Source organism: Ptychodera flava, chromosome 1 (genome assembly GCF_041260155.1).
Source record: "Ptychodera flava strain L36383 chromosome 1, AS_Pfla_20210202, whole genome shotgun sequence".
Classification (NCBI taxonomy): Eukaryota; Metazoa; Hemichordata; class Enteropneusta; family Ptychoderidae; genus Ptychodera; species Ptychodera flava.
In genome coordinates, this window is record NC_091928.1 from 52256699 (window position 1) to 52328787 (window position 72089).

At 36.7% G+C, this 72089-nt stretch overlaps 4 protein-coding genes and 1 long non-coding RNA gene across 6 annotated transcripts; all 5 read left to right on the plus strand.

Annotated features, from left to right (window-relative positions):
- The first annotated feature begins 1382 nt into the window (after positions 1-1382).
- On the plus strand, positions 1383-11913 carry LOC139140712 (putative methyltransferase DDB_G0268948). The gene is made up of 8 exons (XM_070710102.1): positions 1383-1424; positions 1640-1811; positions 4525-4732; positions 5761-5921; positions 6261-6480; positions 7394-7494; positions 8977-9105; positions 11633-11913. Exons 3-8 carry the CDS (start codon positions 4607-4609, stop codon positions 11730-11732), a joined length of 837 nt encoding a protein of 278 aa, XP_070566203.1. The 5' UTR covers positions 1383-1424; positions 1640-1811; positions 4525-4606; the 3' UTR covers positions 11733-11913.
- Positions 11914-12534: 621 nt separating this feature from the next.
- On the plus strand, positions 12535-21589 carry LOC139140699 (putative methyltransferase DDB_G0268948). Of its 2 annotated transcripts, XM_070710085.1 has the most exons (7): positions 12535-12638; positions 15100-15336; positions 16297-16457; positions 17257-17476; positions 18261-18361; positions 18772-18900; positions 20548-21589. In XM_070710085.1, the coding sequence occupies exons 2-7, from the start codon at positions 15205-15207 to the stop codon at positions 20645-20647; spliced, it is 843 nt and encodes a 280-aa protein (XP_070566186.1). In that variant the 5' UTR covers positions 12535-12638; positions 15100-15204; the 3' UTR covers positions 20648-21589. The 2 variants fall into 2 exon arrangements, with proteins under 2 accessions (XP_070566186.1, XP_070566194.1); XM_070710093.1 differs by lacking the exon at positions 12535-12638 and having other exon boundaries at positions 15093-15336; positions 20548-20665.
- Positions 21590-26414: 4825 nt separating this feature from the next.
- On the plus strand, positions 26415-41601 carry LOC139140689 (uncharacterized). The gene is made up of 9 exons (XM_070710073.1): positions 26415-28294; positions 30123-30581; positions 30716-30789; positions 31214-31286; positions 33341-33484; positions 33736-34035; positions 37930-38004; positions 38835-38909; positions 39257-41601. The coding sequence occupies exons 1-9, from the start codon at positions 26599-26601 to the stop codon at positions 40042-40044; spliced, it is 3684 nt and encodes a 1227-aa protein (XP_070566174.1). The 5' UTR covers positions 26415-26598; the 3' UTR covers positions 40045-41601.
- Positions 41602-47309: 5708 nt separating this feature from the next.
- LOC139140723 (uncharacterized) lies at positions 47310-49927 on the plus strand. Its single transcript, XR_011554055.1, has 4 exons — positions 47310-47470; positions 48286-48505; positions 49278-49378; positions 49798-49927. It is a non-coding gene; the product is annotated as an uncharacterized lncRNA (long non-coding RNA).
- Positions 49928-63210: 13283 nt separating this feature from the next.
- Positions 63211-69327, plus strand: LOC139145662 (tripartite motif-containing protein 2-like). Its single transcript, XM_070716950.1, has 5 exons — positions 63211-63229; positions 64004-64159; positions 64678-64974; positions 66598-66672; positions 67209-69327. Exons 1-5 carry the CDS (start codon positions 63211-63213, stop codon positions 67994-67996), a joined length of 1335 nt encoding a protein of 444 aa, XP_070573051.1. The 3' UTR covers positions 67997-69327.
- The last annotated feature ends 2762 nt before the right edge of the window (positions 69328-72089 follow it).

The following is a 72089-nucleotide window of genomic DNA, read 5'->3' on the forward strand; positions in this document are numbered from 1 at the left end:
GCTGTGGTGGATACAAATATTTCATTACAATTGTGATTCTTAATTATCGTCTTCATGTAGTTTTTCTGATATAAACATCACGTCTGAAGTTACTCGTCCAATGAAAAAGATGCCACCTTATTTAATGTAATTAAAAATTGTGAAAAAATGCCGAGTCAGCACTTTTGCATCGATGATTTGTCATAGAAAAACATAATTATGATTTTTTTTAGAAATCAAGCGCAATAACATGGTATTTGTTTTATATTTTTTTCAATAAAGCAGCTTTCAGTGGATCATTTGTAAAATTTCTATGAAATCGACAATATTCCTAGTATGTTTTCTGGCATGCAATCCTATGCAATGACTAATTTTGCATAGCCCCTGGGTAGTCTTTAATGCCAAGAAAAATCGCTATGTGCCTTAAACTTAGAATTATTTATCTCATTGCAAGGCAAAATCATTCATTTTATACCTTCATTCTAGGGTACCATGCAAACCCTCTCCGTGCTTTTAACAGTGCACTTTGTGTAAATAAACATGACTACAAACAATGTAAGTTTTCTCACTGATACACATGATACACACAAAGACAAGCACGTAATTCTGTAAACAAATTGTCGGAGCACATAATTGGTAAAGTCATAATTGGTAAGTGATATCTATATCTGAAGTTAAATGGTACACAATTTGCAGGTCTCCTGATATTTATGGAAAGTGAGATGTTGCATACACAAGTCCAGCATACATTTTCATCTGATGATGCTGAATAACTTGCAGATTCATAACGAAAATTGGGGAAACCCATTTAGTGTTTTCTTTTCTTTTTTTTTCAATTTGGTTGCCATAAAACAAAGTGATTGCCACTGAAAGCAACAAACCCGAGGAATATTTCAGAACGTTTGTTGAACAGAACACCTTATCCATAACATGAATTCACAAAATATATATATTCTTTCCGATTATGTTTAATATTTAAAACAAAGAGGTAGGAGCAGCAATATCGGCTGAGCGAAGCATATGCAAATCATTGGCAAATCATGTACCAATCATGTACAAATCAATGGCAGACCTAATAATTACTGTGAACTGAATGACATTGAAGGGTAACATGTGTATAACCGACGGATTTTTTACTAACAAGTAAGATCTTCCAAACGTTTCGCCATTACAGCAACAAATGAATAGCCACATGGTCAATTTCGTTGAATCTGAAATTGAGTCGAACTCTATAATTTGTTTCGTGAAGAGACGTGGTGCAAGGTGTCTGCAGCCGGCTAGCACGGCTACCTCTCTTGTACTGAGTAATTGTATTGTGGAAAGGCCTGGGTGATCTTCCACACCGTGTACACGTATTTGTATTGAGGATAGGCCTGGGTCATCTTATTTGCATAGGTCGTATCATTTGCTTGAAGATCTTCCGGTTGCTGCTGCTGTTTGCACGGGTAAGTTACATTTTGACCCACGAAGGTTACTAAGGAAAAGCTTCCAAGTCGCTCGACTTTTTAACATAGGAGCTCGATCCTCAATTTAGTGCTATGGCAACACGACATTAACAAAGGATCTTCCAGACATAAACCTTTATTGTACTTTGTGATCAAGATCCCGATTGGGATACGATTTCAATAAAGGCTTACTTTCATTTACTTTACTTTTGCAGTTATGGCCCTGGACCGACACAAAAACATGTTTAAGTTTTGATCGGACTTTTCTGCTCCGAAGGTCGTGTGATTCACTTGGCCACAACCATAGCCCTTGAAGCTTGCAGTGCAGGTCTCTACGTATAGTAGATAGAATCTCCTACCATGCCGTTCTGAACTCAAAGGATATAGGTAATCTAATGGGCAATAGTGCATGTTTTGATGTCTTTTCCTCCATTTTCCTTGCCTATCACCTTGCCCTCGTTTTTTTCATACAGTTCAACGCGTTTCCAGGCGGTATAACCGATACCTAGCGGACGTGCCCTGATCATAAAACTGCGAGAATACTCCCGGCATATGTTTTTGTAGCTCTGTCCATTTCAGTAAGGTCAAGGTCATGTCATGCCGGTCACAATACTTGTTCATAGCCATAGGCGGCATACATTGTGTCTAGACTTTTCTGAACAGAGCGACTTGTCTGACTAAAAACTTTATTCCGCTGTCACCACTAGTAGTAGGCATTTCGTACCGAATGCATAAACCTGCCAGGGGTTCTAGAGTATAGAAATATCATAGTTTACGCGCAAAGAAAAGTGACCAGCGGTTGCCTGCAATGAGGTCATTTTATCGCTCAATCTACCGCAAACCAAAGCAAGGTCATGACATCGATAGTTATATTCAGTACAGTTGTCTACTATGGCGTAAAATGCCTGCAAATACTGAGGTTCGCCTATGCAATACTGTAGTGCCGGCATGATATGATTCAATCATAAAATGAAATACTCTTTTCTTTGATGAGATAATTCAACTGTGTAATGCAATGATCCAGTTATAACATGCAGCATACCGATGATTAGATTATTACACACACTGACTATATGAAAACTAACACGAGCATGACATGTACGCCACCATGCGAGAATTTCGTAATGACGAATTCAGGCTCTTGTATTATTAAATGACGACATGATACATTAAGGTGATGAGGTGACAACATATCGTTATCAATATATTCCCACGGTCATATTGCAAGTAGTCGTGTAGTCACACTTGATGGACTTATGTTAGTAGGCAAGGCGGGATGGCTTTACGTAAAATTGAAGATTTTATAAAGGCATGAAATGCCTGATATAAAATCAGAATTATATGAAGAAGGACGGAGTGAGATATAACAGGTGTCTGGCCATTCTTCCCTAAATTACCAACTTTCAAAGATAGCCATGATTGAGATCGGCAGGTGGTCATTGATTGTGATGTGCACTTTGACCGCTGAGGATGTCAAAAACATGGCTTAATATACATAGCTGTTATATCTCACGAAGTCCTTCTGAAATATAATGCAACATATACAATCACTATATGAGGTATCTTTAACTATCACTGATGACATGAAGTGGAATATGATATTCACAGTAGTAAAAGAAAACACTGTGATAGCGATATGCAAAAAATAAATATTGTTCTTACTGTTAACGGACATATGTTAAAGGACGGGGGGGGGGGGCTTTGTCTATAATGTACAATATATAAGCACCACCACGATACTGAAGACAACGCTTATAACTTTAAATTATGTCACGAAGGGGGATATGATATTCTAAATGTCGTCAGTAGAGAATATATTGATGCAATAATTGTACTCACGCTTAAGGGACTTATGTAATAGGACGAAGGGGGAGGGCTATGTGTATAATGTATCTTGTCATACACCTGTGTCTGTAACCTATGGAGTTGCGTCATACTGTAAGTTTCGGTATCAGAATACGCGTAGTCCAATAACTTTGACACGGAGTGCAACAACTTTAGGTGTTATTGGACGCTATTTGACCTTTGACCTCAAAACACCTTCACGTCAACACTGGGAAAAAGAAGAGAAAATTTTACATTTTTCACAAAAAACATACTTCTTAGCATTCAGTACTTCACAAATTAAATCATGATCAGTCCTAAACCTGTGATTTCAAGTAAAATTATGCTGCTGACGTACAATTTCTACCTTGTGTATTGCGCAGCATGGGTTGAAATTTCGTTCTGTGCGCTTAGCGGACGCGCTCAATGCGTTCCCAGTCTGCTCGTTATTGCTCAGTACAGTGCGCGATGGGCATCCAAAAGACTCTTTTTCTTGTAAAGTTTGACTAAAAAGGTGTACAATAATGTTATTCCCAAAATACCGGGATTTATGTCTTTGTACATCCCACGCTTCATTATTGTCCTCGACTCTACGCATCTTTGACAATACCTCCGCTGTGAATATTATGTAACCTTCATGGCATCAGGGACTGTAACGGGTCCTCGATCAGTAAGATGCTAGTGCTTGTGTATATTGCACTGTACACAAAGCCCTCCCCTTTCGTCAAATAAGACAAGTACCTTAAACGTAAGGACAACTTTTCATTTTTGCGTATTGTAATTAAAGTGTTCTCTACTAATACAGTGAATATCATATTCCCTTTATGGTAACAGTGATAGTTATAGGTTGGTGCTAGTGCTTGTACATATGTATATATTGCATTGTGCATAAAGCTCCCCCATTCTTCTTCTACTAACGAGGTGGTTTTGGTGCGAAACGGACGAAGTTGTGTGGGGTGTGCGCAGTGTCTGGACCCCACCATGGAGGCCCATGCCACGGCTTTAGCTGCTATATATCGATACAGTGCATGAGTATGTTATGACATACCCGCGTTAGCTCATTAGGACAAAATCGGCCTCGCTTACAACTTAAGTGCCAAAGCAATCGTTTAGGGGCATTCAGTGATTTTCTCGAATTACAGCTTTGCGAAAAAGGAGCTAAACCTTATGAATGACGATATACAATTGTCTCTGATGTTCGTTTTTGCATAATAATCTAACACGCACGTCACCAATTTCTTTCTATATGAGTTACCGAGACAATAAATACTTGCAGCTCTTCCAGACAACACGGGGCATTTTTGTGGAATTCATCGCTGGTGAGGTGGATCAAATATATAATAAATGAAAGGGAAAAGATGGCGTCTCATGTGGAGAAGGAAGATGCTTTTAACAAAGCCTGTATATCAAAATATTATTCACAATATCGACCACAATATCCAAGTGTGCTCTATGAAAATATAATGTCTTTCCTTGGAGAGAAGGTAAGTTAGCATTCATCAGGTAAGCCAAAGATTTTGTGTGTCATCAACGTCCTGTTGAAATATACCTTGAAATAAATAAATATAAACAATTTTATATAGAAAATTGCATTCAATTATAAGTCCCCAAGTCCGTTACACAAGACTCGAATGCTTTTTGAATAAGATGAACACGATGTATTTTATAAAATGATGCAATGAGCCCCAATATAGAGAATTAACCAAGTTAATCTTGTATGCAGTTATCACCATACTTATGACACTTATCTCCATCTCCAGTCTGTTTGAGGGCGTAAGATAATGTAAACAAGCGTGTTACTTAATAACTTTATGTGTTTGAGAGACGTAAATTTTATGAGAGTTCAAAAGCGTCGAAATTCGTTTAAGAAAGTAATAAAAAGAGTTAGATGCTATAAGATATTAAATATTTTTCACATGATTATATTGAGATTTGAGAAAAAATGTACCTGAACTGTGTTTGGCATTGAATAGTATAATATAAATGTATTATTTGTAAATTTAGATGCGTATATGATTTCCCGTTTCTAGACTGCCTTGTTTAAATGTAAGGTGTTAAGGTTTTGTTTATAGCACAGTTACACTGGCATATTAAAAACACGTCTCTATCGAAAACAGTATTACTTCATTGTACTTCACTTCTCTGAAAAGCATGTCTTCTTATTACTACAAATGTTTACAACTCTCTCTTCAAATACTTTTTTGACCTCTAAGTGAATTCCGAAGACCTAGATACTTTATTCCTTGATGTTTCAATACCTAGTGTCACAAAAAACTATATGCATACTGTGTCTATGTCACTGTAGAACGGCCATTTATTTTTAAATCAACATATACAGCATAACACATCGTGGCACGATTTCTGTCAAACTTTTCCAAGCCTGACCAACTAAATCAGAAACATAACATGTCAATCATGTTGGTGGTACGATGTCGGCACCTTTGAGAGTTTATTTTCAAGGAAAATGAATGCTATCATAACTGATATAATAATTGAAATGTCCATTTATTAGCTCGCACCGCCATACACACTAGCCGTGGATGTAGGCTGTGGTACAGGACAGGGAACACGTCTCCTGGCTGATCACTTTCCTGAAGTCATTGGTACAGACATCAGCCCTACACAAATTGCAGAAGCAAAAGCTATAGAAAAGTTTCCGAATGTGACCTTTGAGTAAGTCTCTGTCAGGACTTTGTCTGCATTCAAGTTAACGATAAATATACCTGTCTATATTTCATATAAGATTGTTGAAAAGTAATCATATTTGTTATGTATTCAGTCGTCGAGGTATTTAAAAAACTACCAGTACAATATTTTTTTCCAAATTAATTTCTAAGAGATTTCACGACTTGCAGCACAGATCACCCCGATTTTATAAGAAGTAATGACTTTGCATTCAATTTAATGCGGTAAACATCGTAGCATACATGTCTTTCCTTTAAGTTGAAGACTAAATGGATTAAAGTTTCGTGTGGATTAATTTGCATTCCTGTATATCGTGCGCTCTCTCAGGGTCGCTGCTGCAGAATCACTACCTTTCAAGCCAAATAGTGTGGATCTTGTAACAGTCGCCTCTGCTATACATTGGTTTGCTGATTTAGAGAAATTTTACGATGAAGTTGAGCGTGTACTGAGACCTGGAGGGTGTTTGGCAGTTTACACCTACAATGTAAACGATATGCGGTTGTGTTTTGGAGACAGGACCGAAAGACTTTCACAGATTTATCAGGAAGTAAGTAGCATAATGTAGAGTATCATAAAAAACTTACTTTAGTAATGAAGCAATGAAACAAAATGCACCTTTCCGTGGTATTTTTCTACTTTTATCAGAGTATTAATACCCACAAGCAGAATGCAATATATAACAGAACAATTTACAGTCGGGCAGATAAAGTATCTTTTTCATTCGAATGAGAAACAAACGAAGGGTTTCCATTTTTAGCTCATGTTCACACAAGTGAGCTAATGTCGTAGTGGTGTCTGTCTGTCTGTCTGTCTGTGTGTGTGTCTGTCTGTCTGTCTGTCTGTCTGTCTGTCTGTCTTTTTACACGATAACTCAAAAACGCCTGAACGGATTCAAGTCAGTTTGGTAGACAGGTAACATATGCTAATAATAATTTATTGGCGTCTCACAAACGTTCTGAGGTAAATAGCTCCTAGCAAAAAGGAAAGCTTTAACTTTAAGAATGTGGATTTGCCCGAGCGGTTTTGACTGTTGCGTCTTCACTAGGTGACTGGGTGCTGTACGTTGTGAGTTCGATTCCGATCGCAAAGCTACTGTATTTAGAATTTTGCATCTGAATGTTTTAAAATAAACATTCTAATATTCTGTTAAATGGAATAAAAATGAGAAGTCGCCTGAATGCTTTACTTTACAAATAAATTACTGTATTTTATCTACGCTGGTAAAATTTAAGTTTTGATTTTAAAAATATTTCACAGTGATAACTTTGTTTACTCCACATATTAGTCCACACAAGCAAAGAACCAGCAAAGTTTGGAGAAAATAAAGGATTTAAATATCAGTAGCAAATCAATGTTCAAGTTGCAGCTCATAAGCCAATTAGCGTTCAAGCTTAAGCTTGTAGGCCAATCGGCGTTCAAGCTTCAGCTGATAAGTTTAAGTGTCGATTGTTTTTTTTCAGGTCGTCGTTGAAAGACACAAATCTTACTGGGACATGGATCATTTTCGATTTACAACCACTCGTTTTCGAGATCTGCCCCTACCATATGGAGACAATAAAAGGTAAGAAGTCATTGAATTTGTACTGCCATGGTTGAGAGACGACTGACATTGCCTCTTCATGGTATTGTATCAATGTTTTGATCAAAATGCATCGCAATATAAATAAGATTCTGAACAAGGTTTCACGATCAGTTTGTCAATGTCTCATATAGAAAATATACGTGCATAACTTATTCACATATAACCATTTGAGTGCTGTAGATTTTTCCCACAAAAATTTTAGTGCAACATTTTACCAACTTTTATGAAATTTTCCGAAATGATTTGAGACAAATGTAAAAGTAAAATATTTCATTGGCTTCAGTTTTTTATCAACATTTTGGCGAAAAATTGAATACCATATATTTCAACAAGGGGAGAAAATGACTTTGGCGCTAAAAGTGCTATATTGCGCCCAAATTACTAAACACGATTTGAACTAATTTGGGATAATTGAAAAGCAGATGAGGTAACACTTGTTGATTAAATCGACATTACTTTACCATCCGATTATCCCATATTAGTTCCAATGGTGTTTATACTTTGCATGATGCCGTTGAAGGTACCTGAATAGTATACTATATTTATTGTAACTTTATTGCTGACTCAGTTTTGCGTTTTTGAAACAACGTTGAATGAATATTTTCAGCTGTAGTTTGAAAACAGATACTGTAGAGAACAAAGTACACATGACAAAACTGAAATCAACGTTCATATCTTGTTTGGTGTCAACACTGCGCTGACACAGTAAGTCTCGGATTAGTAAATTTCAATATCATTGATAAAACATTTGCATAATAATCATTATTTGACAAAGAGATAACACAATAATAATTAATAACAAATGTTGGAATAAAATAGGGCGAGGATACCCAACCTTTTTTGCATCGTCGTTCAGCAAATCATAAAGGAGGAATGAAAGAAACATTTCTAATATTTCTGACGTAAAGACAGGATAACTCTGGTATTCGGCTGTATAGGATGATAACACGATTGGAACTAATTTGGGATAATTGGATACTTCATATTTTTCAAATTTCTCAAAAGTGTTAGGTGCTATATAGCTGAATGTTGCAATATCGCAAATTACTCATATAAATAATTGTGTAATTGGAAAAGAAAAGCAGATGAGATAACATTTGTAGATTAAATCGACATTAATTCATCCCAAATTATCCCAAATTAGTTCCGACCGTGTTTGGTGTACTTTTTGAACCCTGATGCAGTTTTTACCTATGACGTCAGAGGGAAATATACACATCGTCATCAGCAGGTCACTTCAAATGTTTTAGTATTGGGACAAATAGATAATAGGGGGACACATGAGATGCTGAAGTCAAGAGACTTATAAGTGGCGACAGTTTAATTTTGGAACTTGAATGACATATAGCTAAAGATGTGATTATATGCTCTTATGATTATTTGATTCTTAAAAACAAAAGAAATGCCTGGATGTGATTTCCAATTCTTATTAAGAATTTCAACTGTCTGTTTCGACTGCAGGTTCGACCACGTGAAATATTCTGATGACATCACAGTTGCTGGTCTGATGGGATACGTAAGAAGCTTGTCATTATTTAGGAAATACAATGACGATTACAGAGAATCTCTGATACAGGAATTCCAAGAAAGGTATAATGACATTAAATCCCCATGATTATATATCATCTTTACTTGAAGAAAGTTGTACCTTCTTAATGTTTTGAATTTACAACAATTACTAAGAAAGATGGATATCAAACAAGAACGGTTGTGTTAGCCTATGGACAAGAAAAAGTAAATGATATTATTCTATGATTCCCTGTTATCATAGATTCTGTCCTCTATCGTAGGCTAACGACTTACAATATCATAGAATCAAAGGAGGTGTTGTCAGTCAGAAGCCATGAATACATAACCATACATTTTCAAATCGAGGGTAAGCGAATTGCTCCAAAAGCCTTACAGCTTGCTTTGAAGTTTGATCAACCCTCTAATTAATAGTAACTGAGACTTTAAATTATACTGGTGGAATTTCATCACCTAGTGCGCAAAATGGAAAGAGCTTTAGCGGAAAAAAGCTGTTTTCCTAGATATACCTTGCGTAAATCTCAGCTGCTAACTTCAAAATTATCCTTCCTGGTTGGTACGGTATCAATCGCGAAGAGTCAAATTTGCACCAAAATAAATTGCATACCAAAACTGTTAAGGCCAAATACAATCTTTCCCCATTCACATTTTCAAAATGTATTTTATAATTTGCATTCATCATTACCGACTTAGATAATTTACAACCAATTCTCCTGATATATATATATATATATATATATATATATATATATATAATATATATATATATATATATATATATATATATATATATATATCTGACATGGGCAATTATCGACCCATTGCGTTGTCGTCTGTATTTTCTAAGATTTTTGAAAATGTCTTGTTAACTTATATCGAGTCATATTTATATACATCAGATAACCAGTTCGGTTTTAAGGCTAATATTCTACAGATCAATGTATTTATCTCTTAAAGGAAGTTATTCAGTTTTATAAGACACATAAAACTCCCATGTTTTTATGTTTTATGGATGCCTCTAAGGCGTTCGACCGTGTCAATCATTGGACACTTTTTCAGAAGCTTTTATCGAGAGGAGTTCCTGAAATATTCGTACGACTGATTGTTTTTTGGTATAGATCTCAGCAAGTGTGCGTTAGGTGGGGATCTACAATATCTTCTGCATTTAATGTTTTAAACGGTGTTCGTCAAGGGGGCATTCTTTCGCCACTTTTCTGTTTACATTGATGAACTTAGCTCTAGTTTATCCAGTTGTAATGTTGGCTGTCTTTTTGGTGGTAGAAGACTTAATCATATTTGTTACGCTGATGATTTAGTTATCTTTTGCCCGACAAGCAAGGGCCTGCAAAACTTATTCTTATTTGTGAGGTTTACGGTGCTGAACATGATATCATTTATAATCAAAAGAAAACTGTATGTATGATTGTAATGCCCAATAGTTTTAAACTTATCAATATGCCTGAAATCTGTCTTAGTGGTATGAAGCTTTCTTTTGTCCACTCGTACAAGTATTTGGGTGTTTTTATAATTAGCTCTTTCAACGATGATGATGACATTAAAAGACAAATACGGCTATTGTATATTTGAGGTAACTTTCTTTTCAGAAGTTTGCTTACTGTTCTATACAGGTGAAAACCAGATTATTTAATCATTTTGCTCAAATTTATACTGCTGCCAGCCTTGGTCCACCTTTACAAAGCGCTCTCTAACGAAAATTCGAGTGGCGTATAATAATTGTTTCAGACGACTTTTTAATCTGTCAAGACGTTGTAGTATTAGTACCATGTTTGTTGTCTATGATGTTTTGTCTTTTGGCGAGTTACTGCGTAAAAACACTTTTAACTTTATGAACAGAATTAAGAGATCTCAGAATTCTTATATTAAGACTATTTATGCTTGTACATATATTGACTCACTCCAGTGCAGGCACTGGAGAACTATTTTATACTGAAGTTTTTTTCTGTATAGTTGATTTTTGTGTGTATCTGTTATTTTTTCTTTATTTTATGGTATTTTTATATGGGCCTAGAGCCTGATTCAAATAAATATATAAATATATATATATATATATATATATATATATATATATATATATATATATATATATTTAACCCTGTGCACAGGGTTAAAGTAATTTGAGTCCAGTTACTTTCGCTGCTCCAGCACAAAACTCCATTACGTCGAGCGACATTTATGTTTTTCATTTCCCGTCATTCTTTCCATGAAAGCATTTTACATAGATTCTTTATATTGTATCTCTTCTATCAATGAAAATAGGTCACTTATTGTGTAGATCGTTTTCCTTCTGAGTACGGTAGTTTAAATTGAAATATAGAGAGTTACTAGTTAAAAATAAAGCGATCTTGTTTGCCGAGTTACAGGGTTGTTTAAGAAAAACAATATTGACTTCGAAAAACAATATTGACTTAAACTGATTTCTGAACTCTCATACCTTCTGTGTTTTTCTGTCAGGAAGCAACGTATTGTCTTAAGAACTGGTTACGTGTCTGTGCCCTGAAAACCTTCAACTGTATCTGTTCGTACAACTTGACTCATTATAATGTAAGAATACTCCATCCTTTATTTTCAGGATCATGGCTACTTTAGACGTTAATAGCACACCTGAAGACACAGTTCTTCAGAGGGAGTTCCTCTTCGCACTCTGTACGTCACGCAAGCCAGACGTTTAAACCGCAATTGCCATGAAGTCGGGAATTTAAGCAGATGTGGATCGCGACGAGTTCAGAGCGAAAATGAGTCAATATAGTTCGGTTTTTATCAATGTCGATATCGTTTAAAATTCTTTGTCAGGATTCGTTTATTAGCAATTGAAATTACCAACTCTTCCGTGCATAAATATGTACTTTGAATCATGTTGTCTTGCGTGTGATTGTTGTTGATGAATTATTGACGTCCACTTCAAGCATTAAGCAGTCTCTAGTTCCAGGCTAAAGCGATTTCTAAACTGTTTAAAAGTTAGTCTCTTGATTGTAGTTTGTTGCATCCTCCACTTTCTTTCTGCACGTCTCGAAGTCTGCAGACAGACTGTGCAAAAACTGAAGTAATTTCGATTGATCTCCATTTACTGTGCGACTCACTGATTGTTACGTATTATATTTTTAATTCAACGAGACCATGTCAGATTTTCCTGGTGTTTACACAAAGCAGGGGAAGTAGATTTATCAAGTGGGTGAATTTCTTCGAGTGAAATTGAATGTAGGATCAAAGTCACTTCCTGGCCTTTTCAATTTATTTCTATAAAAACGTGATATCCAATGACAGATCCCTTTTCTTGTTGATATACAGTAGTAATATACGCTAGCACCGTAACACTCTCACTTCGGACAGTAGCGCGGTGGCGCGCCCCTAGCTTACCCTAAAATGTGGTGCGACCCCCATGTGGGACCGTGGCGTGGTAGCGAATGTGGCACGCACCGGACGCCCTGGCAGTGAGACCGCCGACCTGATTAAATATTCATGTAAACTGCTGACCCCTTCTCGGAGAGTTCGAGTAAATTACTGGAACCTGCCATCGTTTCGCTGGATGATGATGTCATTAGTTTAGTCCTTATGTGGTACTGAACTGCAGTCAAAGGGTAAGGAAAAGCTTCATGTCTTGCTGAGTTCAACAATGTGCAGCTAAGTTGGGCAAAACGCAGCGCACACGCATAGATCGCAACCACTATCGGGTTTTACAATCACGTATACCGACGCCACTGAGAGCGAGATTATATATAGTATTACATGTATATTATATGTAGTAGTCAGATGGGTTTCGGCACCTGAAAGTTCACTGTGATTTGAGAGGGCTCTATGACTTTGAGGCCAGTTCGCCATATTCATTCGCATGGCGAACCGAGTAGACATTTTAGGGAGTCGTCATTATTTAGCGCAGGGGGCAGGGGTCGAAAGAATTTCATCGGACACTCCTAAAGTTCGAGTAACCCCCTTGCTAACATTGGAAGAGTTAAATACCAATACATTATTTGTAAAATTTACAAAAAACACAGCCGCTAGTGAAGACCTTTCAAATCCTGATTTACCTTGCCAGATTATCATCTGTTATCTCAATGAGGTTGTTAAAAAGGGTGAAATCAACAAAATGAAATTAAAAATGACAAGAAAATACAGATATAAAAGTTCACGCTTTAACCAGTATCTAACCATATTATATTGTTTAATTTGGTTGGGTATTATGACAGGGTTTTCACTAGGATATCTGATGGGCAGATTTTGAAAGAACATGGGGAGAACAAGCGAGAGGCCTAGGAAAATGTGTCATAGGGGCGTCTTCTATCTTTTGTGGAAAATTTTGAGAAATTGATATGTGCAGTCTGGTACAATCTGGGAGGTGTTTACCATTTGTATTTTACTAGTAGAAGTGTCAGAACACTCCGAGAGGGGAGAACATGTCACCCTTCTCGCATCGAAAATTTTGAGAAATTGATGTGTGCAACGGTGCTATTTGAGAGGGGTTTCAATATATTTTGCACCAAAAATTGAGTAACCCCTCTTCCTCCTCTCCACATTTTTAGCATCCTTTTGAAGTTTTCAATTTTTTTGAATGACCCCAGGCCATAAATAATGACGACTCACTTATCATTTTGCTAATATGTGCCGAGCGCTAGTGATAGCCCTGCATAGTATGGCGTAGGACCGATACATAAAGGTGTTAAAGTTTTGATCGGACTGTACCGCTTCGAAGCACGTTTGTTACAGTCATTTCTCGGAGACAGCCATAGCCCTGCGTACAATGCTACATGTTCCCGGCGTTATACGGCCTCCTACCACATGGGAGACCGTATCGGGACCTCACAGCATAGTACGCAGGGCTACCACAACCATATAGCCCTTGCATGCAGTGCAGGTCTCCACATATACTTTACAGAATCTCCCATCATGCCGTTCTGAACTCAAAGGACAAAGGTAATCTAATTGGCAATATTGCATGTTTTGACGACTGTTTCCCCATTTTTATAGCCTAACACTGTGCCAACGTGTGTCATATAGGTATCCATATAGCTTTCACAATAACAGTTACCCGGCGGTCGTGCCATGATCTTAAAAATGTGAGAAACTATCAGCATATGTTTCGGTAGCGCTGTCCATTTCAGTGAGGTCATGTTATGCCGGTCACACTAAGTATTCATACTCATAGCCAAAGTCAGCATACCCTATGTGTTTAGAATCTTCTGAACTAATGGTTTTGTTGTAACAAGAATAACAGAGATTCTTGGGTAATTCATCGTGATTCCTTTTCGTGACAGAAAAAAAAATTAAAACGGAGATATAAAGCACTACATTTGTCACGAATATGCAAATATATTTGTTTGTCTTCTTGGTCAAATGTTATTCACAAAGGGGTGATACGAATAGCCTGCAATGCCCTGCTGGGGAGGGGAGGGGTTATAACCACGGTCTACCGAAAAAGACGGCCAGGAAACTGGCTAAATTCTTCTGCAGAATGCTGGTACTTTTCTGGCTAAAAATTTATTCCGCTTTAGTCACTACCAGTAGTAGACATTTCGTATCGTATGCATAACACTGCCAGCGGTTCACGAGTAGAAATACCATACTGTAACGCGCTAAGAAGGTAGTCAGAGGTTGCCTGACACGAGACCATGTTATCGCTCAATCTACCGCAACCAAACCAAAGGTCATGGCATTGATAGTTATCTAGTACAGCTGTCAAATGTGCAGCTTTTCTTTGTTTTCTTATAGCGTATTTGCAGTCGCTTCGCTGTGCGCCTACGCGCCCGAAAACGCGTGCATATGCACGGTACAGGCATTTACGCGGGTCTAGGGGCGCGAAGGCGCAGAGCAGAATAGGAGAAAAGTAGCGACTGTGGTGTAGTCGACTATATCCGTGCACACTTGACATCAAAAGCCACAACATAGATTCCCAGACATTTCGCACCGAACTATTTCGCATGCATCCCATCTAACACCATTCCGCACCAAAGCAACTTCGTGCCATCCAAAAATCTTTTCGCCCCAGGAGTCATATCGCCGTTATCTCACACGCACATCACCAATTTCTTTTTATTTTTATATTAGTCAACGAGTCAAAAAAATACTTGCAGCTCTTCAGGAAAACGCTTGCGATTTTGTGGAATTCATCGCTTGTGAGGTGGATCAACTAAGTTAGATGAAAAGGAAAAGATGGCCTCTTGTGCGGAGAAGCTTAAGGCAGATGCATTTAACAAAGCTAGTATATCCAAATTTTATTCACAATATAGACCAAAATATTCAAATGAGCTCTATGAAAATATAATGTCTTTCCTTGGAGAGAAGGTAAGTTAGCATTCATCAGGTAAGCCAAAGATTTCGTGTGTCATCAACGTCCTGTTGAAATATACCTTGAAATAAATAAAATAAACAAATTTACGCGGATTTGCATTCAATTATAAGTCCCCGAGTCTGTTATACACTACTCCAATGCTTTGTAAACAAGACGAACAATTTTGTATCTGCAATGAGCCCCAATATAAAGAGTTAACCAACTCTAAATCTCGCATACAGTTATAATCATTCTTATGACACTTATCTCCAGTCTGTTTGAGGGCGTAAGATAATGTCATCACTAAGCGTGTTAGTTAATAATTGTATGTGTTTAAAGGAAGGTAAATTTTATCCGATTTCGAAAAGTGTGGAATTTAGTTTAATAAACTAATTAAAATAGAGGCTGTAAGATATGAAATATTTATCATATGATAATATCGACGTTTGAGAAAAAATGTATCTGAACCATGTTTGGCATAGATCGGTATATTGCCGATTTCTAGGCTGCTTTTTTAATGCAAGACGTTTCGGTTTTTTGATCGCTCTGTTACACTGTAATATAAAAGCACATTTGAAAGAAAGTTTATGGAGCAGCCCAGAATCAACTATAAAAGAACATGTGCATAGTACTTTAGCAGAAAGACAAAAGCCACAAATTTAAACTAAAATTTGCACCTATCTGCATACCAAAGGGCGTAGATTTGACCGTTTCTATTACTGCCGTTCGATTTGTCTCTATTTATCTGTCGAAAAATAGTATTGCTTCATAATATTTCACTTCCCTTCAAGTATTATTTTTTACCTCTAGCCTAGGTGAGTTCCAAAGACTTCTGGTTAACACTTCCAAGCCTTTAAGCTACAACATACATACAACCTATCAATCAAATTGGTGGTAAGATATTGCCACCTTAATTCAAGGAAAGGCCATGTTATCATAACTGATATAATTTTCAAAATGTCCACAATAATTAGCTCGCACCGCCATACACACTAGCCGTGGATGTAGCCTGTGGTACAGGACAGGGAACACGTCCCCTTGCTGATCACTTTCCTGAAGTCATTGGTACAGACATCAGCCCTACACAAATTGCAGAAGCAAAAGTGACAGAAAAGTTTCCGAATGTGACCTATCAGTAAGTCTCTGTTAACGTCATATGTTGGGACTTTGTTTGCATTTTTGAGAATTACTTGTCTTTATTACATGCCTCGTATATCGAACTTCGCGTGCTCCAATGGTAACTTGTCGATGACGTAGCGGGTCGCATCATCATTTGCCTGAAAGTGAAACGGACGTATTTTCTTTTTGACGACTTCAAAATTTAAAAATGAAATAGTTTTTACATAATTATGCATAAAAAATCTGTAAACCGGATAACAGTGATTTAAATATATCAATGCGCCGTTCAATAATATCGTTCTCTTTTGTCAACAAATTTTCTTCTAACATGGAAAATAAACATATAATTGTCATGTGCATGTAAACTCAAGATTTCAGAGAGACATGTAATATAAACATTATCGCCCAACTATTAGACTATGTACCTACGAGGCAGGGACCATTTGCCCTCCTTACGTCGGCCAAACGGTCACCTGCCTCTTGGGCACAGTCCCATGTTTGGGCTATATATAACATTTTATAAGCTTACATGGCTGTAGCAAGGTGACCAAAAGTAACGATCGTTAAGCCTTTAAAAACCATATTTGATATAGATTCGTCGACGTATTTCAGACGTATACCAGTGCAATATTGTTCAACATGAATTACAAAGACTTGCAGAAGGAGCACCCCAATTTTATAAGAATTAATAATTTGCATTTTAATTCAATGCGGTTAAAATTGAAGCACATGTCATTCCTTTAGCTTGAAGACTAAATGGATTGAAGTTTCGAGTGGATTAATTTTCGGGCATTTCTAATGATCCACTCTTTCAGGGTCGCTGCTGCAGAATCACTACCTTTCAAGCCAAATAGTGTGGATCTTGTAACAGTCGCCTCTGCTATACATTGGTTTGCTGATTTAGAGAAATTTTACGATGAAGTTGATCGTGTACTGAGACCTGGAGGGTGTTTAGCTGTTTATACCTACAATCACGAAGATATGCAGTTGTGTTTTGAAGGCAAGACGGAAAGACTTTCACAGATTTTTCAAGAAGTAGGTAGCACAACTTGAAGCATCAAGAAAAACTACTACCTATTTGCAGCTTTCGCATTAAGACCATTAAAGTTTTTAAGGAAATAAGTCTGCAGCCGGCAATCGTTTAGGTGATCAATAGAAAAATGCACACTGTTGTGTATATTAACGAAACTATAGTAAATTTTCAACTGTCACTGGACTTTTAATACCCTCGAGGTAAATACAATATGTTACAGAACAATTTACAGGCAAGCAGATAAAACATCTTTCCCATTTAAATGGACAAAAACCCTGTGTTGTTTCGTACTTAAGACAATCATGAAAAGCAGCCCAATAATATGAAAAATTCTTTGTTATATTTAGACCATTCCGAATTAAACTCTCTGATAAGCAGATGAATCTCGTGTCGAAAGTATTTGCAAACGTGAAAGTGGAAATTTAATGGCGCCTTATAAACGTTCCAAGGAAAATTTCACCTACCAAAAAGAAAAGTTTTAACTTTTAAAATTTTGCATCTCAAATTTTGTCACATAACAAAACACTATTCTCTTTTCTTGAATATAAATAAGGAGTGATTGCCGAATATTTGTACTTGATAATCAAATAACTGTATTTTGGGGAAATTAAAGTTTTGAATTTTAAAAAATACTTTAAAGCAATAACTTCGTTTGCTCTATATACGAGTTCACATAAGAAGATAATCGGCAAAGTATCAAAAGTCGAGGATTCGAATATCAGTAGCCAATCAACGTTAAAGCTTTAGCTAATCAACTCTGAATATCGATTTTTTTTAATTTTTAAGTTTATAGCTGAAAGATATAAATCTTTCTGGGATATGGACTCTTTTCAACTTATCAGGAATCGTTTTCGTGATCTGCGTCTACCATATGGAGACAATAAAAGGTAAGCAATCATTGAGTTTGTACTGCCGTGGGTGAGAGACGATTGACATCCCCTCTTCATAGCATTGTATTAATGATTTGATCAAAATGCATAACAAAATTACGGATTCTGAACAAGGTTTTGTGATCAGTTTGTCAATGTCTCAGACGGAAGATACTCTTGCCATACTTATGTACTTTTAGTATTGCACGTCACACAAATTACCCATTGTATGATGCCGTTTCGAGTACCTGCACAGTTTACCATAGTTACTGTAACTATGGTAAACTGTGACAGTACAATTTCTTGAGCTTGACGTATGGCTGAGAAACATACAATATCATATGATCCTCTGATTATATGATTTTTAAAACAAAAACAATGCCAGCATAGGTATAATTAGAGTTTTAAACTGTCTGTTTGAACTGTAGATCCAACTCCCTGAAATATTCTGATGACATAACAGTTGCTGGTATGATGGGATATGTAAGAAGCATGGCATTACTTAAAAGATACAATGACGATTACAGAGAATCTCTGATACAGGAATTCCAAGAAAGGTACAATGATATTAAATTCCTATGACTTTAATTGAAGCACGTCGTATCGTCTTAATGTTTTAGATTTCCAACGATTGCTATTAAAGATGGATATCAAACTGAATAGAATGGTTGTGTTACCTTATGGACAAGAAAAGTAAACGAAATGTTATTATATGATTCCCTGTAACCACAGGCTCTTTCCTCGTTTGTATAAGGCTGGAGACTTACATTGTCATAGAATGAAAGGAATGAATTGTCAGTCAGAAGCCATGCATATACAACAATAGATGCACAATGCGAGAATTGTAAAGCTGCCTTATTGTGTGCTTGGGAGATCGATCGACAGTCTAATTGTTGATAATGAATGGTAACTATGACTTTGGCAGAATTCCTTCACTCAGTCTGCAAAATTGAAAGATCTTTAGCGAGATTTAAAGGAAAAAGCTATTTTCCCGAACTTCCAAATCATATTTCCTGATCCGTATCGTTTCAATCGCTTCGAGTCATAATTTTTGCCTAATGAATTGGAAACCAAAACTTTTGTGGCCAACCAGAGTTTTTCCCTCGATGTTGCTAGCGCCATTAGTAAACAAAGAGGTCTTTTCAAATGCGGTTGACAATTTGCATTCATCTCGAGCCCAATTATTTATACAACCAATCCTCCTAGTACATCAAGCACAAGGTTAATGTTAGTTTTACTCATGTTACTTTCACTGGTTCAAGACAAAACTCGGTCACGTCGACATTTCTTCGAGAAACCGTACTTTTATTTCTCGCCATGGTTTCAATGAAAGGACTTTGCGCAGATACCTTATACTTTATCTTTTTCTGTCAGTGTAAAGTAGGTCACTTTATGTATAGATCGTTTCCAATCTGACAACTGCAAAATTAAGTTACAATATTTGTGCCTTTGTTGTGAGTGGTGGTTATAAAGTATAATGACCTTGGTTTGTCAAGCTACGGGGCCAAGCTAGTTTACAAGAATGTTCGGTCTCGTAGAAGATCTGTATTTGCCCTCAATGATTTATGAACTTTCATGTCTTCCATTAGACTTGGATCAAGTCTGTGATTTGTCAACATGTGAGTGGGATGAATGCGATGATTTGTGTTTCTTTTCATATGAAACACGTAAATAGAGTGAATATGATGAGTGGGGTGGACGTGATACAGGGGAGTTTCACCCGGAATCGCATCCGGCAGAAACCAACTCGCTACTGCACAGACTCAAAGGTAACACGTTCGATTGCCAGGAGAACCAAATTTTGGCTGCCAACACTCAGCTAGGTTTATATGAAGTAGAAGAGACATAAGAGAAAGTGTGTGAATGGTTATAATATTTTTTCAATTCACTGACTAGAACCAATTGTATTCTTCCATGTTTTTCTGTCGCAAAACGACGTACCGTCATAATATAGTATGTGCCTGTGCCCTCAAAACCTTCACAATTTGTCTCTTCTGACTATTGTAATGTAAGAATATCAATGTTTACTTCTGTAATAAGTGTGAAGATACCGATAAGCGCTTAAACGCGTCTATAATCGACATACTGAATTTTGTAATAAAAAAGACTAAATTCTGGATAAATTGATATTTAATGACCTGTGCGCTAATAAAATATCTTAAACATTTAATTAAACTATCAATAATCGATCCTTTATCTTTCAGGATCATGGCTGCTTTAGACGTTAAGAGCACACCTGAAGACACCGTTCTGAAAAGGGAGTTCCTCACCTTTCTCTGTATGGCACGCAAACCAGAAGTTTAAACCGCAGTCGCCATGAAGTCTAGACATTTGGATCATGACATTTCTCTTAACTCCCGTTCAAATCTGTTTACGAGTTCAGAACAGAAATACGACAATATAGTTTGATATCATTCCTAGCTGTCGATATCTTTTTAATTTCTTTGTTACGATTCATTGATTAGAAAATTGAAATTACCTTCTCTTTAGTACAGAAATATAATACTTTCAACTGTATTGTATAGCGTGTGAATGTAGTTGACGCATTAATGACGTCTATTTCAAGTATAAGCGAACTCCAGATCCCTGCTAAAACGATTTCTAAACTGTTTAAAAGTTAGTCTACTGATTGCTGTTTGATGTAGCCTCCACTTTCTTTCTTCACGTACAGTCTGCTGACAGAATGTAAAATGAAGTGATATAGATTGATCTCTATTTACTGCTCTGACTCACTGATCGTGACGTGTGTACTTTTTAATTCAACGAGATAACCGCATCAGATTTTCCTGGTGTTTACACAACATGGCTATAAAAGCTAGGGACGTGGACTACAAAGTCAAATATCAAAGCTTTGAACATAGTCGCCGTTAATCAAGTCGTAAACAATAACAAGGGAGTATACAGATGTGAAGGCTGAGTTGACAAATTGAATACTGTGTATCTGTTCTTGTTTAGGACCTGAACAATAAATAAACTGCAGCTCACATTAAAAACAATATTTGTAAAAAAATTGTAACAAAAATGAAACAAATTATACAGCTACTGACAATTTAATAAATGAATCTTACAAATACTGTAATGTAGTTGAACTAGTTGTAAGCTGATATTGTTTCCATGAAATATTGTCTACATTTCTTCAGTAATTCACTTGTGATGTTATAATCGATAATGATTCATCAATGAAAGTGAAAAGAACATGTTGGCAATGTGTAATACCAGCTTTATTTTTAGTATAATACAAAGAAACCCATAAAGTAAACAAACGTTATGTGAGGCGTTGTAAAAATGTATATTGTTGACCCTTACGTTCGTACAAATATTGGTCATTTAATCACAGATAAAGCGTCCCATTTTTTCGAAATTACCAAGCCTTTCGGGAAGTATAACTCAAGCTGCTTCTTCCATCATGATGTAGACATTGGCTGCTATGCCTTTTCTGCTATTTTCTGAGTGTTGACCCGTTAGACTCCTTATGTTCACACGTACACATACAACTTCGTCCCATTAGCTTAGTGTGCTATCAGCTTTCTATAACACGTATCGATAGTGTATGTGTCTAAAAATGGTGAAATCGGTCGATTCAAAACAGGCGCGATAGGGTTCTAACGCATTTGTTGTAATCTGCAACGAACTTGGGATATTTCCACTTAAAGAATACATTCGAATACGTTCAAAAGTGTTTATCGACGTTAAATCCAACATGCCTAAATACAACTGCTATCAGCTTAACGTCAATGCATGCACGCTATTGAAATGAACGGCATCAAGGTAACAATGATTCTTTAAGGAAGAGTGCAACTCGGGGACAGATATTCAGACTCTCAAAGTTTTTACAGGTCTTTTCGTATCCAATTTAACACTTGTGTGGACTTATTTTAAGCTCTTGGAATAAGAACAAATATCACCGTCATAGATGTTTCGAAAATCGAACACTTTAGTTTGTTTCTTTAAACTTGACATGGGGAATGCGGTCATTTTTAATTTCAAATATCGGGAAATGTTAATTTGTTTCTCTAGTACTAAAATTTGAACGGTGACACCTTTTCATTCTTGAGTCGGTAAGGGAATGGTTGAAAGTTTCATTGAGGAAATTTCAGCAAAATTTGAGTCTTTCATTTGGGCACATTCTACCCTAAAGAGGCAAATGAATGGTACCTTGTAGAAGATGCGTATGTTTTGTTAAAAAACGGACGCATCTTGTCAGGAATTGGCTCCCTTTACTTCGTCATCGAAAAGACTAGACCAATGGCATTCAGTGGACACACTGGATACGTTGGTACAAGAACGGTCGTGCCATGGTGGGAACACATATTGGGCCTTCCAAACTGTGAATTCTATTCAACAAGCTGAGCTCTAACCACATTACATTATACTATTGACAACTTTTGTGATAATGTATTTTATGATCATTGTTTACATAAGATCACGAGACAGTCAATTTGAAAAACTGCTTTTTACACACCCCCCTGTACAAACACTTTTGTGTCTCCGGTCGAAGTTCACACTGGCCATTGACAGCAAGGTGAACCTATAAGTTGTGTCCCGGATTTCTTTAAGGTGTCCTAAGTTTTCGCTACGGCTTGTTAAAAGCTTTGAAAACGAGCAGAAACCAGGAAGTAACGTCGTGACCCAAACCTCCTGGTGTCATTGAATTAAACGACACTGAGATAAACAGAATTTTAAAACTGAATGGAATAAAAATGGAACAAAAACAAGTGGAAGGAGAACGTAGATTGCAAATGTTTTTGTTTTGTTTATAGGTTTTCATGTCAGTGTGAGTGACCCTGTGATATTTCCTTCGTAAGAAATGAAGTCGGTGACTTGCCACAAATGAACTTTGATCCTTGACCTTGTCATATCAAATCTGATTCCAAGCCTGCAATTTGTACGTGTCCTACGGTCGCCATTGTAAGGAAGTAGCCCCACCAAATTAGCGGCGTTCTCAAATTTTGTCTCGATTGCTAGTATTTAAATACATGCCATTGATCTATAGTGTATCTGAACACCTTCGGTAAGTTTAAATTGCAGTACCCTCGTTTTCATCATCACCTGTTACAGTCCCAGGTAAGTTGTTTTCCTCAATTTGTACGTGTGGATATTGAATTTCTTATTCTAACTATAGCGGCATCGTGTCCCAACCATTGAGCAGCCAACAACACATTTTGGAAATGCAAGTTACAACAGTTTCCTGACGTGTACAAGATATATTTTCTAATAACAATGCTAGATTCACGCAAATGTTTGTGAGACTTAAAACTTTTTGTGTTTGTTTTGTACTATTAAAACTAGACAAACGTATTAACCATGTAAAATAGCAATGCCTATTGGGGCTCCAAAAGGTTCGAGCTCTACACAACAAGACGTCATTATACGTGAATAAAGTATGAGCTTAAACCTAGGTGAATGTGCTTAGGCACGTTTGGTGATGTTGGTAAAACACAAGCAATATGATGTTGAAGAGAACAACACATTTCAAAGTTCAAAGACATTGAACTGTGGCGAATTTCTTGTGTCGGAGATTGTTTACAATAAAAAGTTAAACCCCATGAAACTACCGCAAAACTGACGCAGGCGACGTTTCAAGACGTCTTGTAGCTGTCTGTGAAAACAGATTTTATTCATTTCATGATTTCAAACACATACAATTACTTTTAGAGATGTCTAAATATAGCGGTGCCTTATATTTGTATGGTCTACTTGAAATTGTATTTTGTCTTCAGACGACAGATTATTTGATTGTTTATTCCATTATTCTACCTAGTTACATGCGTTTTCCACGAACAAAATATCGCACCAATCGATGGAAACACATCCTTCATTAACTTGGTTACCTGATAGCCTATTGATCACAATTTACCACAGCCTGTAGCTGCAATAATTGTAGCCCGCGGGCCTTTGTTTGCCGTGTTGGTTATAGCCAACTCGGCAAAAAAGCCCTTTGGCTACAATTATTGCAGCTATCAGAGCCAATTAATATGCAGATGACCTGAATGAGCTGTACTCATCATGCAGTAAACTAAATCGCGCATAAATAATACTTTTCTTTTTGGGAAAAGGTTAACCTGAAACTGACACTTATTTAATGTGTGTGACGACAATATCTTGTTTACGCCTCCTCTAGTCTAATGCATATGAGAAAATAAGCAGAAGTGTGAGATGTGTATATTACAAAATCTACTTCTCTTCAAAAGCACAAGTGTGCAGTCAAGTGTATGTAATCACTTTACGTGCAGATGAATTCATTTGTTTTAATTTGATGAACAGTACAATCCTAAGATAGAAGATCACTGAAAATAATGTAGATTAAAATTGTTATTATACTAATGTATCTTGTTTGCAAAACTAAAATGTTGCATCCCCAGAACACAAATGATTGTAGAAACTTCAAGTTGAAATATATTTGAAGAAATATTTTAGCCTTATCAAAATACCATTTACTTAGACAAGGGGAAAAGAATTGACCTGAGGATGAGTAAAGTGCACTTTTTTCATAATATACATTCGGAATTTTATTCTCTTCGCTAAACACAATTTGAACAAATTGAAATCTGTGAAATGCAAGTATGTTATCTTTACTGACATTGCACCTTTCAATGCCATCATAATTTTGCTGCCGTTTTGTCACGAAGGTGATTGCAGTGATTCCTATTTTGTCTTCATCTTCTCAAACAATCATCACCTGTGCATTGGACAAGCAACATTGACCTGGAGCCTCACAGAGTGAACGGTAAGTAATGTGTGATTGTGTAATTGCTAAGACTACAGTTGTTACTGGCGCTAAAATGTCACGCTTTTCACAGTAGAAACTAAAATTGCGATTGATTGCTCGATTGCTTAGTTTGATCGTCTTGTTAAGCAGAATGACACGTCAAGATTTCTGGCTAATCCTCAGTGATACATACAACTCATACAACAATCATAAAGAATCGGTCACGTCATATACATTGAGATTGTCAAACTCATATTGTTGTGAAATATGGCATTTTAAAAGGCTCATTACTACATGCCATGCAAAAGACAGTGTGCTACGGACCAAAGTCGTCAGTACATACAATTTTACTATTGGTCCCTTAAACAACCTCGCACAGCAGCAAGTTATATTTACATATGGTTAATAAATAATGAAAAAAATGTTTACCTTAAATAACCTCGTGACCTGACCTGTATCAATCATTTGGGACATTTGTCTATATACCAGACTGAATGAAATCATGGCAGCTTTTTATACACAATTGCTATAGGTTACCAAAAACAACGAATAATGTCCAAGTGCAGATAAAAAGCAATAAGTGTTTCCTGCGTCAATGTATATTGAAATCAATGTATTTTGAAAATGAATTGGAAATGTAGCTACAATAAGTGTAGTAACTTTGTTAAGTTTGTCTTCCCGGACAAGTTGCCGTCTCAGAACAAACGTACTTTAGATATAGGTGATGACATGTACAATTTCTAATTTAGCATTATTAAAATACCATTACCTTTAATATATTAGAACAAAATAGACTTACTGTCCAAAATTATATAATCCCTAACGCTCAAAATTTACTGTTCTCATTTTGACTACTACACCTAAGTCACAAGCAATTGAAACAATGTTGAAAATCTGTGACATATCAATCTATTCTGGCCGGAGTATTTTGTTCATGATAAACATGACATGATTAACAAAAACACAATTTGGTCTTTGTGAAAATTTGGGTACATTGCTTAATCAGCGACATGCATGTACGTTCACCATGACGTTTTATAGCCATACTTATTACATCTCATATACACAAAAAATCTATAAAAATTCTTTGCAACTTGTTATTTGTCTCGTTATTTCGGTAAGCCCTTCCCCGGTTTTGATGACTGTCAGCAAAAGCTGCATTTTTATAGCTGGTGCATTTTAGCCCAGGGTTAAACCTTTCATTGTTTACCTTAGAAACATAACCCCATAGTGACAAGCACGAGCTGAATGCATGGATTGAAGTGGTACACTTTGATGAAAGCTGGATTTATAGTTTTTTCCTGTATACTCAGCATTTCTTTGTGAGTAAAGGAATATTGGTGTTACTTTGATCCCAGCTGAAAATCCTGAATGGTCAAATACATCCGATGATAACCCCTGGAGTGCATTCTACCCACCACTGCAGAATCTACAAAATGCAGAACACATAGTTGGATATTTCTCTAAGACACAAACCTTCGCAATTCACGAAGATCTGTTCTCTCAAGTCCAGTTTCATCTACTGCCAATTCCTGGTCAACCTGTCATGGCATTAGTAATACTTAAAACCTGGGAGGTAGAAGAGGAAAGCTCTACAGCTAAGCCAACTAGTTCAATCATCCGTGACTTCCGTGAAAGGGATCTAGATGGCGATCAGGACACTGAAATCCACTGCGCCATTCTTGATGTTAAAGTAACCGAAGAACAGAAAAGAGATGCCGAAAACGTTGGCGTAAAATTAATCCCAGTTACAATGGAAAAAATGTTGAATCCGAATGCAGATCTACCAGGAGAGAACTGCTTTTTATTCCATGAGCATTATTATCCACAACTTAAGCATTTGCAGGATTTGCAACACGTAGCTGGCTATCTCTTCAATGGAAAGAACACTGCTGCTGCAATTCATGAAAGTTTCTTCCCGGAAGCAAAACTCCACCAACTGGACATTCCTGAAGCACAACCAGGAGCACTATTTGTGAATGATGACTGGGATGAAAATGATTGTGGCTTGACAGGCTTCCACAGGACACTCGTCCAAGATTTCTGTGCAAGAAAGGCCAAAGATGGAAAGGCTGTTAAAGCCTATTCCACTGTACTTGATGTTAAAATTAGTAAAGAGAAGAAGATCGATGCCAAGAACTGTGGCGTTACCCTGATACCAGCTGTAAGGAAGGAAGGAACTGAACCTGAGGAAGATCAACCAGAGTTGAAGTGGTTACTAAATCATGAAATATATTTTCCTGACCTTAAGAAACTGAAGAACATCAAGCATGTCATTGGATATGCTCCAAAGACTGCAAGGGCCGCTGCTGACATTCTGGAACAGCTATTCAAAGATGCAGACTTGGTTATGATCAACCATGCTTATAACGATCACAACTGCCTATGGGATGTAAACCGTGAAAGACTTGATGAAAAGATGCTCAAGATGGCAAGTAAAGCTGACATTATATTTTCAATTGGTCCTAAGATGCATGAATACTTCAGAAACCAATATCGTGCAAACGTAGACGAAAGGGAACTAGCCAAGATCCCGCATGCCCAGCTCTTTCCAAAACCTAGGAGCAGCTTCTTCCTGAAGGACCCGTATCCACCTCTTGAAACAAATACCCGCCGTATACTGACCTATGGACAGCTAAATACACACAAATCACTGAAACCATGTGAGGAACTGGCAAGTTCAATCAGCAATGTCATCGGCAAAATTGAGGTTTCTAATGTAAATGCCCTTGATTGGCAAATATTAGGAGTTCCAGCAAAAGGGAATCATATCAAAATCATAAGGAGTATTGAGAATAAATTAAAAAGCAAAAACATGAAACCACAATTCTCCTCACATTACTCAGCAAAGACCTTACTAACACGCCTACATCAGTCTGACCTCTGTCTGCCTGCATCCTGTTTTACGGACTATGGCTTCTGTGGCATGGAAGCAATGGCAACTGCAAAACCAACCTTTGCGTTTGAGAATACAGATCTCGGACAGTTGATGAAAAAGCACATCCCAATGGAAGCTGACAAATGTGTAGTGAGAAATGACACTGAACTCTCCGACAAAATAATAAATGCTGTAGATGATATGAATCTTGCTTTTGGAAAAGCAAAGATTGTCAAGAAAGCCCTGATTGAGTGTATCGTCCACGACAAGAGTTACTCTAGATTCGCTGGTTTGTTGACACCAAAGAAGAAAACAACAGGTCAAATCAGTGAGCCACGAAATATGAACACAAGAAACAGTGAAGGTAAGGATGACTTGAATTGTGAAAGTGTGACAAACAGTTTTGCGTGACTGCACTGTTTATCCTAGTGTGTAATCTATAGCGTTACAGAGATTACCTGATTTACAAATTTTCATGATTGCAATCTGTGGTCTATAGTCTTTAAAACACTACATGCACTTAACATTTTACGCAAGGAAAAATCCAATATTGTATCAGCAATGACAATAAAAACAGTATGATTGGGCTTGGATATACCTTCTCCAGCATTAATACCTTGATATTGGCCATTTTATTTCTTATGTAAATAAAAAAATAACTAGATATCCTACACATTGGTATGTTTTGATATTTTGGCAATCACCGGTGTTACAGATACAGCACTTAGCTCCAACTATCGGGGACCATAATGCATAACGCAAATATAGTGTTATTCTTGAATACATGCTATAATTATTGAAGTTGTCACATATTAATTTTGTCACATTACGTTTGCATACGTATCGCTTATAATGTGCAGAAACCCATTGCACTGGACAAGTTCATCGACGTTAATCCTGTTACTGTAACAACTGTTTACGTTTCAAATACTGCAGAGAGCACAGTTGCTGGTGGTTCGAAACGCCATCCCCACTTTTTTCTATTCATTAGACAAATGGAGAATTCAGAAACGCTTTACTCAATACACGCACGTGTTCGGACACGAATTTACCACAATTCATTCAATAAACCAGCATTGATTGCTTTCAATACACCTCTGAATTCATACCTGTTGCCCTCTTTGCGTCAAAGCGATCGTTTTGCATTTTTCGGTGTCATTTCTGACGGGATCCATGTTTTCTACATGAAATCTCGACTTTTTGCAACTTTAACGGGTGTAGCGGTGCTAGCGCTGTGATACCCTAATGTTCAATGTTTCAAACGATCACGGATTTGGAGTAGATAGCCGATCACGGCGCCGCTACTTTCAAAGCAACCGCTGACCACCCTCTGCTGTTGTAACAATGTCGCGAATTCATGACAAAAGCGCTGGTCCCGTACAAAATCACACCCCAAAATGCTCAGAAGATCGTTTCTGACGAAAAGGTTATAGCACGTATGAATTAGAAAATGTAGTGGAAGCAATCGAATGTTGGTTTAGTGTATAAATTGTGACTTTTTTGTGAGAGAAATCCTTCTTCAAACTCGGCAATATGCGCATAGCGGTCATTCCATTTCGAACGTCCTACTTTTCTAATGCACACCACACAGCGGCCGTGGTATATTAATTTACAAGTGACTGTGTTCGAAAGTGTGGATACAAGTTCAAATTTCACACTTTTTACCACGTGAAAGATTATCACTCTTCTTTCATTTCTTTATATAACCCCTTGCTATATCAGATTTGTCATATGCAAAAGGAAAAGTTAAACATATATTAATAACATCAATAAAGACTTGAAGGCATGAAAAGGAAGACAAATATTCAATTAATGCTACTTTCCTTTCTTGCCCTTACAATGACAATATCGCTCTTGTTTTACCTTGTTGTGATATCTTGAAAACATTGAATACTTGCATTACTTGTAATACTTGTGCGAAGTTGACCAGTTTTTCAGCGTGTTTCAAGAAGTTAAATGACACAAGCAACTTTCACATAAAACAAATTAATGGGAAAAGCTCAAGAGCTACTTCGTCCCTTTAAATCTGACCAAGCTCTGTTCATAGATATTGGCAAGAAGTATAACTTGCATTTTCTAAATAGTGTTTTCTCAAACCTTTCCAAACACTAGCATATTGTAAAATAGTATATATTTTGGCAAACTAAGGGTCATGTCTTTATAAAACTTGTTGTAACTTCCATCCTTTGCAGATTGTCAGTCTGATACAATAATATCGATCCATGTTAAGCTCGATGAAGATGTGTATCGTCAGTATCTACAGCAAAATGCTGATAGTACAAGTCATCAAAGAAGGGACACTGTGTTGAAAAGCTGCGAAAAGTGTATGAAGAAGAGAGCAGCTGATGTAATAGACAGTGATACAGATGCGGAAAAGGTCAGGAAAACCTGTATCGATGAATTCGGTGAAGGTGTGGAAACAACTGGCATGATAGTAGATTCCCTGAAAGTTTGCGTAGACATTCCACGACTTGCAAATCTGTACAGACTGGAGGGAAGTTGCCAATCTGAAAGTCTGAGTGATGCATTGGAACCAATCCTAATAACAGATGAAATGAGAGAGGAGGCTGCCACTGTTGGAATACCTCTAAAGTTGAAAGCCACTTATGACCAATCTAAGTTTGATAAACTTGAACTGTACTTCCTCAACAGTAAGTCTACTAAACAATGAATGTTGTGTTTCTTGTACCGTATCACTGACTTCAGGACACGTTGCTCCACTGCTTCTGATAACATCGTTATTGGATTTCAAAGTGACTAAACCAGCGACGTTTACCTTTCACAGGAGATGGTGGTGGAATTCAACCAATGGATGTGCAGGATGGGGACATAGAAGAAGCTAGTGCCACTGAATTACAGGTAAAATTTGTGATAACATTACACAAATTGTAAATAGTTGCAGGCTATATTTCTTGTGACACAGCAAAGGATGAAGTCGCGCATTATTCAACCTATGGTTTGTAGCTCCTTTACCTGGTAGGATATTTTCACTTCTAAAATGAATTTACTAAGCAATGTAAGTTTCACATGTTTCATATCTTTCAAAGGAGAATCAATTCGCTGTGAAAGTTAATCTTTCAGGTTGAAAATAAGTAGCGAGTCACCGAGCAGCTAGTAGAGGTCTGCATGCACAATTCCAAAGCTACCGATGTGTGACTTAGATTTCACGCGGAAAACAAGTTTTGTACAAAAAATGAAAACAATGACATTAAATATCTCACGTGTGCATGTCATCTTATTAAAACAGTTTTCAGTTTTGCATGCATGTGATCTTCATTTTCAGAATGAAGAGATAGACGATGATACACAAAGAACAGTACAAGACGAGACAAATGACAGGACTGACATAGCATCGGGTAAGCGGCTTTTTTTTAGTTTGGTAATAGTTATCCTTATGCCAGCGTTAGTTTGACCCGTACACTTAATGTTTACAACTATTGTCTTACGAATTCTGACTTACTGTCATTGGATTATGGATTGGTATGATTGCGATTATTTTACTTAATAAGAGTTTCTTGGCAACAAATGCAAACATGTTAAAAATAACCAGACTGTATGACTCCCGAAATATTTGATGACAATATAATGTCTGTATATGTAATTCAGAGTGAGAGCAAGACAGTATTTGTACCAGAGTTGCTAGTGATTTGATACATGACGAAACCCCAATAAGCATGAGGGCCTCAGCCGTGTAAGCGACTGTGATTCATAATAATAGTCGTGAGGTAAAACAGCAAATACTATATATTATTGCCCGAATACATGGGTTTATGTGCCCGAGAGCAGGTGACAATTTGCCCGACGCCAGGAGGGCAAGTTGTCTCCTGCTGCGAGGGCACATAAACCCATGTATTCAGGCAATAATATTTTTATTACATTCCTCTTCACAGTTACATGCAGGGCATTTTCAAACAATTTTAGCATTATCAAACATTATCAAACAGATGTTAACGAAAGTAAAAATAGGAGAGCGCGCATGGATATTTTATATCTAGCGTTGGGCGTCTACTTTGACGTCGAGAACGTCGAAAGGCTTCATTGGACCGGGTAACCATGGAAACCTGTCAGTAAATTGTTTAGTGGCCCGCTAACATCCCTGAGGTTGCTATTTAAATCAATGCACTGATTTGCCCTGACATCGAGGCATTTAATATATGAATTATATCATAGAGCATATTGATTGCGCATATATACAGAAATCTGATTGGTCGAGACGCGAAAATAACCGTGATATATGGCGATATACCATGGCTGGCATACGCGCGAGCTCTCAGCTTTAGCAAAAATCCGTTTTGAAGTTCCATGCCAGAATTGCAATGTACTGTTATGATATAATAGCGATAAATCACACCCAGCGACGGTATACCACTCGATTTTGACCGGTTCACTTAATATCGCTCGTGCATATATGTCGTGAACTGGTCAAAATCTCGTAGTATACCATCGCTCGGTGTGCTTTATTGCTTAAATATTGACTGAATACATTGGTTTGTGTGCTCGAGAGAAGGTGACACTTTGCCTGACGCCAGGAGGGCGAATTGTCTCCTGCTGCGAGAGCACATAAATCCATGTATTTAGGCAATAATATTTTTATTACATGCCTCATCACAGTTTACGCTACATGACATTTAATTTTATGCAGGGCATTCTCAAACAAGTTTACCTTATCGACCAGCATCAAAGAAATTTAAATAAGAGTCAAAATAGCAGTGCGCGCATGTTACATCTAGCGTTATGCGTCTACTGTGGTGTCGAAAACGTCGCAGAACTTCACCGGCCCGGTAACTATGAAAACCGGTCCATACATCTTTCACAGAGCCCGCTAACTCCCCAGAGTTTCTTATTCAAATCAATGCACTGATTTGCAATAACATCGAGGCATGTGATAATATAGAATAGTGACTTCAGTAACCCAGACTGCTTCAAGTCGTCGGTGGCTTAGGCAGCAAAGTCGAGTTACCGAAGCTCAAAACGCATTGCCGACAATACTGTTATCGCAGCAGTAAAGTCTTAAATCTGAACGCAAAAAAAGAAGAAATGCAGTCGGAAATTTAGTAAAACTTTCAAGAAAACATCGAAATGCTACTTAGAATAACTCAAATTCTCAACGATGCAACATGCGCCTGCGCAAGTGTTTCTTGCGAACTAACCACCAATTGTACAGTTTTAAACTTCCGAGATATAGTCACCATAGTTGTGTTGTGCTATCAATGTTTAAACTTATGACTTCCTAATATGCAACTGTTAAAGAATTTTTCAGAGTGTTGACAATATTATAATCGTACACATTGTAGTAACTAATACACAGGTGATTATTACGATGCTAAGTGTTTGCACATGGATCACTTATGTCTCTCTTTAACTGTTGTGGGACTTCTATATATCATTGACCTTTATTTTTTCCTTTCAGTGGGCGGGAATGATGATACTGAATCATGGTCATCTGAAAAGAAAAACCTTGTAAACGTAATATCCAGGCTAAAAGCAAAGGGGGAAATACTGGAGAATGAATTAAAGGGCGCAAAGCTGGGAAACATTGTCCTACAGAAGCAGTGTGAGGAACTTAGACAATCTATGAAGGATAAATATGAGAAAGGTGAAAGCGTATGTAAATACCAAAACCTGTAATCCATATGTAAAGCATGGGGAGGTATTTCGGCTCAGCCTGTGTGTCTGTCTGGGTACGTACGCGCGCGCACAAACACATAGACACACCACACGCACATACACACACACACACACACACGTACAGACTGCAAACGCATATAGCAAACGGTATTAAGTGTAATCTTCCTTACCAATTAGGTAAACCAAAAACGATGAAGCAGGAAGACGAAATTAAGGCAACAATGTCAACTCAGCACTCGGATCTAATGAAAGAAAGAGAACATGGTACAGAGATGGCCGGACCGAGTCAATCTTGGCGGCGGGAAGAGCAACAACAACAGAGCTCTCTGTCAGCGGTAATTGAATCAATGCTACTTGAAGCGGAAAGAATGGAGGGACCTTCTCATACAGATATCAAACGTAAACTACCAAGTCGAGTGAAGAAAGGAGGGGCAGATCAATCAAAACGACCAAAAATGTCAAAAGAAAGAAAAACTGGTAAGAGTATGCTTTCTAAGTGTGTTTTCCAGAGGTTTCTTTTTTTATAAATAGAGCACCAAACAAACTCAGCAACTTTTCTATTCGATACTTACTTAGGCCGCGTTCAAAAAATTTGTAAGGGGGAGGGGGGGGAGGAATTCAGGGGGGATTCGAAAATCTTAGGAGTAGTCGAGGGGGACTTGAAAGTTTTGCTCTGCCTATGGGGGACCCGAAATATTTGATTCCCAACATTTTGATGTCGTCCAGTGGTTCTAATGTTAGTAATAATTAAACAAAATCTAGTACCATTTTGTCACATTTTATGTCTTTAATCTCGAAAAAGTCTAAAAAATATATGAATGCCATTAATTTTCGTAAAACAAGTTGGCCTTGTAATGGGGCAGGAGCTGCAACTGTTGATAATTTCTCAACATTTCTATGCAATGTATCAAACACAGTTTCTTGGTGTCTCTCTACAGCATGATGAAAACCACAATATTCAGTTTGTCAACAAAGCCCGTTTGTCAAAATATTAGTGAAAATTGAATGATACAAATGCACGGCACATGTAGGCTGTGTTGGCAAGCTGAATATTGGACAGCTCAACATGCTGTAGGGAGTAGAACGAGAGCGCAATTGTATAAACTGAACAAAAATAATTTTCAAAATAGAAAGTTAATGCAACTACTGCCCTGCTACTACATACTGGCAGTGACAGTGATACATGTAGCTCTGACTCTGATGTAGTTTAAGAAGAGTTTCGGTCATAGGACACTCAATTGACAGTGAAACATACATCTACTTGTACAAAAGATCCAGCCAGACAGCAACACATAGAAGACTAGGGGACTTACAGTTACCATGGATTTTTGAACTCTGGCATATGCGAACAATAAAATATTAGAGAAAAAAGATAGCGTCACCATATACTTGATCTTCTACAAATGTACGATGAAAAGTCAGTTCTTCTAAAATCACTTAAAATCAATATATAAAATCATTTATTTCAAGTTCATGCAGTGAGTGAAATTTTTACATCTCATTGTACAATAACACAAAAGTAAACCTTTGAACAGTAAAGACTCCCATTTAAATGGAAAATGTGTGACTAAATGGAATCATGTATTTTTTATCAATTTTGCCATTATTACACCCAAAATGTCTGAGATTAACACATTAATTTCATGGAATATTTTAACCATCCAGTATTTTGTTACTTTTGTAAAACATTTACATGTGGCATCTAAGTTGTATGTCTTGTACTTTTGAAAAGAAAATTTGGTAGGTCACTGTGCTCATGTTTTCACAATTTGGTTAAATGTGGCTAGCAATACACAATCTTCATACTCTCTCATGATTGTCATTTTGTGTCCTTTTCAGCTGGTGCCATTGACCTGGCCAGAGTTGGATAAACTCAAGTCCAAAAGTCCACTGATGCATTTAAAAATGAATCAAATTAAAAACTTGCCCCAGCTATAATATTGGCTCTACAACCTGCTCATAAGAGGTAGTGTTGAACATCTTCGTGCAGAACGACACATTACACGCATGTTTACTTTTACTCTGCATGCGGCTATATGGTAATTTGAGGGGACTTGAAAATTTTTGAGAGTATTGAGGGGCACTTGAAAATTTTTGAGGGTATTTAGGGGGGATCTGAAAAAAAAGATTTCAATCGTGATTCCTCAAGGTCCCCCTAACCATTTTTGAACGCGGCCTAGTACAACCTACAGTTACTGTACCCAGCTACTGGGCAGATAAGTCAGAGATTAAAGTCACTCGGCAAAGTACAAATCACAAAATAGATAGGAGATAATATATGATATAGCTGTCAAAATATTAGTTGCATATAAAGAGAAGTTGAGCTCATTAAATTGTGAAACGTTCTGACCAAATACAATTAATCAACTTTCGTTCATCTTGCTGATCTTACAACGTACAATTTTAAGAACATACACAGATTATATGACTTTACGGTTTAACTGCTGTCACTAGAATACTGGCATTAATCATTTAAGTCAAAGAAGTGATCTTGGCTACTGTCTTTACAACAAATCAAACCAAACGCTAACGAAATTGTCGCAGTGCAGGTTTCTATAGATGCTGCCCGTCTGTTCTCTGCTGACGTACATTTTCATTCGACATATTTAATTGTTTTGTGTAGCATGTATTGTCACATGTAAAAGCCAAGTTGGTCATCTCGTTGCGTGATTTGTACTCTGGTCATTTACGAAATGACAGCCTGCCTCTCTGTCATGGATTTTTCTCGCTTTGGAATGTTTTACGTCGATCTAGCATCTGCTCATTAAATTACATTGCTTATAAACAAACAACACGACAATCCGAATTTCTCAAATGATCGAATTAAAGTCTTGCGAGAAAATGTCTTTAAAGAGGTGATAATAGATGCTACTAACCCATGGTCAGGTCTCCCATGGTAAGAATTAACGTATCGGCTGATCGTGCTTATGTTCGTGCAGTTACGCGAAACAGCGTTTCCGTCCACTGGTTAGCAAATATCACAGAAGTCAAAGCCATCCGATTGAAACAGCCAGATTAGAGGCGCCCGAAACTTTCCTTTGCAGTTTGTGTATGCAATGGTCACTTATGACACTGAGTAGTTTGAAATAATTCTTTGTAGTATGCTCAGGCTCAGAAAATTTAAGCCCTTTTTCCTTTGTGAATTACATGTCATCGGCGGTATGCGTGAAAATGGAGGTCTTCAATTCATCAAGGTATTAAATCAGTGTCAAGTGGAAAATATTTACGATATATTTATGCTTTTATGAAACACCATAATTTGCGCAAACTGAAATAAAGTGAGGGTTTACAACTCGAAAACAGGAATATTTTGTGAGCAAGGCATTGAATAGACGGAATGTAACAAAGCGAAAACGTTTTGAAAGATCAATCCATACTTGACTTCAGCAGCCTTCGGTATTAAATATACATACCAAAATGCAGACAAAACGAACAAGACAACTACAAATTTACCTATAAAAACGCATAAGCTTAAAATGTCTTTTATAAATAATAGTTTTCACATTCAATTTAAAGACTGCCCATGTGAGAAAAGAGGCAAATGCTAAGAGGAAGAATATTCTGGGTAATTGGAACTGCAGTACTAAACATTCAGTCTCTAAATTTATTCGTGTGAGAACCCTATATTTGCAGTATCATCTGATCAGACTTGGGTGTTAGAACTGTCAAATGACAGATATCCTAAGGCGAGTTCGGCGGTAATGGAAACCCCGCGTGGTACAATTCGCTACACTATATATAGAAAAAACCAATTGTGTGTCTCTATTGGGCTATCTAGTCACTTTAAGCCCCAAATGCAGAGTACATGCGTATGAGAGATCGTTGAATACTGACTGACAGTTAGACAATTGATGAACGTTATGTTAATGACAGGGGAGATTGTTGAATTTTCATAATGAAATCGTGTTCAAAGAAAAGATACGCCAAATACCTGTCAATCATAAGATAACTAATGGTACCGAGGACTATATACATTATTTCGCGTTTAATATGCCCACAGTCATGTTCAAAAGAGGAAGTTTATTGTTGTATGAATCTATAAACTGTCAACCTACTTTGCATGGTAATAGTGATAGACCAATGATTATTATGTACGTCATCAATAATATGAATACAACTCTGAGATTTAAGCAGATTACTCAAAAGGATTAATAGGGACATTGACAAGATGGTGCTAATACTGTTGTTTTCTCTTGTGTTCAAACAGCCCTAATGTACCTCATAATTTAGGCTGAAGTTTACATTCATGTTATCTTGTTTACCACTGCAAACTTTATTGAGACCAAATTCACTTGAAAGAGATGTATTTCAGTTTGCCATTCAAAATTTAATGTTGATATGATGTTACGCACATATCTTATTATTTTAAAGCCATACCTGAATTGAAATGGATGACAGAACGTAGACGTTGGACAATGGGTCCACCAGGACCTTTTTCAATTGAAGGTAAGACGAAACTTTTCTTCTTACGTCATTGCTGTAATATGGTATAAACGTCCATAATTTTGAATCCGTAACATTTATATTTTCGTGTTCATTAAATTATACAACATATTCGACAGATAATTTCATTGCTACTGATCCTTCCTAGGACAAACACAGCCAGTAATCAATAGACAATAAACACAGCAGAATGGAGTTTATTCTTCAACGTGTATGTACATGTTTGTTTTTGGATGTAAAATAATGTCTCTTGTAATTCTTTCCTTGAACTTCAGTGCTATTTTTGCAACATATAACGTAATATCTCAAGTTAATAATCTACTTATATTCAAGGAATAAAATTAAGGAATAACCAGAGATTGTTTTATTTTCATCATGAAACTGTGTACAAAGAAAAGACACGCCAATTATCTGTCAGTCATAAGATAACTAATGGTACTGAGGACCATATACATTATTTCGCGTTTAAAATGCCCACAGTCATGTTCAACAGAGGAAGTTTATTGTTGTATAAATCTATAAAAGGTCAACCTACTTTTCATGGTGATAGTGATAGACCAATCAATAATATGAATACAACTCTGAGATTTAAGCAGATTACTAAACAGGATCAATTGAGACATTTACACGATTTTCTCAATACTGTTGTTTTCTCGTGTTCAAACAGCCCTAATGTGCCTCACAATGTAGGCTAAAGTTTACATTCATGTTATCTTGTTTGCCACTACAAACTTTATTGAGACCAAATTCAAGTTGAAAAGATATATATTTCAATTTACCATTCTAAATCCCATTTATATATGATGTTTCACACATATTTTATTATTTTACAGCCATACCTGAACGGAAACCGATGACCAAACGTAGACGTCGGACAACAAGTGCACCTGGAGCTCTTTCAATTGAAGGTCAGACAAAACTTTGCTTCTTACGTCACTACTGTTACATGGTATAAACGTCTAGAAGTTTGAGCCCTTAACATTTATATTTGTTGTTTTCATTAAATTATGCAATAAATCCGACAGAGCCCTTTATTACTACTATAAGAACACTGAATTGTCACAATCAGCGACAATTCCAAGGAACTGAACTCCAGTGATAATCTAGCAATTGTAATATCACATTGTCACACTTCAAGTTAATCTTATGTTCAAATGGTGTTTATTTTATGCGAGTAGGATTATGTAACCAACACTACTGAAATGTTGCTTTACTATAGATTACAACCAACGATATACATTTTTGAAATTCACAGAATATCGGCTCAGCAGGACATTATCCAGTCCACAACACGGGCAACCGTTCAAAGGTACTAAAGGATTGGCGTTCATTGGTAATCTACTGGCAGTGTGCGACTCAGACAATAGCATGGTGCAGATTGTTAACCAAGATTATGTGTGTGAGTCAGTGTTGGGAACCTTTGACGGTCAGTTTAAGAAACCATTTAGACCTGTCAATGTAGCCGTCTCAAAACACAAACATTACTTCATAATTGACGAAGGTAATTTACAAATTGTTGTTTGTGATGAAACCAGAAAGATCATCAAATTGATTGATCTACCTGGTGCTTATTCACCAACGGGAATAGCTCTGCAGAACGGGTTCATTTTGGTGACTGATCAAAATGGTGTAAAACTTATGAAACTTACCATCGATGGTAAATGTGTCGGGCAATATAAGGAAGGGTTCCCACACTCTGTGGCAGTCAACAGCAATGACGTCATCCTGGTGACTGATAATGTCACAAGCTGCATCAAATGTTTCGATAGTAGCTTGAATATCTTGCATCAATATTGTACTCCTGGAAATGAAGATGGCCAGATTCTTTATCCTCGTGGTATCGATGTAGATGAACAAAATAATGTGTTCATTTGTGATTGGAACAATCACCGAATAGTCAAATTTAAACCAGGGGGTGAGTGGCAGTGTACATTATTCCAGGCACGTTGGCCAGAGTATATTGCAGTCGCCGGTGATGGTAGAATTGCTGTTTCTTGTGACACAGCTGCAAATAGTATTGATATATATGTCCCGTCAGAATGAATGAGATGTAGATTGTACTGAAAAGCATTAATTTGTAAGCACAACGTGTGAAATATGTGAGGTATACTGTCACCATTCAATGTGTCATTACCAGCAGAGAACCAAACAAGATGAAAGAAGATTAGAAATTTTATTATGGATTTTTTAGTTACACGTAAATGATGTCGTGAAAATTGTGAAATTTGAATTCATTAAACCTTCAGACCATATACGCTTTACATTTTAACCATTTTAAGACATTTATGCAGCCATCTTCAGTTTTAAACTTTAGCAATAAAACAAGGCCAAAGTAATAAATTCTTTGTTTTGCGTCCACTCAAAATGGGATAAGGTACGCGTCTAAGCGGCTAAAAAATACATACAAGAAAATTAACACAATGCAATTTGATTGCAGCAAATAAAAATGTGTAAAAAAATGATTTAGAAAAGCTAAGCGGCTATGTGCTAAAATTTTATATTCAAATACACTGTGTGTGTTTTTCATGAAAAACCTTAAAAGCCTTAGCGACTGGGGACGCAAAGCAAAGAATTTAATTACTTTGGCCCAATCGGAAAAAATTCCCAGTCCATAATCAGGGCTAGCTTTTAAATGGATACAGATATAGCTCTGATTGAGTGTCGCAATCTTGAGTGATATTATTGTTACAATTAATTACGTCAAACACCAGTTTGAGAACTTCATTCATTGCGGTAAGAAAAGTTGTCATCTGTTAACTTTTTGAAAATGATTTATTCCTTGCAATTGTCGCTAGTTGTTAAAATTCAGTATACTTACATCAGAGAATGCAATTTGTTCATTGCGATTGCATTATTATTCATTAAATATTTTAGACTCAGATTTTCACCAGTGAATTTACAAAGCCTTGCTATGAATACGAGAATTTTTACTGATTTTAGAAAGTCTTGCAACGCTCTCATACCTTGTGTTGTCTTGTATTATCGAAAGTGACATGGTAATTCTTACTTTTTGGATGCTGTGATGAGAAGCAAGTTTGCTATTCTTCAGTTAATCTTAGGGTAGAATGCGCCTTTTGGACAGATACTCAGACTAACTTTTACAATATTATTTTAGCCTTCCAATTATGGTGGTTCATATGGAAGCTCATGAAGTAAATAGAGTTTTTCACTGTCTTATTTTCTGAAATTTATATTTTCTCAATAAAGTAAACACAGGCCATTTGATTTTCAAGTAGGTAATAGGGGTAATTTGTTACTGGTTGTTACTGTAGTACCTAAGTTAACGGAAGAACCCCAACTTTTGTTCTTGATTACAAAGGAAAATGTTTTAACATTCTTAATTGGAAATAAGAACTGAGTCTTTCAATTTAAAGGACAGTTCTCAACGAACTGTAATATATCTTAACAAAATGTTTGTTTGTCAAATCTTGTTAAAATAGTGAATTTTCAACGGAGATCTATGTAATGTAATGGTTATTTAGATGTCAAATTTGGACACTGGCTTAGTCCGTGTCAAATTTTTGTACGATTTTGACGTTTTGGTTATTTGCATGATTTCACACCCTTTCACAATAAAGTTGAGAAAAAATACAATCATAACACTTTTCGTGTTTGACTTTGGATAAATGGGCACGCTTTTCATATTGCCATTTTCAAGGTTATAGTAGTGTAAATAAATGTACACATCATTGTTAAGATAATGCAAGAGAAGGTGTTCAGACCATGTTTAGGTATGCAGCGATAAAATTTCGGTAATTTAAAATATAAAATTGCACAAGAAGCAAAACGTTTCAGCTGTTGATTGTCTATCAGCATCTAGTGTATGGAATCAAATGCCATTCGTCCACTCTGGATTTCCTCTCTGAAACCACTTGTCCTGTATATTCGATTGGGTATGTAGTTAAGTCAGATTTTATTTAACAAATCGAAAAAAATTTACTTGCAAATTTTCGGCAGAGAAGGTATAACTGCTGATTTTTTTCTATCAGTTTTGTTCTGCGTCTCAACTAGTGTGTGTTGATCTCTCTCAAGATCATTTTGAAAACTCCGAATATTCCGCTTGTCTGCACAGCATTTCTACGTCTTAATACGTCTATTGTTTATAGCAGAATTTTAGTCAAGACTAAAATTCAACATGTTCAGTTGACATCTCCTTTTGTGTATATTTCGTAACAAAGATGTACGATGGGCCGAGGCCCTGTACCGAAATAAACTGAACTAAACTGATATGAACTTGATATCAACATGGTATGGAGATTAGACAAAGGAACAGAAACTGTTATAAAAAACAAATACTATAAACTTCACTAAAATTCCCGGTCACATCTACTGTCCCTGTAGCGTGAATTTTTTCTTCAACGTTAATGACATTCCCTTAACAAAAGTACAAGGACTTACTACCCGAAATTGTCAAATATGACGATATATTTATTTTAATAGGCTATAGTAAACTATGTAGTCGTCTTTGTGAATTGTCGGCCCACAATCTTATTTGTAAACGAAATCTGGTCACATATTTCAAAACATGCCTAGCATTAATTTAAATACCATTATGATAGCTAATTAGTTGTGGCATAGTTTTTACTTTTTGTATATCTTCAAGGTTATACTGGAAATTAATGTAAAAGCAATATCCTTGTTAAAGTGGAATGTATATAATTATATTTGTACGAATTCACTTTACAAGGAAACCCATATATACAGACTGTTATAGCATATTTCAGAGAATAGATTAAGATGGGGATCAAAGCAATCTCTGAAATCACGAATGCACTGCAGTAATACATTTAAAATTCTACACTTTCTATGAATTCTGAAATCGCATTTTCAGACTCACTGCTTTTGCAAGGTGGTGTTAAACATTCTGTCAAGACTTGCTCTATAGTAAGAGAGTAAAAACTGAGCATGTTGATGAGTTGTCATAATTAAAAGGGCAGTTTCCTATCTGATTCACGCCGTTATACTGTTTTTTTCAGTACTTTTCACATCGGTTTGGATAACGCGCTTTCTGTTTAATCTCATAAACAGCATCAGTACAACGTTTCGCACCGAACAGAGCACGTTTGCATTATCGCAAGAATCGCAAACTGTGCATACTCGATGAATCCTTCAGTAACACCTTGGACGTTTCATATATTTGTAGTCAACCTATTTACTCGGAAGTAAACCTTTCAGAATGTTCCTGTTAATCATGTAATTTATCAAAAATAAAAAAAAAAATATTTCGCATGAGTTGGTCGATAATAAATGAATAAATGTCGCCATAACTTTCATTTTTGAAAGGTGACAGGAGATCACAAACTGACCGTTTCCGCCATACCGCTTACAGTATGTGGATTTTGTTCTTGTTGGTAGCCACTTATGTATAGACTTGTCGGCACATCGAACTTGAATTTAACAACAGCGTGCTCTTGCTTCTGTTAATACATTTTAAGAAATAATTAATGCGATTGTTTGACTATCAGAATGTTTTGTATTGCATTACTGCTACTGTGACTTCTCAAATATGCAGCGTTATTATACATAGTATGCCTGTATTGCCATTCTCCTATTGTTTAGAGAGTACTGATGTGAACCCGTATTTTAACATGCTGCAATATCTTAATATTTAAATCACTCTGAAAGAGTTGCTCAACCCTCCTGGGAGGTGGAATGGCCCAACAGCAGAGTATACTAATATCAACAAGTGATACTGTTGCCATCACTCCATATCGGCCAAACTTCGTGTAATAACCCCTTATTATTTGACTGTATGTCAAGAAAGCCAGGCTGATGAAAATGCAGTAATTCTTACGTGGTCAAAATTTTAAAGTCTGCACAGGCTAGAAATTTAGCCAGAAAAAGACGCAATTTTGAAAATTAATCACCTGAATTGATTGAGGCTTTGAAGATATATTGCTGAAAAGTCATACCATTTTCTAGTGAAACGTTGATGCTTTTGTTGAACTGACCTCAGTGGGAGCAAGAATACTAATTATACATTAGAAGGTGTTAAATACCAATACATTATTTGTAAAATTTACAAAAAAACAGCCGCTAGTGAAGACCTTTCAAATCCTGATTTACCTTGCCAGATTATCATCGGTTATCTCATGAGGTTAAAAAAAAGGTGAAATCAACAAAATGAAATTAAAAATGACAAGAAAATACAGATATAAAAGTTCACGCTTTAACCAGTATCTAACCATATTATATTGTTTAATTTGGTTGGGTATTGTTACAGGGTTGTAACTAGGATATCAGACAGGGCAGATTTTGAAAGAACATTGGGAGAACACGCGAGAGGCCTAGGGAAAATGTGTCATAGGGGCGTCTCCTATCTTTTGTAGAAAATTTTGAGAAATTGATATGTGCAGTCTGGTACAACCTGGGAGGTGTTTACCATTTGTATTTTACTAGTAGATGTGTCAGAACACTCCGAGAGGGGAGAACGTGTCACCCTTCTCGCATCGAAAATTTTGAGAAATTGATGTGTGCAACGGTGCTATTTGAGAGGGGTTTCAATATATTTTGCACCAAAAATTGAGTAACCCCCTTCCTCCTCTCCACATTTTTAGCATCCTCTTGAAGTTTTCAATTTTTTTGAATGACCCCCAGACCATAAATAATGACGACTCACTTATCATTTTGCTAATGTGGCTAGCGCTAGTGATAGCCCTGCAAAGTATGGCCTAGGACCGATACATAAAGGTGTTAAAGTTTTGATCGGACTCTACCGCTTCGAAGCACGTTTGTTACAGTCATTTCTCGGCGGCAGCCATAGCCCTTCGTACAATGCTACATGTTCCCGGCATTATACGGTCTCTTACAACATGGGAGACCGTATCGGGACCACACAGCATAGTACGCAGGGCTACCACCACCATACACTATTGCATGCAGTGCATGGTCCTGCTGCTGCTGCTGGTCTCTTAATATATTTTACAGAATCTCCCACCATGCCGTTCTGAAGTCAAAGTACAAAAGTAATCCAATGGGCAATATTGCATGTTTTGACGACTGTTTCCCCATTTTTATAGCCTAAGACTGTGCCGACGTGTGTCATATAGGTATCCATATAGCTTTCACAATAACAGTTACCTGGCGGTCGTGCCATGATCTTAAAAATGTGAGAAACTACCAGCATATGTTTCGGTAGCGCTGTCCATTTCAGTGAGGTCATGTTATGCCGGTCACACTAAGTATTCATACTCATAGCCAAAGTCAGCATACCCTATGTGTTTAGAATCTTCTGAACTTATGGTTTTGTTGTAACGAGAATAACAGAGATTCGTGGGTAATTCATCGTGATTCTTTTTCCTGACAGAAAAAAATTTAAAACGGAGATATAAAGCACTACATTTGTCACGAATATGCAAATATATTTGTTTGTCTTCTTGGTCAAATGTTATTCACAGAGGGGTGATACGAATAGCCTGCAATACCCTGCTGGAGAGAGTAGGGGGTTATAACCACGGTCTACCAAGAAAGACGGCCAGGAAACTGGCTAAATTCTTCTGCAGAATGCTGGTACTTGTCTGGCTAAAAATTTATTCCGATTTAGTCTCTACCAGTAGTAGACATTTCGTACCGTATGCATAGCACTGCCGCGCAGCGGTTCACGAGTAGAAATACCATACTGTAACGCGCAAAGAAAATAGCCAGAGATTGCCTGACACGAGGTCATTTTATCGCTCAATCTACCGCAACCAAACCAAAGGTCATGGCATCGATACTTATCTAGTACAGCTGTCAATTGTGCAGCTTTTTTTTGTTTTCTTAAAGCGTATTTGCAGTCGCTCCGCTGTGCGCCTACGCGCCTGAAAACGCGTGTATATGCACGTTACAGGCATTTACACGGGTCTAGGCATTTACACGGTCTAGGGGCGCGAAGGCGCAGAGCAGAATAGGAGAAAACTAGCAACTGTGTGTAGTCGACTATATCCGTGCACACTTGACATCAAAGGCCACAACATAGGTTCCCAGACATTTCGCACCGAACTATTTCGCATGCATCCCATCTAACACCATTCCGCACCAAAGCAACTTCGTACCATCCAAAAATCTTTTCGCCCCAGGAGTCATATCGCCGTTATCTCACACGCACGTCACCAATTTCTTTTTATTTTTATATTAGTCACCGAGTCAAAAAATACTTGCAGCTCTTCAGGGGAACGCTTACAATTTTTGTGGAATTGATTGCTTGTGAGGTGGATCAACTAAGATGGCCTCTTGTGCGGAGAAGGCAGATGCATTTAACAAAGCTTGTATATCCAAATTTTATTCACAATATAGACCAAAATATTCAAATGAGCTCTATGAAAATATAATGTCTTTCCTTGGAGAGAAGGTAAGTTAGCATTCATCAGGTAAGCCAAAGATTTCGTGTGTCATCAACGTCCTGTTGAAATATACCTTGAAATAAATAAAATAAACAAATTTATGCAGATTTGCATTCAATTATAAGTCCCCGAGTCTGTTATACACTACTCCAATGCTTTGTAAACAAGACGAACAATTTTGTATATGCAATGAGCCCGTATGTAAAGAGTTAACCAACTCTAAATCTCGCATACAGTTATAATCATTCTTATGACACTTATCTCCAGTCTGTTTGAGGGCGTAAAATAATTTCATCACTAAGCGTGTTAGTTAATAATTGTATGTGTTTTAGGGAGGTAGATTTTATACGATTTCGTAAAGTGTGGAATTTAGTTTAATAAAATAATTAAAATAGAGGCTGTAAGATATGAACAATTTATCATATGATAATGTCGACGTTTGAGAAAAAATGTATCTGAACCATGTTTGGCATTGAAAAAAATGTGTTTGTATATAGATCGGTATATTGCCGATTTCTAGGCTGCTTCTTTAATGCTAGACGTTTAGGTTTTTTGATCACTCTGTTACACTGAAATATAAAACACGTTTGAAAGAAAGTTTATGGAGCAGCCCAGAATCAAAAATAAAAGAACATGTGCATAGTACTTGACTAAACAGACAAAAGCCACAAATTTGAACTAAACTTTGCACCTATCTGCATACCAAAGGGCGTAGATTTGACCTTTTCTATTACTGCCATTCGATTTGTCTCTATTTATCTCTCGAAAAATAGTATTGCTTCATAATATTTCACTTCCCTTCAAGTATTATTTTTTACCTCTAGCCTAGGTGAGTTTCAAAGACTTCTGGTTAAACTTCCAAGCCTTTAAGCTACAACATACATTAAACCTATCAATCAAATTGGTGGTAAGATATTGCCACCTTATTTCAAGGTAAAGCCATGTTATCATAACTGATATAATTTTCAAAATGTCCACAATAATTAGATTGCACCGCCATACACACTAGCCGTGGATGTAGGCTGTGGTACAGGACAGGGAACACGTCTCCTTGCTGATTAATTTCCTGAAGTCATTGGTACAGACATCAGTCCTACACAAATTGCAGAAGCAAAAGTGAAAGAAAAGTTTCCGAATGTGACCTATCAGTAAGTCTCTGTTAACGTCATGTGTCAGGACTTTGTATGCATTTACGAGAAATACATGTCTTTATTACATGCCTCGTATATCGAACTTCGCGTGCTCCAATGGTAACTTGTCGATGACGTAGCGGGTCGCATCATCATTTGCCTGAAAGTGAAACGGACGTATTTTCTTTTTGACGACTTCAAAATTTAAAAATGAAATACTGTTTTTACATAATTATGCATAAAAAATCTGTAAACCGGATAACAGTGATTTAAATATATCAATACGCCGTTCAATAATATCGTTCTCTTTTGTCAACAAATTTTCTTCTAACATGGAAAATAAACATATAATTGTCATGTGCATGTAAAACTCAAGATTAGGAATAAAATTTATTTCAGAGAGACATGTAATATAAACATTATCGCCCAACTATTAGACTATGTACCTACGAGGCAGGAGATCATTTGCCCTCCTTACGTCGGCCAAACGGTCACCTGCCTCTTGGGCACAGTCCCATGTTTAGGCTATGTATAACATCTTATACATGGCTGTAGCAAAGTGACCAAAAGTAACGATCGTTAAGCTTTTAAAAACCATATTTGATATAGATTCGTCGACGTATTTCACAAAATACCAGTGCAATATTGTTTCCAAATGAATTACAAAGACTTGCAGCTCTGATCATCCCGATTTTTATAGAATTAATAATTTTGCATTTTAATTCAATGCGGTTAAAATTGAAGCACATGTCATTCCTTTAGCTTGAAGACTAAATGGATTGAAGTTTCGAGTGGATTAATTTTCGGGCATTTCTAATGATCCACTCTTTCAGGGTCGCTGCTGCAGAATCACTACCTTTCAAACCAAACAGCGTGGATCTTGTAACAGTCGCCTCTGCTATACATTGGTTTGCTGATTTAGAAAAATTTTACAATGAAGTTGACCGTGTACTGAGACCTGGAGGGTGTTTAGCTGTTTATACCTACAATCACGAAGATATGCAGTTGTGTTTTGAAGGCAAGACGGAAAGACTTTCACAGATTTTTCAAGAAGTAGGTAGCACAACTTGAAGCATCAAGAAAAACTACTACCTATTTGCAGCTTTCGCATTAAGACCATTAAAGTTTTTAAGGAAATAAGTCTGCAGCCGGCAATCGTTTAGGTGATCAATAGAAAAATGCACAGTGTTGTGTATATTAACGAAACTATAATAAATTTTCAACTGCCACTGGACTTTTAATACCCTCGAGGTAAATACAATATGTTACAGAACAATTTACAGGCAAGCAGATAAAACATCTTTCCCATTTAAATGGACAAAAACCCTGTGTTGTTTCGTACTTAAGACAATCATGAAAAGCAGCCCAATAATATGAAAAAGTTCCTTGTTATATTTAGACCATTCCGAATTAAACTCTCTGATAGCAGATGAATCTCTTGTCGAAAGTATTTGCAAACGTGAAAGTGGAAATTTAATGGCGCCTTATAAAAGTTCCAAGGTAAATTTCACTTAACGAAAAGAAAAGTTTTAACTTTAAAATTTTGCATCTCAAATGTTGTCACATAACACTATTCTCTTTTCTTGAATATATATAAATAAGGAGTAATTGCCGAATTTTGTACTAGATAATCAAATAACTGTATTTTGGGAAAATTAAAGTTTTGAATTTTAAAAAATACTTGAAAACGATCACTTCGTTTGCTCTATATACGAGTTCACATAAGAAGATAATCGGCAAAGTATCAAAAGTTGAGGATTCGAATACCAGTAGCCAATCAACGTTAAAGCTTCAGCTTATCAACTTTGAATATCGATTTCTTCAGTTTATAGCTGAAAGATATAAATCTTTCTGGGATATGGACTCTTTTCGACTTATCAGGAATCGTTTTCGTGATCTGCGTCTACCATATGGAGACAATAAAAGGTAAGCAATCATTGAGTTTGTACTGCCGTGGGTGAGAGACGACTGACATCCCCTCTTCATAGCATTGTATTAATGATTTGATCAAAATGCATAACAAAATTACAGATTCTGAACAAGGTTTTGTAATCAGTTTGTCAATGTCTCAGACAGAAAATACTCTTGCCATACTTATGTACTTTTAATATTGCACGTCACATAAATTACCCATTGTATGATGCCGTTTCGAGTACTTGCACAGTTTATCATAGTTACTGTAACTATGGTAAACTGTGACAGTTCAATTTCTTGAGCTTGACGTATGGCTGAGAAACATACAATATCATATGATCCTCTGATTATATGATTTTTAAAACAAAAACAATGCCAGCATAGGATTTTCAATTCTAATTAGAGTTTTAAACTGTCTGTTTGAATTGTAGATCCAACTCCCTGAAATATTCTGATGACATAACAGTTGCTGGTATGATGGGATACATACGAAGCATGGCATTACTTAAAAGATACAATGACGATTACAGAGAATCTCTGATACAGGAATTCCAAGAAAGGTACAATGACATTAAATTCCCATGACTGTACATTATCTTAAATTGAATCACGTCGTATCGTCTTAATGTTTTAGATTTCCAACGATTGCTATTAAAGATGGATATCAAACTGAATAGAATGGTTGTGTTACCTTATGGACCAGAAAAGTAAACGAAATGTTATTATATGATTCCCTGTAACCACAGGCTCTTTCCTCGTTTGTATAAGGCTGGAGACTTACATTGTCATAGAATGAAAGGAATGAATTGCCAGTCAGAAGCCAGGCATATACAATAATAGATGCACAATGCGAGAATTGTAAAGCTGCCTTATTGTGTGCTTGGGAGATCGATCGACAGTCTAATTGTTGATAATGAATGGTAACTATGACTTTGGCAGAATTCCTTCACTCAGTCTGCAAAATTGAAAGATCTTTAGCAAGATTTAAAGGAAAAAGCTATTTTCCCGAACTTCCAAATCATATTTCCTGATCCGTATCGTTTCAATCGCTTCGAGTCATAATTTTTGCCTAATGAATTGGAAACCAAAACTTTTGTGGCCAACCAGAGTTTTTCCCTCGATAACGTTGCTAGCGCCATTAGTAAACAAAGAGGTGTTTTCAAATGCGGTTAACAATTTGCATCCATCACCATTGATATATAATCTACATCCAACCCTCCTACTACATCAAGCACAAGGTTAATGTTAGTTTTACTCTTGTTACTTTCACTGATTCAAGACAAAACTCCGTCACGTCGACATTTCTTCGATAAACCGTATTTTTATTTCTCGCCATGATTTCAATGAAATAACTTTGCGCAGATACCTTATACTGTATCCTTTTCTATCAGTGTAAAGTAGGTCACTTTATGTGTAGATCGTTTTCCATCTGAGAACTGTAAAACTAAGTTGCAAAATGTGTGCCATTGTTGTGAGTGGTGGTTATAAAGTATAATGACTTTGTTTGTCAAGCTACGGGGCCAAGCTAGTTTACGAGAATGTTCGGTCTCGTAGAAGATCTGTATTTGACCGTGAATGATTTATGAACTTTCATGCCTTCCATTAGACTTGGATCAAGTCTGTGATTTGTCAACATGTGAGTGGGATGAACGCGATGATTTGTGTTCTCTTTTCATATGAAACACGTAAATAGGGTGAATATGATGAGTGGGGTGGACGCGATACAGGGGAGTTTCACCCGGAAACACATCCGGCAGAAACCAACTCGCTACTGCACAGACTTAAAGGTAACGCGTTCGATCGCCAGGAAAACCTAACTTGGGCTGCCAACACTCAGCTAGGTTTATATGAAGTAGAAGAGACATAAGAGAAAATGTGTGAATGGTTATAATATTTTTTTATTTCACTGACTAGAACCAAGTGTATTCTTCCATGTTTTACTGTCGGAAAACGACGTACCGTCATAATAGCTAGTTATGTGTCTGTGCCCTGAAAGCCTTCAAAATGTGTCTCTTCTGAGTCATTGTAATGTAAGAATATCAATGTTTACTTCTGTAATAAGTCGAAAGATACCGATAAGGGCTTACACGCGTCTATAATCGACATACTGAATTTTGTAATAAAAAGATTAAATTCTGGATAAATTGATATTTAATGACCTGTGCGCTAATAAAATATCTTAAACATTTAAGGTAATATGCACCTCGAAAGTGAAAGACTTAAACTTTTGCTCTAACTTTCCCCAAGGAATCTTTCAATCATTCTCTTTCAAAATCAAGAATAAAATAGGGGTCACCGTGCAAATTTTTGTACTAGAGAAACAAATTACCCAAGATTTACCGATATTAGAAATTCAAAATGGCCGGCATCCCCGTGTTAACTCTATGGAGAAAAATAAAAACTTTTGAATTCGAAAAACTAAGCCGGTAAAAAGTTTTCTTCCACCAAAAGCTTTAAAATGAACCCCCACATGTGGTATATCAGAAGAGAATTGTAAAAGTTTGAGAGTCCCAATGTCTGTCCCCGAGGTGCATTCTACCTTGATTAAACAATCAATACTCGATTCTTTATTTTTCAGGATCATGGCTACTTTAGACGTTAAGAGCACACCTGAAGACACCGTTCTGAAAAGGGAGTTCCTCAATGTTCTCTGTATGGCACGCAAACCAGAAGTTGAAGCCGCAGTCGCCATGAAGTCTGGAATTTAAGCACATCTGGATCAAGAAATTTCTCTTAACTCCCGTTCAAAACTGTTTACGAGTTCAGAACAGAAATACGACAATATAGTTTGATATTATTTCTAGCTGTCGATATCTTTTTAATTTCTTTGTTAGGATTCATTGATTAGAAAATTGAAATTACCTTCTCTTTAGTACAGAAATATAATACTTTCAACTGTATTGTATAGCGTGTGAATGTAGTTGACGTATTAATGAGGTCTATTTCAAGTATAAGCGAACTCCAGATCCCTGCTAAAACGATTTCTAAACTGTTTAAAAGTTAGTCTACTGATTGCTGTTTGATGTAGCCTCCACTTTCTTTCTTCACGTACAGTCTGCTGACAGAATGTAAAATGAAGTGATATAGATTGATCTCTATTTACTGCTCTGACTCACTGATCGTGACGTGTGTACTTTTTAATTCAACGAGATAACCGCATCAGATTTTCCTGGTGTTTACACAACATGGCTATAAGCTATGGAAGTGGACTGTGAAGTCCAAAAATCAAAGCTTTGAACATAGACATAAATCAAGTCGTAAACAATAGCAAGGGAGTATACAGATGTACAGGCTGAGTTGACGAACTGAATAACTTTGTATCTGATTTTGTTTGGGGACCAGAACAATAAATAAACTGTATTTGACATTAAAAAACTATATTAATCACAAAAATTGTAACAAAAAGGAAACAAATTATACATCTACTGACAATTCAATAAATGAATTTTACAGATACTATAATAAAGTTGAACTAGTTGTCAGCTGATATTGTTTCCATGAAATATTGTCTACATTTCTTCAGCAATGTTGATGTTATTATCGAAAATAATTCATCAATGAAAGTAAAAAGAACATTTGGCAATGTGTAATACCAGCTGTATTTTCAGTATAATACAAAGGAACACATAAAGTAAACAAATGTTATGTGAAGCATTGCAAAAATGTATATTGTTGACCCTTACGTTTGCACAAATATTGGTCATTTAATCACAGATAAAGCGTCACATTTTTTTCGAAATTAACAAGCCTTTCGGGAAGTATAACTCAAGCTGCTTCTTCCATCATTATGTACACATTGGCTGCTATGCTTTTTCTGCTATTTTCTGAGTGTTGACCCGTTAGACTCCTTATGTTCACACGTACACATACAACTTCGTCCCATTAGCTTAGTGTGCTATCAGCTTTCTATAACACGTATCGACAGTGTATGTGTCTAAAAATGGTGAAATCGGTCGATTCAAAACGGGCGCGATAGGGCTCTAACGCATTTGTTGTAATCTGCAACGAACTTGGGATATTTCCACTTAGAGAATACATTCGAATACGTTCAAAACTGTTTATCGACGTTAAATCCAACAAGCCTTAATACAACTGTTATCAGCTTAATGTCAATGCATGCACATCATTGAGATGAGCGACATCAAGGTAACAATGCTTCTTTAAGGTAGAGTGCAACTCGGGGACAGATATTCAGACTCTCAAAGTTTTTACAAGTTCTTTCTTATCTAATTTATCACTTGTGTGGACTCATTTTAAGCTCTTGGAATAAGACAAAATATCACCGTCATAGTTGTTTCGAAAATCGAACACTTTAGTTTTTTCTTTAAACTTTACATGGAGGGGAATGCGGTCATTTTTAATTTCAAATATCGGGAAATGTTAATTTGTTTCTCTAGTACTAAAATTTGAACGGTGACACCTTTTCATTCTTGAGTCGGTAAGGGAATGGTTGAAAGGTTTCATGGAGGAAAGTTTCAGCAAAATTTGAGTCTTTCATTTCGGGGCACATTCTACCCTAAAGAGGCAAATGAATGGTACCTTGTAGAACGATGTGTATGAGTGAGTTTTGTTTAAAAAATGACAGATCTTGTCACGAATTGGCTCCCTTTACTTTGTGGACACAATGGATAAGTTAGTATAAGAACGGTCGTGCCTTGGTGGGACAGATATTGTGCTCTTCCAAACAGTGAAGTCCATTCAACCAGTTGAGCTCCTAACCATATTACACTATGCTATTACAACTTCTGTGATATGTATTTTATGATCATTGTTTACATAAGATCACGTGACAGTCAATTTGAAAAAGCTGTTTTTACACTCCCCTGTACAAACAATGTTGTGTTTCCGGTCGAAGTTGACACTGACCATTGACAGCAAAGTGAACCTAAAAGTTGTGTCCCGGATTTCTTTAAGGTGTCCTAAGTTTTTGCTACGGACTGTTCAGGGTGTTAAAATAGGGTCAATAACCAGCCGCAAATTTCAACGGGGAAACCCCGCAGCTTGTGTATAGGTAAGGGAAAATCCGGGTTTTTTGGAGAGTCCGTTCAAATTGACGATCACAATGCATGATTTTAATGCAAACAAAAGGGCAAACATCAAGGCTTTCAGAAAATATATACCATAATGGGCTAAAGGACTCAATCTTTGCAGAGGGTTTATTGTTTGTGAAGGCACAATACTTTGTCCTAGAACTAAAAGCTCTTTGAAAACGGGCAGAAAACAGGAAGTGACGACGTGACCCAAACCCCTCCTGTCAGGTTAAATAAAACGACACCGAGATAAACAGAATTATAAAACTGAACGGAATAAAAATGGAACAAATACAAGTGGAAGGAGCACGTAGATTGCAAATGTTTTTGTTTTGTTTATAGGTTTTCATGTAAGTGACCCTGTGATATTCACTTTGTAAGAAACGAAAACGGTGACTTGCTACAATGAACTTTGATTTTTGTCGTATTTCATCTGATTCCCAGCATGCAGTTGGTACGAGTCCTATGGTCGCCATTGTAAGGAAGTAGCCCCACCAAATTAGCGGCGTTCTCAAATGTTGTCTTGATTGCTAGTATTTTGATACATGCCATTGATCTAGAGTGTATCTGAACATCATCTTTAAGCTTACGTTGCAGTCGGACGTCCCCTCATTTTAATCAAACCACCTGTTACAGTCTCAGGTAAGTTGTTTTTCTCAATTTAGGTGTGGATATTGAATTTCTTATTCTAACCATAGCTGCATCGTGTCCCAACCAGCAGCCAACAACACATCTTGGAAATGCGAGTTACAAAAATTCCTGACATGTACAAGGTATTTTTTCTCGTAACAATGATAGATTCACGCAAATGTTTGCGAGACTTAAAACTGTTTGAGTCTGTTTTGTACTATTAAAACCTGCAAACGTATAAAAACCTGCAAACGTATTAGCCAATTGTGGCTCCAAGAGGTTCGAGCGATGCACACAAGACGTGATGGTACGTGTATAAAGTATAAGTCTAGGTGAATGTGCTTAGGCACGTTTGGTGATGTTGGTAAAACACAAGCATTATGATGTTGAAGAGAACAACACATTTCAAAGTTCAAGGACATTGAACTGTAGCGAATTTCTTGAGTTGGAGATTGTTTACTAATAAAAAGTCAAACTCCATGAAACTATCACAAAACTGAAGTAGGTGACGATTCAATAAGTCTTGTGTCTTCTGTCTGTCTTTCATGATTTCAAACAGTCACAAACAGTTACTTTTTGAGGTGTCTAAATATAGTGGCGCCGTATACTTGTATGGTCTACTTGAGATTTTATTTTGTCTTCAGATGACAGATGATTTCATTGTTTATGCAATTATCCTATCTGGTCACACGTGTTTTCCCATATAACATATCGTACCAATCGATGAAAACTCATCCTTCACTAGCTTGATTACCTGATAGCATATTGACCACACTTTACCAGAGCCTATAGCTGTAATAATTGTAGCCCACGGGCCTTTCTTTGCCGTGCTTTTTTTATAGCCAACTCGGCAAAAAAGGCCCTTTGGCTACAATTATTGCAGCTATCAGAGCCTGTTAATATGCAGATAACCTGAATGAGTTCTACTCATCAAGCAGTAACCTAAATCGCACAAAATTAATACTTTTGCTTTTTTTGAAAAGGTTAACCTAACACTGACACTTATTTAATATATTTGACGACAATATCTTGTTTACACGTATTCTATTATAATGAACATGAGAATAAGTAGAAGTGCGAGGCATGTACATTGCAAAATCTAATTTTCTTCAGAAGCACAAGTGTTCGGTCAAGTCTATGTAATCACTTTACGTGCAGATAAATTCAATTCTTTTAAATATAATGAACAGTGTAATCCTATGACAGAAGATCACAGAAAATGATATAGATTGAAATTGTTATTCCGTTAATGTATCATGTTTGCAAAAATTAAAATGTTGCATCCCAAGAAGACAAATGATTTGAGAAAAATTGAAGTTGAAATATATTTGAAAACATATTGAAGTCTTATCAAAATACCATTTACTTAGACATTGGAAAAGAATTGAACAGAGGATGAGTTATGTACACTCACTAAAAATATGCAATCTGAATTTTATTGTCTTTGCTAAATATAACTTGAATAAATTGAAATGTATGAAATGCAAGTATGTTGTCTTCGCTAACATTGTACATTTACCTTTCAATGCGTAATAATAGTTTTGTTGCTCGTGTTGTCATGACGGTGATTGCAGTGATCCCTGTTTTGTATTAATCATCTCCAGCAATCATCGCCTGTACATAGGACGAGCTTTATTCACCTGGAGCTTCACAGAGTGAACGGTAAGTAATGTGTGATTGTGTAATTGCTAACACTACTATAGTTACTGCCGCTAAAAAGTCACGCTTTTCATAGTTAAAGTGAAAAATTGCTATTGATTGCTCGATTGCTTGTTTGATCGTCTTGTTTTGCCAGAATAACACGTCAAGATTTCTTGCTCATCCTCAGTGATACATACAACTCATTCAACAATCATAAAGAATCGGTCACGTCATATGCATGGGGATTGTTGAATTCATATTTTTGTGAAAAAGAGCATTTTAAAATGTTCACAACTACATGTCATGCAAACTATAGCGTGGTAAGAAACAAAGTCGTAAGTGTATGGCACTTTACTATTTGTCCCATTAACAACCACATACAACATCTAGTAATATTTACATATGGTTAATAAATAATACAAGAATGTTTACCTGAAATAACCTAGTGACCTGGTTCGTATCACACACTAGGGACATTTATCCATACACCAAACTGAATGTAAATCATGGCAGCTTCTTACAATTGCTATAGTTTACCTAAAATCATGCATAATGTTCAAGTTCAGATAAAAAGCATTAGGTGTTTACTGACTCATTATATGGGGATCATTGTATTTTGAAGATGAATTGGGAATGTGGCTACAATCAACAAGTAGTAACTTTGTTAAGTTTGCCTTCCCTGACAAGTTGCCGTCTCAGAACAGAAAGCGTTTTGACATAAATACCATTACCTTTAATACATTAAAACAAAATGGACTTACTGTCCAAAATTATATGATTCCCAGCGCTCCAAATTTACTATTCTCATTTTGACTACTACATCTAAGTCACAAGCAATTGAAACAACGTTGAAAATCTGTGACATATCAGTCTATTCTGGCCGTAGTATTTTGTTCATGATAAACGTGACATGGTCAACAAAATATAATTTGGTCTTCGCGACAAATTTGGTAACTGCTTTATCAGCGACATGCATGTATGTTCACCATGACGTTTTATAGCCATATTTATTCCATCTCATATAAACAAAACACTATAAAAATTCTCTGAAACTTGCTATTATCTAGTTATTTTGATAAGCCTTTCACCGATGTTCATGATTGTCAGCAAAAGATGCATTTTTATAGCTGGTGCATAATGGCCCAGGGTTAACCCTTTCATTGTTTTACCTTAGAAAGATAACCCTATGGTGACAAGCACAGGCTGAATGCATCGATTGAAGTGGTATACTTTGATCAAAGTTAGATGCGTGTTTGTTTCCTGTATACTCAGCACTTCTTTGAGAGTAAAACGGTATTGGTGTTACTTTGATCCCAGCTAAAAAACCCGAATGGTCTGATCCCTCCGATGACAATGCGAAACACATAGTCGGATATTCCTCTAAGACACAAATTCAGAAATATCTGTTCTCTCAAGCCCCGTTTCATCTGCTTCCCATTCCTGATCCACCTGTCATGGCATTAGTATTACTTAAAACCTGGGAGGTAGAAGAGGTAAGCTCTACAGCTAAGTCATCTAGTTCAATCATCCGTGACTTCCGCGAAAGGGCGCTAGATGGCGATCAAGACGCTGAAATCCACTGCGCCATTCTTGATATTGAAATAACCGAAGAACAGAAGAGAGATGCCGAAATCATTGGCGTTAAATTAATACCAGTTACAATGGAAAAATTGTTGAATTCGGATGCAGATCTACCAGGAGAAAACTGCTTTCTATTCCATGAGCATTATTATCCACAACTTAAGCATTTGCAGAATTTGCAACACGTAGCTGGCTATATCTTCAATGGAAAGAATACTGCTGCAGCAATACATGAGCGTTTTTTCCGTGAAGCAAAACTCCACCAACTGGACATTCCTGAACAACAAGCAGGAGCACTATTTGTGAATGATGAATGGGATGAAAATGACTGTGGATTGACAGGCTTCCACAGAACACTTATTCAAGATTTCTGTGCAAGAAAAGCCAAAGTCGGAAACGTTATTAAAGCATATTCCACTGTACTTGATGTTAAAATTAGTGAAGAGAAGAAAAAGGATGCAACGAACTGTGGTGTTACTCTGATACCAGCTGTAAGGAAGGAAAGAGTTGAACCTGAGGAAGATCGACCAGAATTGAAGTGGTTACTTAATCATGAAATATATTTTCCTTATCTCAAGAAACTGAAGAACATCAAGCATGTCATTGGATATGCTCCAAAGACTGCAAAGGCTGCTGCTGACATTCGACAACAGCTATTCAAAGATGCAGACCTGGTTATGATCAACCATGCTTATGACGATCATAACTATCTGTGGGATGTGAACCGGGAGAAGGTTGGCGAAAAGATGCTTAAGATGGCCAGTGAAGCAGACATCATATTTTCAATTGGTCCAAAGATGCATGGACACTTCATTAATCAATATCGTGCAAACATAGAAGACAGGGAACTGGCTAAGATACCCCATAAACAGATTTTCCCCAAACCAAGGAGAAGCTTCTTCTACAAGGATCCATATTTACCAGATGAAGTAAATACTCACCAAATACTGACCTATGGACAGTTCAATACACGCAAAGCTCTTGAACTGTGTGAGGCACTGGCCGTTCAATCAGCGATGTCACTGCAAAGCTTGAGAATGTCAATGACAATGCCCCTGTATGGCAAATAGTAGGGGTTTCATCACAGGAGAATCAGACAGATATCATGAAGAGCCTTAAAGAAAAACTGGAAAGTAGCAACATAAAACTACAGTTTTACACATCTTACTCGGCGAAGACCTTACTAACATACCTACATCAGTCTCACCTCTGCCTACCTTCATCCTGCTACAAGGACTATCCATTTTGTGGTTTAGAAGCAATGGCAACTGGAATACCAACCTTTGCATTTAAGAATACAGATTTAGGGCAGCTGGTCAGTCAGTACCTTCCAATGGAAGCAGACAGCTGTGTTGTAAAATATGACAGTGACCTCTCTGCGAAAATAATACATGTTATCACTAACACAGAACTTGCATTTGAAAAGGCCAAGAAGCTAAAGAAGCCTTAATGAAAACTGAAGATATTGAATACACTTATGCTACCTTTGCTGGTTTATTGACACCAAGGAGAAAAGCAACGAACCAAACAATGTTCCTGGTAAGTTGGAAAATACAAGCATGCCATAAATATATCAGTTTCGTTTTTTGAAATATATATCAGTTGAGTTCTTTCTTATTTGAAGTATGCTAAAATTAATTCAACTCTGAACAGGCTGCTTCACATTCTTACTCATAATGCATAGTTTTTATAGTCACAATTGATACACTGCGTGCAAATTAATATTTTATCATAAATTGTGATGCACATGTATTAATAGTTTTGTGAGCTGCAGCTTCAATAAATAAATATAGAGAATAAAGAATGTAATAAATATTTTCCGACAGCTGGTTCATTCAGACCTAGCAGTGTTTTTTATATTGACATAATGATCAGCACTAATGCTATATAAATTTTGATGCCCGAAATTTGACGCAAATTCAGTAATTTTTTTAAATCGCATTCAAATTTGTAACCTACAGTACCTACTCAACAATAAAGGAGGTGCTCAACCATAACGTCGCAATACATCTATTGCGTAAACTTTAATTATAAAACTTAAATATGTAATCTGCTTTACTGATTATTTTTCCCAACTCATAATATATATTATGTAATAAACAATAACGTAAAATGTCTCATGACAATGGCCAAGGAACATTAATATATGGTATGTTTACTTTTGAAAAATATTCCTCTAGAAGCTACAATAAATATTCCTCTAAAACCGACAAAAATATTTTACAGTGATAAAAGAAGCTAAAAATCACGACCATTTCAAGAGATGTAGTTCGGCCAAAATAAGATGAACACCTCAACAAAACTGAAAAATAGTAATCAATGTGATAATTTTATTTATTCATTATTTTGCACGTACTTTCAGATTCTAAATCAGACACGAAAATTCCAGTTCATGTTCACCTTGATGAAGATGTGTATCAGCAGCAACTGCAGTGTGACCCAAATCAGTCAGATCGGCAAAGAATTGAGACGGCATGGAAGAAAAGCAAACACTATTTGAAGAGAAGAGCTGTTAAGGTAATAAACAGTGATTCACGTAGTGAGAACGTGAGGAAAATATTCATTGATGAATTTGGTCATGGAGTTGAAACATCTGGTATGACAGCTGATTCCCTGCTAATCTCAGTGGACATTCCAAGACTTATAAATCTCTACAGACTTGAGGGAAGTTGCCGATCTGACAGTCTGAGTGATGCATTGGAACCAATCCTGATAACAGATGAAATGAGAGAGGAGGCTGCCACCGTTGGAATGCCTCTTAAGTTGACAGCTACTTATGACCCATCTAAGTTTGATGAACTTGAACTGTTCTTCCTTAACAGTAAGTCTACAAAACAATTAAAGATATGTCGTGTGTTTCCTGCTAAGATATACGTAATATTGGTTTCAGGATACATTGCCTTCACTGCTTCTATTAAAATTATTGATTTAAAAGTGATCAAATCCGTAACATTACCTTTCACAGGAGATGGTGGTGGCATTCAACCAATGGATGTGCAGGATGGAAACATAGAAGAAGCGAGTGCCGCAGAATTACAGGTAAATTTAAAGCAAAATAAATTTTGGTAACATTACAAAATTAGCAAATGGATGCAGGCTATGTTTCTTGTGACACAACAAAGATTAAGTCGTGCATTATTCAACTTATGGACCGTAGCTCCTTCACCTGGTGGGATATTTTCATTTGTAATGCAAGTTTATGTAGGCACAGTAAGTTTCATATGTTTTATGTCTTTCAAAGAAGAATCAATTTGCTGTGAACGTTAATCTTTCAGGTTGACAATAAATAGCAAGTTACCAAGCATCTCATACAGATCTGCATGCATAATTTCAAAGCTACCGTTGTGTGACGTACGTTTTCAGTGGAAAACATTAAGTTTTGGACAAACTTAGAAACAATGACTTTAAACACTTTACGTTTGCATATCATCAAAACAATGTTCAGTTTTGCATGTTTGTTATCTTCATTCACAGAGCGTAGAGATAGACTATGATACACAAAGAGCAGCGCAAGACCAGCCAAATGACAAGACTGACATGACATCAGGTGAGCAGATTCATCAGTTTGATAATAGTTATCCATTTGTCAGCGTTAGATTGACCCGTGCAGTTAATATGAGTTTCTCAGCCATAAATGCAAACATGTCAAAAATAACCGTTCAAAATTTGTGACTCTCGGAATATTTTGATGACAACGTAGTGTCAAATGTGTAAGAGCTGGTTATCATTGTGTTCTTATTTAGTACATCTATATTGGCTTATTTCATAATTTATTTTAATTCGGCCACATATCTGAGCTGAATGCACTTTATTGAATTGCATCTCGATGGAATATTCGTTATATTATGTTAATTTATGCTTGAAGAATTTAACGTTGAGAAGGTCGCCCATCTTCATTAATGTCCATTTCACGTACGTGGCATGAATCAAGTGTAGTCAGCGACTCCGTAAGACAAACGGAGTCTGAACACAAAAAGATACACAAAACATTGTTTTCGGAAAAGTGTTAGATATACTAAAAACACACGCTCATGTATTTTGGGTTTTGCTCATTTATTTTTTGCTGAATCATCGCGGTCAAAAGTCGATTATAAGAGGAAAGAATAAAAAACACGGGTACACTTACCAATCAGTCAAGCGGATACAGTATTTTGCAGGATTTGTCACTGCAGTAATTACCGAGCGACAAAGGCAAATGAAAGCATAGCGACTAGGAATAATACAATCTTACACACCAAGGACCTGGGACCAGATTTCTCACACGAGTTGGACAAAATATTCCCAACGAGTGTGAGAAATCTGATCCCAAGTCCTTGGTGTGTGAGATTCTTTTTCTCACATGATCACAAAATGCGTTAAATTCACATTGGACACATACAACATTGACCAAAATCATGAAAACTCTGTCGTCTGCTACTGTACTCTGACCTGCTTACTTTGTAGTTCCGGTCCGTGTGTTACTCGTCGTGCCATTGGATAACATTTTGCGCGTGGGAAGAAACAGACCGTTTATCATCCAATCAGAGCTCGTGTAATATTCACTGCAGAGTGTGGGACGATTTCTGAGAGTGTGGGATCGATTTTTCCCACACTGTCGATCCCGCATTCCCAGCGGCCAGGAATGTGAGAAATTGCAGCGACATTGAGTGGGATAAACTGACCAAATGTATGTCTACAAAAGGTCTACATGTAGACCATATTGATGTTGCAATTTGCAGTTGATGAAATTTGAGAAAAGTCTGTCAAATTTCATTTCCCTTCAAACCATGATTCTTGTCATACAACGATCTCGGTTGTGTCGGTGGTCAGCCGAACGTATCTATTCCAGCTAGTTTATGGCAAATAGCATCCTTGATCACCGAGTTTGCGAAAGCAGCAAGTGTCAGTTTTAAAATTGGCTGGATCCTAGTTGAGATAATTGAGATATAGATATAAATTGGCGCCATTACTTGATAGCCAATAATGAATTACCAGCTTGAAAGTAAGAGACTACTTACTGGTCAACAGAAAATAGTCTTCGTTTAAATAGAAAAGCAAACGTATTGTCACAGAATCATTTTTACAGTTGATCAGGAAGTCTAAAGTCTACGATCTGTATCTAGCAAGAAGGGGCCGTGGCGACAAAAACTCATATTGAAGCTGAACCAGCTATTTGTGTTTACTAGGCAAGCAGGAAAGTTATTCACATCTTAACTGTAGCACCATCTGGTAATGTGGAAATTTAGAGTGGGAGTAAGGAAGTATATGTACCACAGTCGCTGTGGTTAGACACAGGGCGAAGCCACCTGAAAGCATTAGCGATACATCAAACCACAGGCTCTAGAGTCAATGCAGGCGAACCGCTAGCCGCCACTGATACAATAAATATTGTATCAGTGGCGGCTAGCGGTTCGCCTGCATTGACTCTAGAGCCTGTGGTTGTCACAGCTGCCAAGTGTTGCCTCTGAACACAAAAATAGGAGAAAAAATGCTGTTGGATATTCATTAAAACTCGCCGGAAAACACCGGAAATGATTAGGGTCTTTACGATGCAACGTACGTCTGTTAAGTGTAAACTTCCGAGATACAGTCACTATAGTTGTGTTTTGCCATCAGTGTTTGATGGAAACTTATAGCTTCCTAAATGTTAAACTGATGACGATTTTTTTTTTCAGAATGTTGATATGTAGTAAATGTTATTCCGATGATTATTATAGTGCTAAGTGTTTGCACATGGATCACTTATAATAAGTATCTCTTTGACTTTTGCTGGTAGACGACAGAACAATACTGGAGAATCGATTAGTGGACGCCCAGCAGGAAATAAATGTCCTACGGGAACTGTGTAGGACACTTATGCAAAAACGCCAAATTGAGGAAAAAGTAGCTGAAAAACTGTCTATTCAGTCTCTGAATGATAAAGATGAGAAAGGTGAAAGCTTATGTACCTCTTTTATTCTGATAGAAACACCAAAACTTTTGTCATTCTTAACACCCTATTTATCATTTGTATCTTAAGCATGGGAAGCTATTTTGGATTAGTCCATCTGTGGATGTGTCTGCTTCGTTACGTACATACTTAAGTACGCACGCACGTACACATACAAACACACGGACACACACACGGACACACACATACACATGGACACATACACAAATACATACACATAACGCACACACATACACACATAACAACACAACACACACTCATAATACACACATACACCTACTCCTACACATACACACACAAGTATGCATGCATGCATGCATGCATACATACATACATACATACATACATACATACATACATACATACATACATACATACATACATACATACATACATACATACATACATACATACAGACAGACAGACAGACAGACAGACAGACAGACAGACAGACAGACAACAGCAAATGTTATTTATGTGTTATCTTCCTTGCAAATTAGCTGAACAAAAAACGGCAAAGCAGGAAGATGAATCTAAGACAACTATGTCTACACAACAACGTGATGCAGGGATAGCCGGGCCAAGTAAATCTGAGTTGTCTGAAGAGGGACAACGAGAAAAAGGACAGAGTTCTCAGTCTTCGATAGTTGAACCTTTGCGAATTGAAATTCAAGAGGGAACAATGAAGGAACCTACTCATACTGACATCAAACGTAAACTACCGATTGGACAGAAAGATGGTAAGGCGATGGCAGATCAATCAAAAAGACCAAAGATGCCAAAAGAAAGCAAAAGAGGTAAGAGTGTACCCTAAAAGAATGTTTACCAGAGACATTGCTTCATTAACAGAGCACCCAAAATTAAACTCCGTAACTTTTCTATTCACTTGGCAGAGAAGTCAGAGATCAAAACCTCTTGGTAAAATACAAATCCAAAATTCATAGAAGATGAACACGCACAAAACGTCTTTTACAAAAAACACTTTTCAGATTCAATTGAACGACTGCCATGGTAGACGAAAGGATAATATTAAGAAAAAGATTTTGCCGAGGAATTGGAACTGTACTACTTTAAACATAGTCTCCAAATTTCTTCATGTGAGAACCCTGTATTCGGAGTATCATCTCATCTGACTGGGGTGGTATTATCTGACTTTGGCGGTTCATCTGTCAAACGGTCACTCGGGTGTCAAAGGGCGAGATTCTACAATTTGCGACATATGGCATTCGCATATCGGCTCGTACCATATGACACAAATTGCACCGACACTAGTGAATTAAAGGCCCAATAACTTCGACTGTTAGCTGTATTTTCAGTGCGTTCGTTCTTTGTATCAACTCAACATTCCCATTCTACTCCCTTTAGTATGAACGCATGCCCAACATTAATATAGCTCATGTTTTAGGGAACAAAACAAGAAACTGCAGTTGCTTCAAGGAATTAAATGCTGAAAAAATATAGCCCAAAAAGATATACTAGGGCTTAAAGTAACTGGATTGCTTAAATTAAAAGCGGTTATTTATTTCGTGCTGTCACAGGGTATAGGCATAGTCTATTGTAACTTTGGCGGGCTATACTGCGAACACAAAACACGACAAATAAGATGTCGACTTGGCATGGCGTGTAAACATCCTCTTTGTTTCATGTTATAAATCAAGTAAATTTCTTTTATTTTAGAAAAAGAGCTGTCAAATTAACTTTCAAAGTCTGTAGCATTATTATTTTTCATCAATTTTCCTGCGTACATTGTTGTCGACCATTCACCATTTAGAAGAGATTAGAAAAATACAGGCAGCGTAATTTCTTGTTATAATATTTTACCCTTATAACAAGCACTATGTCGCCTTACTTTCCTGAATATTAGGGTATATATAAACAATATTAGGTCAAAATGAATAAGTGGAAAAGTACTATTTTTCTGTGCGGGTTACGAGGGATTGTCGTACCCCTATCACTCGTATTCCAAGAAGATCGTAATACTAAAAGGAAGTGTTTTACCCATTATAGGCAACCAAAAAATATCCCCTGTGTTTTTGTTATCATATAATCACAAAATGACCATGCCCCTGTGACTATGTGGTCGCCAGATTAATAACTTTCATGGCCCAGATCACAAACAAATGCTTGAGATCGAAACTATCAAATGGAAAAGGAATCTTTAATAAAGAACTAAAATATTTATCAGAAACTAGCCATAATAAACATCTCAAAAGGCGCTTGTCAAGCCTCGTTTTCAAGTATTGAATTTAAAATTCTGATGAACTCTCCCGGACATCGTACTATCTCGCTTACCACTACGAACTTAACTGAATTTAAATTTAAAGAGATGTCTTTCAATTTACTATTCAAAAATTTGATTTAAATATGATGTTATATATCCATTTGTTATATCCATTTGTTACATATCCATTATCTTAAAGCCATACCTGAATGGAAACCGATGACCAGACGTGAACTTCTTACAATGAAAAGGCCTGCAACTTTTGCAACTCCAGGTAAGACAAAACATTACTTCTTACGTCAATACTGTTTTACGGTATAAACTTCCAAAATGTTGAACCATTACATTTTGGTGTTCATTAAATTATGCAAAATATCATACCCTTCATTGCTACTGATGCTTCCTAGGACAAACACTTCTACTCAATGGACAATAACCACTGCACAATGGGGTTGATTCTCTAACGTGCCTGTACATGTTTATTTTGGATGCAGAATAAAGTCTTCTGTAATTCTCTTCTCGAACTTCAGTGCTTAGAATTCTAATATCATATAGCGTCACACCCCAATTAAATAATCTACTTAATGTTTGAATGGCGTTCCTTTCATGTGAGTAGAATTATGTAACCCCTCCACTGAAATGTTGCATTACTATAGATTACGATGGTCTGAGCATTTACTTTCTTGCTGTCCCGTTCAGATCTAACTGCTGCAGTTCACAAACTTGGTAAGATACTCATGGCATGTGTTACCTTAAAGTGCATTGTAGACGTTTCAATGACCAGCAATATACGTTTCGTAAAATTTTCAGAATATCGGCTGAGCAGGAGATTACCCGGTCCACAAAATGGGCAACCGTTCAAATATCCTAAAGGATTGGCGTTCATTGGTAATCGACTGGCAGTATGCAACTCAGACAACAACATGGTGCAGATTATTAACCAGGATGATATGTGTGAGTCAGTGTTGGGAACCTTTGATGGTCAGTTTCCGAAGCCATTCAGACCCATTAATGTAGCCGTCTCAAAACACAAACATTACTTCATAATTGACGATGGCAATTTGCAAATTGTTGTTTGTGATGAAACCAAAACGATCATCAAATTGATTGATCTGCGGCTTCTTGGCGCTGATTCACCGACGGGCATAGCTCTGCAGAATGGGTTCATTTTGGTGACTGATCAAAAGGTATCAAAACTTATGAAACTTACCAGAGATGGTAAATGTGTTGGGCAATATAAGGAAGGTTTCCCCCACTCTGTGGCTGTCAACAGCAATGATGTCATCCTTGTGACTGATAATGCCACAAGCCGCATCAAATGTTTCGATAGCAGCTTGAATCTCTTGCATCAATACTGTACTCCTGGAAATGATAATGGCCAGCTTCTTTATCCTCGCGGTATCGATGTAGATGAACAAAATAATGTATTCATTTGTGATTGGAACAATCACAGAGCAGTCAAATTTAAACCCGGCGGTGAGTGGCAGTGTACTTTATTCCAGATACGTTGTCCAGAGTATATTGCAGTCGCCGATGATGGCAGAGTTGCTGTTGCAGGTGAAACACATTGTATTGAAATATATGTCCCATCAGAATGAATGAGAAGTAGGTTGTACTGAAAAGCATTGATTTTAAGCACAACGCGTACGTCTGATTTATGGTCATGAAAGTTTTGATATGTATGCTGAGGTATACTGTCAGCATTTACATGAAAGAAGATTAAAAATCTTGAATCAAATTCTTGAATTTTCATGTGATGATGTCCTGAAAATTGTGAAATTTAAATCCTGTAACATTCAGATTATATATCTTGTACACTTAAACAGTTTTATGGCCTTTGTGCAGTCATCTTCAGTTTTAATCAATAGCGATAAAACAATAAAAACCCTCCCTGTCCACAATCAGAGCTAGCTTTTACATGGAGAGTTATATAAATAGATACAGAATATCTCTGATTAACTGTCATGCTTTCTGAGTGATATTCTTATCATAGTTGTTACGATTGAACATTATATACCAGTGGGAGAACTTCATTCATTAGTGTATGAATCATTTGTCAGCCGTTTAACATTTTGAATATGAACTGTTCCTTAAAACTGTCCCTAATTGTTACAATTCGGTATACCTATCTCTGAGCATGCAATTTATTCTGTGTGACTACATATTCAGTAAATGTTTTAGACTCAAGACTTTCACCATTGAGTTTACAAAGCCTGCACTGAATTTTGAAACTCTTGAAAAGATTCCTTAAGTATTGTTTTCGTGTATTTAAGTTTCAACAGTGACATGGTAATTCTTACATTTTGGATGCTTTTTACGTGCAACAGAAAGTTTGCTATTCTTTAGTTATTCTTAGGGTAGAGTGTGCCTTGGGGACAGATACTCAGACTAACGTTTACAATATTCTTTTGGCCTACTACCACTGATTTATGGTGGCTCATTTTAAGGCCGTGTAGTGAATAGAGTTTTCATCATCTGATTTTGTGAAAATCGAAATTTTAGTTTTTCTCCATAAAGTTAACACGGGAATGGCGGCCATTTTGAATTTCAAGTGTAGGCAATAGTGGTAATTTGTTACTGTTTATTACTGTAGTTACAAATTTTACGCAGGAATCCAGACTTTTGTTCTTAATCACAAAAGACAACGTTTTAAAGTTTCTTTGTCGGAAATGTGTGCATTGGTAAAGTCTTTCAATTTAAAGGCGTATACTATGTCAAATTCAACATATCTCAACAATGTGTTTGTCAAGTCTTGTTGAAATAGTGAATTTTCAAAGTAGAGCTATATGTAATGTATTGATAATTTAGATGTCAACTTTGTACACTGGCATATTCTAGTTTCAAATTATTGTACGATTTAAACCTTTGGTCATGAGCATAATGTCACAACCTTTCACAATAAAGTTGATAAAAAATACAATCATAACACATTTTGTAACGTGTGTTTGACTTCTGATAAATGGGCATGATTTTCATGTTGCCATTTTCAGAGTTATATGTGTCTAAATAAAGAAACATGTCATTTATTGAGATACCGGTAATGCAAAAGAAGACCCCAGGCCCTGCTTAGGAATGAAGCCATTAAACTACATCTGAAGGTATCAAATTGTACAAGAAGCAAAATGTTTCAGCTGTATACTATCTGTGAGCATCCAGTGTATTGAATCCAATGTCATGTGTCCACTCTGCATTTTCTCTGTGAAACCACTTGTCCTTTATATTTCCTTAGTTTCGCCAGATTGTATTTAAAAGATCGAAACATTTTGCATGTGCAAACTTTGGGCAGAGAAGCTGTAGCTGTTGACTTTTATTTTATTTTGTTCTGCGTCTCAACTGCTGTTTCTTGATCTCTCTCAAAGTCGTTTTAAAAACGCCGAGTGTCAAGCTACTCTGCACAGCATGTTTACCTCTAAATAAGTCCATTGTTGAAAGCAGAATTTTAGTCAAGACTAAAATTCAACATGTTCAGTTGTCAACATCTTTAAATTTAGAGGCTGTGTTGACAAGCTGAATGCCAAGAGTGTCAACATGGTGTAGAGAGTAGACGAAGGAACAGTAGCTGATACAAAACAAGTACTGCAAACTTCATTACATGTCATATCTGCTGTCCCTTTAGGGAGAAAATTTTCTTCAACGTTAATGATAGGCCTACTCCCTGAATACAGAACAATGACTTAAAACTAAAAATATCGAGTATAACGATATATTAATTTTTAGCTCACATTTGGTTTTACCAATGTGAGTTTATCGTATAGACTGAAGTCGATGGCGTCTGTATGTATGTATGTATGTATGTATGTATGTATGTATGTATGTATGTATGTATGTATGTATGTATGTATGTATGTATGTATGTATGTATGTATGTATGTATGTATGTACAGTATGTCCGTCAACATCAAAAACACGCAAACCGCTGCACGTTTCAGCTTGCTATTTGGTGTGTGGATGCATCCTGGGCTGTAGATGGGATTTTGTTCAAATGAAGTCTGCATTGCCAAAATTATGCAAACGAGCTTACAAAATGTGAAAATGGTTAAGAATTTATAACTCAAGAACCGCCTTTTTGATTGCTTTGAAAATTTGTGTGCAAGTACCTTAGGTAAACGTTATACAGTTTTATGAATATTGTGAAGATATCCCTAATTTTGTATTTTTGCTGAATTTTTTTGTGATTTTTCTCATTTTCAGTAAAAATTCTTCTTCTCTGAAACCGCCAGCCCAATCGCTCTCAAATTTGGGTTGTCTCTTTGCAAGGGTGTTACTCTTCTAATTTGTTGAAATTATGACAAAATTGGGAAAATTACTATTTTTGTGCAATTTTGTCATTTTTGGTCAAAAAATCTTAGACAGTATTTCCTTTTTAAAACCCCTGGACAGACAGCTTTCATATTTGGTACACAGACGTACAGAGATAATAGTTAGATATGAGGAAATTGTCCTGAAATATAAAAAATTGTATTTTTAAGACAATATTGTCATTTTTGGTCAAGAAAACTTTATCTCAGCATTACTTGTTTGATAGCTTTGTAATTTGGTATAAAGTCCCGAAAGATGTTATTAGATAAATTTTCTGCTCAAAGTGTTGGGAAACCCCAAAATTTGTATATTTTAGGTACTTTTCTCAGTTTGTGACCTTAAATGACCTACACCAACCCAGGATATGTTGTGAGACAATTTTGAAGGCTGTGAACATAATTTTGTCATATTTGGTACCAATTTGTAGGAAAATTTGACCCAGAAACAAAGCTGAGGTGATTTTTTTCATTTTGGACCAATTTTTGCAACTTTTCTGTGTAAGACATACAAGAACTGATGAGAAATTGGATCCAGGATAATTCCAGATGTTGTAATCACCACCCACAGTGGAAGGCATTTCACTATCATGTAACTAACTTAAGTGCTGTTTACATTAGAATGATAACACTCATGGCATTAATTAAAAATCTCCAAGGTTGTAAATGTACTTCCTGTCATTTGGTCTTATGTAATACCAAGGGGTGGAACATTTGATATTCAGGAGAGGGTAGGCATTACTTTTTTACCAGATCCCTTGTGCATTTTTTGCCCACTCCCACCTTTTCTTTTTATCAAGCCTTCTCTGTTTTTTGTTGTTGACATTTGCTTATGTATTTAGGATCTGCTTCTCCCATTGCTATAGAAGTTGGTATGCGTGTTCCTAAAGATGACCTCCAGTACCTAAGTTGGGGACCTTATTTGTTACGTGCAGAGAAAACTAACAAAAGGGTGAACTCAGCAGTTAACGTTTAAACAAAATTTATTACGAAAATAAAACTAATTGCTAAGCCAGGGATAGAGTACAAGCTTTAAAAGTGTACAGACTACTTATCTCAGCTGGACGGCAAAGCTCCAGTCTCAGAGTTGTAACAGTCAGTCGGGTGAATGAACAGTCCTTTGGCTTGCAGGCTTGAAGCTGCACAAAGTCCACAGTATAAATCCAGCGTTGACAGTGAAGGTCTTGAAAAGTCTTGAGAATGACTACTGCTGGAGTTTAGTAACACACAAGAGACACGATCCCAAAAGTCTGACTGGAAGCTGTGCACGTCCCTTTTTATACACATGGGTTTACATAAGGGCATATAAGAACAATCTAGAACTTTTATTGACATGCTAATTACTGTTCTAAAATTATCTCTCTTACACAACTAATTAAATTTCCAGAACATTCCA

Excerpts from the sequence above, each read along its gene's own strand:
- LOC139140699 (XM_070710085.1), top strand. The coding sequence starts at position 15,205 with ATGGCCTCTTGTGCGGAGAAGCTTAAGGCAGATGCATTTAACAAAGCT. Across the intron at positions 15,337-16,296 it reads TGTCTTTCCTTGGAGAGAAG|CTCGCACCGCCATACACACT; the intron begins GTAAGTTAGCAT and ends CACAATAATTAG. Across the intron at positions 16,458-17,256 it reads TTTCCGAATGTGACCTATCA|GGTCGCTGCTGCAGAATCAC; the intron begins GTAAGTCTCTGT and ends CCACTCTTTCAG.
- LOC139145662 (XM_070716950.1), top strand. Across the intron at positions 64,160-64,677 it reads GAATGATAAAGATGAGAAAG|CTGAACAAAAAACGGCAAAG; the intron begins GTGAAAGCTTAT and ends CTTGCAAATTAG. Across the intron at positions 66,673-67,208 it reads TGCAACTTTTGCAACTCCAG|AATATCGGCTGAGCAGGAGA; the intron begins GTAAGACAAAAC and ends TAAAATTTTCAG.
- LOC139140689 (XM_070710073.1), top strand. The coding sequence starts at position 26,599 with ATGGCATTAGTAATACTTAAAACCTGGGAGGTAGAAGAGGAAAGCTCT. Across the intron at positions 31,287-33,340 it reads CAGGACTGACATAGCATCGG|TGGGCGGGAATGATGATACT; the intron begins GTAAGCGGCTTT and ends TTTTCCTTTCAG. Across the intron at positions 34,036-37,929 it reads GTCAAAAGAAAGAAAAACTG|CCATACCTGAATTGAAATGG; the intron begins GTAAGAGTATGC and ends ATTATTTTAAAG.
- LOC139140712 (XM_070710102.1), top strand. The coding sequence starts at position 4,607 with ATGGCGTCTCATGTGGAGAAGGAAGATGCTTTTAACAAAGCCTGTATA. Across the intron at positions 6,481-7,393 it reads TTTCACAGATTTATCAGGAA|GTCGTCGTTGAAAGACACAA; the intron begins GTAAGTAGCATA and ends GTTTTTTTTCAG. Across the intron at positions 9,106-11,632 it reads ATACAGGAATTCCAAGAAAG|GATCATGGCTACTTTAGACG; the intron begins GTATAATGACAT and ends CTTTATTTTCAG.